The sequence below is a fragment of the Calliphora vicina genome, chromosome 1 (genome assembly GCF_958450345.1).
Source record: "Calliphora vicina chromosome 1, idCalVici1.1, whole genome shotgun sequence".
NCBI lineage: Eukaryota > Metazoa > Arthropoda > Insecta > Diptera > Calliphoridae > Calliphora > Calliphora vicina.
In genome coordinates this window covers 92285822-92357910 of record NC_088780.1, presented here as the reverse complement: position 1 = coordinate 92357910, position 72089 = coordinate 92285822, and positions in this window count along the sequence as shown.

The window sequence follows — 72089 nt, the reverse complement described above, 5'->3', positions numbered from 1 at the left end:
GAATTATATATAACAAGTAATACCCTACTTAATACCCTACACTAAGTAAAAGAGCAAAAACATTTTTCTTTTAAAATTTCAATAATTTATATTTTTGAGTGATTTTCGGAAGTGGGCCTTATAAGGGGGCAATGACCAATTATGGACCGATCACCATGAAATTTGGTCGTGTGATTTATGTCTATATGAATTTTGTGAGTATACCAAAAGTTTTAAGCGATTTATGCACGATAAAGTGATTTTCGGAAGCGGGTCTATATGGGAGCTAGGACTAATTATGAACCGATCGTAACAAAATTTGGTGACATGACTTTTGTATATATAAAACTTATTTGGAGCGCAATTTGTGGAGATACATTTATAAATTAAACATATATGACCGATAAAGTCCAATTTCGGAAGGACATTTGTATGGGGGCTAGGTGAAATTTGATCGAAATATCTTCAAATTGCGACCCAGCCAGCCAACCAGACGGACGGACATCGTTTAATCGACTCAGAAAGTGATTCTAAGTCGATCGGTATACTTTAAGGTGGGTGTTAGACTAATATTTTTGGACGTTACAAACATCTGCAAAAACGCATACTACCCTCCCCACTATGGTGGTGTAGGGTATAAAAATAGAGTTTGGAATAGCGATTGCTGTCATTTATAAGACATCGCACATCTGATACAAAGTTTTAGTCAAGTTGTCATTACTCTATGACAAGTTGTCATTACTCAAATACAAATATGAAGTGGTATAATGAGAATACTATTGATGTTAGACCAAAATACATCAATTAACCAAATTGCCCAAATCTTCTTCCAATTGAGATATATTGGGCAATTGTTAAACGTAAATTGAGAGTGCAGGGTGGCCCTTAATAAACAAAAGTTGGATTTTGGCCAATCTCACTCCCCATTAAAAATACCCTGAAAAAATTTTAGGTAAATCGGTCGGGGTTAAGACCTTCACGATTTAAGGCTTAACATTTCCCAATTTCAGTAGAACTTTCAGAGTATATTTAGAATTATCTGGACTATAATCTTATGGATAGGTTTTACTTAAAGTTCATAACAGTAAGGAAATAGAGCTCATTCGCCAAAAAATGGCCAAATAATTGGTTTTTCTCGAAAATTTCAAAATTTAAATCGCAATTACGGAAAAACTATAAGAGATATTTACATAATGTTCTCACATTTTTATTCCCTATTATATTCTCAATAAATCCCAATGAGATGATCAAAAAAATTCTGAAATTTGTTTAATAAAATTTTTAAAAATTTGAAAATGCAGCCGTTAAAAAAATTTTATATTTATGGTCATACCTGCGATTAGGTTAACGGTATCCTACGAAGACAAAAACTCATATACAAGTAAATATGGATATATTTTAAGTAAAAACTAGCTTTTATTTTAATATTTATCAAAATATGTTAATTTTGTTCCTACATTTCTTGTTCTAGTTGTCTGAGACACGTTAATGGCCTGGCGAATTTTTAATAACTTCAACATTTTTTGACCAATTTCTGTTTTTTATGTCTCATTATAACAACAATTACGTACATATTTCTATTCTTTTAAATTAAATTGCAAAAGTAATTTTTTAATGGCAAAATTTTTACAAAAACTGAAAAAATGCATTTTTTCCCCTTGTAAATGCATCTCAAAACTTCAGAGGGCTTGCGGCACGTCTTAACCCCAACCGATTTACCTAAAATTTTTTCAGTATGATTTTCTTACTAATGTTCACCAAACTGGGGGTGAGAATTGCCAAAATTTGAATTTCGTGTATTAAGGGCCACCCTAGTGTAGGCACAGATATAACCAGATTTTTGTGAGGAAAAAGTGGAATAAATATGGTGGAATAACGGAGAAGTGGGGAGGAAAGTTGTGCAGCTATTAATGGGAGGCATAAAAAGAAAAGCGAGCAAATTTATACGAAATAAGGCACATAAAACTAAAGTTATATGCTGCTTCCTCCAATAATTCACATATTGAGATTAATGCATGCTTGATCACCTCAGCTCCAGGGATCAGAATTTTGTTTACCTATGAAGGGAGGTATTACCAGGGATACACCTCAACAAGTTTTCTGGCTGTCTCTATAGTATATTCCTAAAACTTTTCGGCATCAATTTCAAATCCAGAATTATAGCTTGCAGAATTGTAATTGCAAAATGCCTGTTATTTTTGACGAAAGATCGATATTTTGAAAAAATATCTGGTCTGTATTGCCATTGCTCGAATTTCCGCAACCACCAGCTTTTGGCCTATATACCAAAAGTCCCATTTCGCCCCGAAGTCGTTGTTGAATAAATAGTTTTCTCTTCAAAACACTTGACTTTTCGTTCTTACTGGTCTTCCATTTTTTTAGCTCTAATTTGTACGATAAGTTAATGAAGTACTCAAAAAAGAAATAGTACTAAACAAAATTCGACTTTTCATTATTTTTCGTCTGATGACATATTTTTATAACCTGCACCACCATAGTGGGGAGGGTATTATACGTTTGTGCAGATGTTTGTAACGCCCAAAAATATTAGTCTAACACCCACCTTAAAGTATACCGATCGACTTAGAATCACTTTCTGAAAATCACTTTAACTTGCATAAATCGCTTAAAAATGTTGGTATACTCACAAAATTCAATATAGTAAACTTTCATATAGACATAAATCACACGACCTAATTTCATGGTGATCGGTCCATAATTGGTCATAGCCCCCATATAAGGCCCAGTTCCGAAAATCACTCAAAAATATAAATTATTAAAATTTTAAAAGTAAAATGTTTTTGCTCTTTTACTTAGTGTAGGGTATTACTTACTTTCTTTCTTGTTTAATTTATAGATGGGTATAAAATATACAATTTGATGTAAAAGAAGTTGTGGGCAGATGAAGGCCAAATAACTAAAAGTCTACGTGGGAAAGTAGTTTTTAAAAAACGTGTGTTTTGAAAAGGTCATAAAAATATTCTTCAGAGATTTTTTAATGATCTTATATTTTTGTAGTTTTTATTATTTAATTTGGTAGAAAATAAGTTAGAATTTAATGTTTGTAGGGTTTTTGGAGACTTCTGCTGTTGGACATTGTTATTAAATTTATTATCGAAATAAAAATAAAACAAATTGAGTAAAAAAATCCTTCAATTTCATTGATGGAATTGATTATCTAGTTTCAGACTCCGGTTCGGCTGCCGGAGGATCCATTTTTTTCAAAATATTTTAAGGCAATGATGTTTTAAAATGTGAATGAAACGTCTGAAACTAGAGAATCAATTTCATCAATGAATATAATTAATACCGGAATTTCTTGTTTTTTCTGATATAGGTGGCTAGAGTCAATTATGGACCGATCCTCATAAAAGTTGTTAGAAAGATTTAGGTTCATATACAACTTGTTTATGTAAAATATCATCAATATATTAACTACTAGTTGGCCCGAGAGACGTTGTCCTGTCCAAATTAAAATGCTTGTGACCGATGTAAATAAATGTCCCTATTTTGAGTTTTTATGTAAAAAATTTTTGTTCAGAAATATGAGTGATCACAGATCGAGCTGCTTTTCTTGATTCAACGCTTATTGGCCAAGTTATAACCGAATTTAGATATTTTAAGTTTTTATATAAAAAATTGGCGTGGTCAATTTCTTTCAGTAAAAACTTAAATTGGACTACTATTCTTGATTTAAACAAAAAATTAGCCAAATCGATGTAGCCGTTTTCCGATTTTAGATAAATCGAAAAAAGTGGGCGTAAAAGTTCCATTCCTTAAAAACCTAACATTTAAAAAAAAAATTTCTAAATCGGTCCGGCCGTTCTCTACTGATGCAATTACCAACGAACGACATTTGATTTTTATTTATATAGATAGATTATAAGACAGTGATGAGTGTTCAATTTATTTTCCTGAGGGGGACCTATTATGGGGTCAAATGTTGTCCGATTTTCGCCATACTTTGAAGTATAATTTCAGATTAATTTTAAATATTTTGTGTAAAATTCTGACTGCTCACAAAGTATTCCGGAGGGACATTAGTATGGGGAGTAGTTGAAATCATGGACCTTGTAAAAGTTTCTGCCATTTAGCTCCTTTCGCTTGGGCCCTATGGAGTTTTCGACAGACGGAGGGACATAGCTAGATCGTCTTAGAATTTCATACGGACGTAGAATATATGTTCTTTTGTGAATCTAAATAGTTCTCCAGATATTCGATAATAAATACTTACTTTGTATGTCCCTTTCTCTGATCCCCTTAACGTAATTATACCCTACACCACCATAGTGGGGATGGTATTATGCGTTTGTGCAGATGTTTGAACGCCCAAAAATATTAGTCTAGCACCCACCTTGAAGTATAGCGATCGACTTAGAATCACTTTCTGAGTCGATTAAATGATGTCCGCCCATTCGTCTGGCTGGTGCTCTGAGTACAGGTCGCAATTTTGAAGATATTTCGATAAAAATTGATACATATAAGTTTTTCGGCCAAAAGACAGGGCCTATGGAATCTGAAGAAAATCGGTCCAAATGTCCTCCCGAAATTGGACATTATCGGTCATAAATGTTTAATAAGTTTTAGAATTCATGTCACCAAATTTTATTGTGATCGGTCTATAATTAGTCATAGCTCCCATATAAGGCCCATTTCGAAAATCGCGCATGAATATAAATTATTGAAATTTTAAAAGAAAATTTATTTGCTATTTTACTTAGTGTAGGGTATTATGTGTTCGGGCTTGACCGACCATACTTTCTTAAAGTTTAAAGACTTTTAAAAATACAGTTCAATTAATATTCGAAAATAACTGTATACTGTATATATTTGAAAATATTTACTTTGTGTGTGAGGTTCCATGTCCACTAGTTAATAATAACCAATCCATTTTTAACCAAATTATAAAAAAAATTTCTGACAAAGTTTGAAGAATCTCGTAATATTAGTTATCCAGATATTCAAAATTGACCATGTACTGTTCAGATCCAGACCATTTTAAACTAAACTCCATACATTGATATGAAATTGATTCCTAAAAAGTTTAAAGACTTATAGTTCTCCAGATATTATAGTTCTCCAGATATTCGAAATTAACCTAATCCAATCCCGGCCTATTTCAGCCAAACTATGCAAAATGATAGGAGAGGATATTCAGCCAAAGTTTTAAGAATTTTGCAATTATAGTTCTCAAAATATTTAGAAATAACTATTTGCTTTTTGTGGGAGGACACTCCCTCTGATAAAATATTGAATCATGAAAATGTGGAAGAATTTCACAATCATACAAGGTGGCGCAAAAGTAAACTTCCGATGTTTTTTGGCTGTAATTAAAAAAAAATTAAAAACTTTGATTCTTCTTGTGGATTATTTTTATTTGGTCTTTTAATTTTTTTACATCAAGTCGAGAATATGATGTCATGTATTGGACGCCGCCACAGCTGATTGTCATTTGAGCACTTTTTATGGCATTTTCCATCACTTTGGCCAAAACTTCCGGCGATAGGTCCTTACATTCTTGAGGGATATTGTCTTTAAGAGCTGCAAGAGTCTGAGGCTTGTTGACATAAACCCGCGCCTTCAAAAAGCCCCACAAAAAGAAGTCTGGAGCGGTCAAATCAGGCGATCTTGCTGGCCAGTGCAAATCGCCAAAACTGGAGATTAGGCGCCCGGGAAATGCATCCTTCAGTATATCGGTTGTGGCACGTGCAGTGTGTGCCGTTGCACCGTCCTGTTGGAACCACATGTTTTCCAATCCCAATTCATCAAGTTGCGGCAAAAAGAACTCGTTGATCATTGCTCTGTAGCGTTCACCATTCACAGTAACCGTTTGGCCCGCGACGTCTTCGAAGAAAAAAGGTCCGATGACTCCTCCAGAAAAAACAGCACACTATACAGTGACTTTGAGCGGGTGTAATGGCTCTTCGTGGGTTACACGCGGATTTTCAGTGCCCCAGAAGCGTAAATTTTTCTTATTTACGTACCCGCTAAGATGGAAATGGGCCTCATCACTCATGATTATTTTTGATGAAGTCACCGACCGATTATTGGTCAAATAAATAGTCAGCAATATTCCGCGTTCTGGAGCAGTGTAGCGTAACATTGTTTATTAACGTGTATTTCGCATGTGTTTACTACACAAATGTCAAAACAGAACTGACATTAGGGGCCAATCGCAAAATTTATAGCAATTTGTGATAGGAGGATTACTTTTGCGCCACCTTGTAGTTCTCCATATATTTGAAATTACTATTTACTTCTACAGGTATTGAAAATTAACTATTTAATTTGTAAGGGATGTGCTGCGCTCACTAATAAAATACCGCCCATTTTCAGTCAAACTATGTAAATGAAAAGACAAAATTTGAAGACTTCAGCAACTATAATTCTCAATATATTTTAAATATCTGTTTACTTTGTATGGGAGGTGCCACACCACCTGTTCCGATTTGTCCAATTTTTGATTAAACTTCATGTAGTGATATGGAATTGATTTGTATAAAGTTTGAAGTCTGTTACAATTATAATGTTGCAAGTATTCGAAAATAACTATTTACTTTGTATGGGTTGAGTCATGTCCATTAAACTAAGCATGCCCATTTTCAACCAAATCGCCAAACTTTACATTTATTGCAGCTACGTCTGAGGTCTTTCTGAAATTGCATTCCGAAATTTTTTAATCAAATCAATGAAACTGTTTGGAACTTAAATTTGTAATTAAAACTGGGTTCTTCAAATGATTTTTTTAATCGTAATCGCAATATAAAATCAATTTGCAATCCCTAATTCTAATATGAATACATATTTACTATCATTGTAACCTATTGTACAATCCAATATTTTAACAGCAATGCAACAAATACTACATTTAAATAGCAATCAAGGTGTCAGTTTTTCTTTATCATATTTTTCAACTATTTAAGAATATTTAATTCTTTTAAATAAATCTATTACGTACTTCTGCCATAGAAAAGGGATTTATTATTTTATTTTAGATTAACTAATGTCAGACGGTTTGCCACAAAATTCTTTGAAATGTAATTTAGCAAAATTATGCATTGTTCACACAATTTATACAAACAGCAACAACATGCAAATATTTCTATTCACAATAAAAACAAGAAATAACTTTGAACCTAAATAAAACCAAAACTACACTAACATAAACATATTGTTAAGAAGTCGGTGAAGAGGCAAGCAAAGCAGCAATGGCAGCAGCCAGCCGTAATGTTGAAATATAAATTCAAATGCAAGACTGCAACTGGCATTGCATACCTTAACACTTCTTTAAATTTCTATTGCAGCTTTGTGGTTAAAGGAAAAATAGTTTGTAACAACAATCCCATTTATATTACTACAATCACTTAACAACAATAACAACAATAACAACGGGCAACAACTGACCAACACAAGAACAACAACATAAACATTCTCGACCAACTGACCAAACAATAAGCCAAAAACAACTTGAGTTTAGTATTATATATAACCTTACAGTGTCGGTCATAATATAACAGCAATTCTTTACATAAATAAAACTATAGTTTTATTTATGTAAAGAATGACATTGACAACAATAGAAAATCTTATTATAATAAGATTTTCTATTGTTGTCATTGGAATAGATGATTATGTCTGATTTGATCGGATAGATGATAAAATTTGTTCGAATCTCGATTTGCCAATTCCGATCTCTGATCTCTATTTGCCTTTGCCAAGAAAGTTTCTGATCTCGAGTTTCTTTGCGGCATTTTAGCTTTCTTTTCTACTCTAGAAGCTGACGTCTATTGATATTTTTTGAACTCTGTCACAATCTGTGCATCGTCCTTAGCTAATTTGTATTTTGGTCGACGTCTCGGTGAATAGTTTCCACAATTGTTATCATTTCCATATTTATTACTTATGTAGCAGAACTTAGAATTTTTTTTTTTAAATTCTTCCTTGATACGCTTTTATTATACTCTTTTTAACACTTTTGCAATATTTTCTTCCAGCCATTTTAATTATATCGCTTTAAAATACATTTTGTTTATTATAAAATAGAGGCGGAGAACTTTAAATTGAAATAAAGCAGAGAAAACTATTTCTGATGTCCATCGAATTGGCCTTATAGATAATATAATTCGTTGGGAGTAATGTCTGAATATGATATCGGGCATGTAGCCGCCGCGGATAGCGCGTACATAGCGTAACATGGAGGTCCAATTTTTTTCCATTACCCCTCTTGGGAGCATATGGCTTCCCATGTAAGATTGCACTGTCCTAGATCTTGGAGTATCGTGCGTCTCCACGTATTCTTTGGTCGACCACGGCTCTTGAACCTTGAGGGTTCCACTCTAGCGCCATCCTTGTTATACTGTCCGGATTCAGTGTGATAGTATGGCCGATCATACGTTTAATTTTAAAATGTTTGAAATTTTGTTATTACTATTCACATAAATACCACTTTGGTGACGTGATTTATAAAATTAGGGCCTTAGTTTACTTTAAAGAAATATTATAGAAGCAATAGTTGTTCAATGTGTTTTGACCAACACTGTATACATCAAAACATACATACATGTTTGCATTTATATATGTACATTCACACGTATATACTTATCAGATTATGTTGAACAGGTAGGCAAAAGGAAAATATTTGCATAAATATATATAATATGATCCCAACTGTTCTAGGAGACTGTCTCGAACTAGTGATTTAGTTACTTCAACAGCTACGTGACTAGTTATTTTCACACGTACATGTCCTAAGCAGGGGTTCAATTGATGCTTTTTGATTACAATCAGACTGCCTAATAGCTGGTCCAAAGTAGTCAACGTTTTGGATTCATATACTGGTTACATAGAGTCAGTTACCTTACTGATTACCTGATTAGCTATATAACTAGTTATTTTAACATGTTAGGGTGCTAATTGATCTCAAATAATCAGCTAAAAAGACATATCATAGACAGTTTAACAAAGAATGGCTTGTAAACAAACCTTCCTCCAACATCTCTCCAATGGATTGCTTTCTAAAGCGCAGTAGAAAATAAATGTTTAAAGTGACTCCAGACTACTTTGAGACACTTATGTGACAATTGTCTTCACGCTAGATTACTTGGGATGTATGAAGTAACCAATTGTATTCGCTCTGCACTACAAAAAGCACATACGTGTCAAATGATCTAAATATATAAATTGGAGTCAGCCAAGTGATAAGACATTTGTGAGAATTACTGTCTTTAAGGGATAAATTGACTAGTTAGTATCCCTTAAAGACGGTAGTAGTCACCAATGTCTGATCCCTAGACTATCTTCAATTGATATACATTGGGTCATTTGACACGTATGTGCTCTTTGTAGTGCAGATATAAGTCGACGTAGCTGGTTATGAAACTAGTTGCCACCCTAAATGGTAGGTAAAATCACTAGTTCGGGAATGTCTCCTAGAACTGCAGGGTAGTTATGTAACAAACATAGACTTTTACATTTGCACACAAAAGATATCAAATGCATACTTGAAATTTTATGATAGAATTTTGTAATTAAACATTTAATTAAGTAGTTGTATGTAGTAGTAGTAGTAATAGTGGTAGAGTGTTGCAATAAAAACTACAAATATGCGTGTTTAGAATAATTTAACTTTTCAAATTTATGAACTAGATTTTTGAACATGAATACAGAAAGAAAAACAAATTTTTTATAATAAAACATTTAATAAATTATTTAAATAATGAACACGCACGTACGACGCATAGCAGGCATTTATTTGATATATATTTTTTATATAAGAAAATTTATTTAAATATTTTAAACAAGATTTAATTCTATTTAATTTATTTCTATTTTTATGCGTAATTTAATTTATTTCTATTCCTATTTATGTTATGACTATTTTGTATCTGAGTGAAAATTTGTAACTATGTAAGTATGTTTTAGTGTTAGTTAGCAACATTATTGAAGATTCATCGTTGCCAATTAACACAATTTTTTATGGTCTTTATCAACATTTTAATGTGCGTGTGTTGTAAGTCCTTTTCTATATGTACAACTCACGTTGCTACAAAATAATGTTAACAACTAACTACTTATTGAATACGCAATTGTTGGGTGTAAGTGTTAATAATGTACAATTTCTAAACATTTGCATTTTGTAGTTCATAGATATAATTCGAGTGTATGATTTTAAATGTTGTTTTATTCGTTCAAGTATTTGTATTTACGGACTGTAACCAGTCAAAGTAGTGGTCGACAACTTGATTGATATTGATTATGTTATTCCGTTTATAACATATCGAAATATTGGTCATAGAACCAAAAGGAATTCTGGATCCTCATATTATTCTATGATGATCTAACTATGTGCGCCCATCTCACAGTGGGGTCAAATGCCCTTTTTTCGGATTTATTAATATCTCAACAACAGTAATAGCGACGCTCGCAAAATTTTACGTGGGTAGCCCTTAGACCAATCCGCATATTGTAACAAAATTTTAGGGATATAGGAGGGGGAAGTCAATTACCCACCATATAAAATAATTATTAACTGTGCTATATCTATAGAACTACAATAGTTATGCACACTAAATTTGCTGCGGGTAACTCTAAAAACAAACTACACGTTCCGCCAAAATAGGAAGGGTATACGAGGGTGGAATCGGGTTCCCCCCATACAAGTGAATTATTAATTCTCCTATATCTACAGAACTACATCAGTAAGACACACTAAATTTATGCATGTTATTGATAAAAAACTACCATATTGTTTTAAGATGATATCATTATATTAACTACTAATGGGAGGTTGAATAATAGAGATCTTTCCCAACTCCTGCCACTAAAAGACTTGCAAAGTTTAAATGCACTGCTTTGAAATTTATACAACCCAATATTTGAAATGAGACAATATAAAAACTACAGATCTGAACGTGAGTGATAACTGGCTCCCGATATAAAACATTGAAATTCTCGCGATCGCGCTCACTAACATGATTTTTTTATTAAGCTAAATTGCCTGCTATCGGATGACTTCGTATTAACCACAAGAAAAAACTTCGAATTAATCACAAAAAAAAACTTTTAAGCGTGAGTGCATGATACTTAAATCGTGCTATTCATTCACGATTAGAAAATCAATGGATGGAAAACTAAACTGAAATAAAGAAAAGTTATTGGTAAAAGTTTATTATTGTTTATCTGACTATCGTATTATTAATCGCAACACTTGCACATCTCTTATAAAACAAAAAAAAAAAACAATGACAATAACAACAACGACAGCAATAAAACGTTTATCAGAATCGCAAAGTGCTTTTTGATGGTAGACTTAAAGGGTGAAGCTTTTACTAATTTACATATAACTTATGAGGCGCAGCAATGCGCAACCTAATTTTTTCTGAAACAACGCCTAACTGTCCAGTCTTTTACATTATATTAAATTCTCTGGCCAGCTGAGCCCAGCTAATAACTTTATGTCCATTTGAACTGACAAAATCCATTTTTTTTTGCACTTCCAATATAAAAACTAATAACAAAGCCTCTTCTACAAATAATTCAAATTTAACCAAAACATATCAATAAATACTTGAACTTGATGGTTGCATAATTAGATTTGTTAATTTTTTTAAATTTCCTATCACAAATAGTATTTATTTGCGAAATTTTTTATTTTTTTTTTTATAAATTTTTTAGGTTTTTTTCTCACAATATGTAATTTCAACACATGACTATAAAAATACCTTTTAATATTTCACATTAATTTAATGCCTGCTAATGTAGAATTTTGTGCTCTTTAAGCTGGCACTTTCAGTTTTCTCGATACTTGAAATTTGTTTTTTCAATTAATCCGCAAAATTAGTATGTTTGACCCCTCTGTGCGTCTGTTAGCCCCCATAAAAATGACCCCTGGAATACTGGAATAATGTACTCCGAAATTATATTGTAGAGTATGGAGAAAATCGGTCAAAATATGTCCCAATATCCCAATTGGACATAAACAAGTTTGATATGAAATTTAATCTTTCAACTTTTGTGATTTTGTGATACATCAGACGAATATTTATTTTATTGTCAACTAGCTGACCCGACAGACGTTATCCTGTCCAAATTTAAAAAAATGCTTGTGTTCGATTTGTGAATTTGTGAGAAGCGGTTTGAAATGGGAACAAATAGTTAAAAAGAAAAAAAATATTGTTGAATGATAATTTTTATTCATATAGGTTTAGGATATGTTTGATTTACGTTTGATTTTAAAGTATGTACAATGAATCTTATGGTCATAGAATAAAGTATACATAGAAGCGTTACTGAGAGACAAAGAACCTAAGTCTGTTGTCAAAAAACTAAAAATTATCACAGATGGCTAATTGGCCAAGTTATTAGCGAATTTAGATATTTTGAGTTTTTATATAAAAAAATATGAGTGATCACGTATCGAACTTCTCTCCTGATTAAACAATAATTGGCCAAGTTATTAGACTAGAATTTAGATATTTTGATTTTTATCTGAAATATGAGTGAACACAGATCGAGCTCCTTTTCTTGATTAAGTGCTTATTGGCCAAGTATTACGAATTTATTTATTGTGAGTTTTTATAAAAAAAAATATGAGCGATAGCAGATCGAGCTCATTTTCTTGATTAAAAGCTTATTGGCCAAGTTATTAGCGAATTTAGATATTTTGAGTTTTTATATAAAAAATCGATTTTTGTTCAGAAATATGACTGATCACAGATCGAGCTCCTTTCTTTGATTAAACGCTTATTGGCCAAGTTATTAGCGAATTTAGATTTTTTGAGTTTTTATTTAAAAAATCGATTTTTGTTCAGAAATATTACCGAGCACAGATCGGACTCCTTTCTTTGATTAAACGCTTTTTGGCCAAGTTATTAACGAATTTAGATATTTTGAGTTTTTATATAAAAAATCGATTTTTGGTTAGAAATATGAGTGATCACAGATCGGGTTCCTTTTCTTGATCAAACGCTTATTGGCTAAGTTGTTAGCGGATTTAGAATGTAGACAACACTGAAATATATACTTTTAATTCGTTTTTTAAAGTTTAGGGAATCCTTTTATATAAAAAATGTGTTTGCATCCTCTAAATTAATCTTTTTGTATGACAACGAATGAGTAATTTAATTAATGGATATTTTCTCGTAATCTCGTTTTCGAATTTTAATTAATAACACTCTGCTACAAAATAACACTTTTTGACAGAGCTTGAAAAGCGACCTAATGGAGGTGGGGCCATACTAAAACCATTTTCAAAGAGTTTGAAACACTCTCAAAATTTTGAGTTATTTTGAAAAAACTGTCTAAAAAAACCTCTAACTCACACATTTTTATACCGATTTAAAAATTGTAAACATTTGTGGATAGGCAAAGAATAAAGCTTTCATAAAATGTATGCATAAAGTTTATTTTCCAAAAAAAATTTTAAGTTTTTATAAAAAGTTTCGCTTTAATTTTCTTACGAATTTTACTACAAACATTTAAAAACAAATTAGCCAAATAGGTGTAGCCGTTTTCCTATTTTAGATAAATCTAAAAAAGTGGGCGTGATCAATTTTACCTTCTGCAAAAACTTAAAATTGATAACTACGTACATTTAAACAAAAAATTTGCCAAATCAGTGTAGCTGTTTTCCGATTTTAGATAAATTGAAAAAGTGGCCGTGGGCTAAGTCTGACTATGACCAATATTTTAAAAAAAAAATTCTAAATCGGTCCGGCCGTTCTCAACGGATGCAATTACCAATGATCGACATTTGATTTTTATTTATATAGATAAATAATTATTTATAAATTATAATTTATGTAGATATAATGCTATTAACATAAATATCGACATAATTCACTTAGTTTAAGAAATTAATCACTCTATCAAATACTGTACAGTTCGACCGTTACTGATTCTTATCAAGGTTCAAAATTCAAAATTGTCCTTGAACAAAGAATATCTCAAAAAAAAATATCACCCATTTTCTATAAATTTTTCTGAATTGTAAGCCATTGTATGTTTAACAACGCATAAAAATTTCAGACTGTTATCATGAGTGTATATCGGTATAATAATAATTTAGTAAATGTCCTACTGTTGCGAAGAATAATAAAAAAAAACTTCAAATTTATTGTTAGGTAGATTTTTGATATTAGTTGTCTGATTTTCATAAACTCCGTATATTACAAAAAATCATAAAATATTCCTTATTATTTTGAATGTCTATGGAATTATCCTTTCACTCAATCTAATTTTGAATATAAAATTAACAGCAATTTGTCTATATTTTTTCCCGTTATGGAAACAGTATTATTCATATTTAACTTATGTATAAAATTTTGGTGGTATTTTTGATATAATGAATAAAAAGAGATATAAAACAAGTAAGAAAGTATAGTCGGTAAGCCCGTACAATAGAAAAACTTGTACCAAATTTTGTCGAATTATCCATTATTACAAGGTTTATATGGATGGACGGACGTCACTTAATCGATTAATAAAGTGTTCCTAAGCAGATTGGTATACTTTAAGGTGGGTGTTAGACTAATATTTTTGTACGTAACCCAACATTTTGCTTTTAGATGGCGGAGAACAATTTAGACCTTAGGAGAATCGAAAATCCAAAAAGAGAAAAATAAAAGCCATCCTAATTTACACACACATCTTTTTATTGTAACTTCTATAAATGAAGAAATATATTTTCATACCTACTTTCTAAAATAATATTGATCCTTTTACATTAAAATTATAACTCATTAATTGTATCCAAAACTAAGAGATTCATTTAGGTAGATATGACTGGTACTAACTTTTCTGATCCCAGTCCTTAAAATGGTATTATTATATGTATGTAGCTGTTTCTTTCATACCTTAAAACAATGGCATGGCTTTTAAATGCGTTTCTAACAATATTTAATGATTTTGAAAATTATGCGGTATCACCAAAATGTATTTAATGTTTATTCTTGTTGCTCTTTTTATGCTCAATGTATTAAAGGTTGAGCATGTATTCAATAAAACAACAATTGTGTACATTTGTATTTATTTTACACTTTGTACCTGTTTATGGTAATTAATGATATTTTGAAATTTTTCCTCGATTCCCTTAAGAGCCATTAACAACCAATTAAATGGTTTAACACGCCATTAATTTGGTTTTCGAGGAAAAACAAGGATTATTTGGCATAAAAATATTTATTAATTTCATTTAGGTTTGTGTTTATATTGGTATGCATGTTTTTGGCTTCTATGTTTGGGAATTTTTATTGAAGTACTATTTTAATCAATGTAGTTGAAAATTGGACTTGTAACCAGTTATTATTCAAGACTTTTCCTTGCAAACAAGAAAATATACTGTGAAATTTTTATTAATGTGAAAGAGAAATTGGAAGTAATATTAAAATCAAACAATTACTTTTCAATTGCCATAAAAAACAAACCATATAATGGGATAGATGAATTAATAAATGAAAAATATATGGGCAAAAAAACAATTTTGTTTAAATGTAAATGCAATTTTTTTTAGCACTGTACTTCAGCATGTAAAATTCGTTTGCATGAAATACTTTGGTGAGGGCCAAAAGTTATCGCGGTTTAAGAAATATAAAAAAGTACTAAATATGATGATATAACAATTGTTAGAAAGACTAGTTTACGCAGAAGATATTTTATTTCAAACTAGCTGACCCGACAGATGTTGTCCTGTCCAAAATAAAAAATGCTTGTGTTCGATTTGTGAATTTGTGAGAAGCGGTTCAAACCGGGTAACAATAGTTAAAAAGAAAAAAAAACGTATTGTTCAATGATAATTTTTATTCATATAGGTTTAGGCTATGTTTGATGTACACAGTGAGCGATCACAGATCGAGCTCCTTTTCTTAATTAAACACTTATTGGCCAAGTTATTAGCGAATTTAGATACTTTGAGTTTTTATATAAAAAATCGATTTTTGGACAGAAATATGAGTGATCACAGATCGAGCTCCTTTTCTTGATTAAACGCTTATTGGCCAAGTTATTCGCGAATTTAAGTATTATTACTTTTTATTAAAAAATAGATTTTTTGTCAGAAATATGAGTGATCACAGATCGAGCTTCTTTTCTTGATTAAACGCTTATTGGCCAAATTAATAACGAATTTAGATATTTTGAGTTTTTGTATAAAAATATCGATTTTCGGCCAGAAATATGAGTGATCACTGATCGAGCTCCATTTCTTGATTAAACGATTTTGGCCAAGTTATCAGCGAATTTAGAATGTAGACAACACAAAAAAACATTTTTTTAATTGGATTTTTATAGGTTAGGGAATCCCCTTATATAAAAAACGTGTGGAATATTCTAAATTAATTTTTTTGTATGACAACGAATGAGTAATTTTATTTGCTATGTAATTTTATTTCTGGATATTTTCTCGTGATCTCGTTTTCACGTTCAAGCGTGTAAAACACAGGTTTATATTGTAAAATTTTATATTTTACTTTTTCATTTTCAAACTGAGATTACTCCTTGAGGGTCCATGGGAAGTATACTCGCCCCCACATGTATTCTAAGGAAATTTTATCAAGAATCGTTTAAAAAAAAATCAAAGCGATCCGACCAATAGTTTAGTTTCTATTGAGATTTAAATGTGTTTAAATCTGAAAAGGTGAAAAGGTCCCTAGGGACCTTTCTCCTGTGGACGTTGTACTTCGTATAGGAGCACCGGATGACTCGACCGTCGAGTCATCCGATTTTATATAAATCGAAAAAAGTGGGCGTAAAAGTGGGCTTAAAAGTGGGCGTGGTAAATTTTTCATTACGTAGAAACCTAAGTTGGAATATGGCTAACACTTAAAAAAAAAAAAATTTTCTAAATCGGTCCTTCCGTTCTCAACTGATGGAATTACCAACAAACGACATTTGATTTTTATTTATATAGAAGATATATGTAAAAAAAATTAATTTAATTCAGCAATTTATAATTGAAATAAATTCAGATGCTTACCATTTTTAAAAGACTTTATCAGTTATTCCTATAATACAAATATATTTAGACAAAGTTCAAAATTTTGCATATGGAAATGAGTTCTATCCGGTCGCACTGTAGAAGCTTTTTACAAAAAACTAGTGGAAAGATTTTTTTTTGTTTCTTTGGCGTGATTTTCTAAACAAACGTACCGTTAGTCTGTCAAGATTTCAAATTAGTATAATAATTTTAGTACACATGGCGAGCAATGCAAAATCAAACTAGAAAAAAGGTGCTTCTGAAGCTTCCAAAAAGTACTGCGAATGATGTTATAAAACGTTACAGAGGAACCATAGGCACTGATCGTAAGAAAAAAGAAACCAAAAATGTTAGCAGACGAGACCAAGACCTTACAACGAAAATAGTGCGTTATATTAAACAAAATCCTGGTTTATCTGATAATGATCGCTCCAAAAAATATAAAACCAGTCGTAATACAGCAAGAAGAATACGCATGTATGATGGCTTACGGTCATATCGTAGCACTAAATATCCAAATCGTGCTGAAAAGCAAAATATTACTGCTGTAAAACGGTCTCGTTTACTTTAAAAACAACTTTTGACAAAATTTCATGGATGATGAAACGTAAGTGAAAATGGACCTTCAACAGATACCAGGATGTAAATTTTATGTTTCAGAGAGCAGCGGGAATGTCAATCAAAAAAATAAATACACAAAAATGGATAAATTTTGTAAGAAAGCAATGGTGTGGCAAGCTATTTGTAGTTGCGGTCTTAATAGTGCTCCATTTATAACCTCTACAACTATGACTTCGGATATTTAAATCAAATATTTATTTACATGTAATACCACAACATATAAACCCACCCAATTGTACCCAACTTCGGCCAATTGAAAAATATTGGGCTATTGTCAAAGCTAAATTAAAGAAAAATGGAAAAAAATCACAGGTACGGAAAAACTATAAAAGAAATTTCATAATTTTTTCATATTTTTATTCTCTATTATATTCTCAATACATCCCAATGAAATGAAAATTCTGAAATTTGTTTAACAAAATTTTTAAAAATTTGAAAATGGAGTTTTGAAACTGTCTTAAAAAAATTTTATTTTTTGGTCATATCTGCGAATAGGTTAGCGGTATTCTACGAAGACAAAAACTCATATGCAAGTAAATATGGATATATTTTAAGTAAAAATGATCTTTTATTCTAAAATATATCAAAATATGTTAATTCTGTTCCTAGATTTCTTGTTCTAACGGCCTGAGTCACATTAATGGCCTGGGAAATTTTTAATAACTTTAACACTTTTTAACCAATTTTAGTATTTTGTATTTCATTAGAATGACAATTGCGTACTGATTTCCATTCTTTTAAACTAAATTGTAAAATTAATTTTCTAATGGCAAAATTTTTACAAAAACTGAAAAAATGCATTTTTACCCTTGTAAATGCAAAATGAGGAGTGAGACTGGCCAAAATCCAACTTTCGTTTATTAAGGGCCACCCTAATACATATATAACTAAAATTTCATATGAACGTGAAAAAATATATGGGTTTATGAGTTTACCAATCATAAATTGTTAATACAGGGTTTATTATAATATCTCTTAAAGATGTTTATGCCATGACAAAAATTACTAACGTGCTTAAATAAATATCAAGCTACCAACGAGTATAAAACTCTATTAAACATTAGGATAGGTTTATATAGACATAAATTTGGTCAACAGCCATGTTCATTTATAAACTAAACCCATTACATTGCAAATAATTAAATTTTGTTTAACATTAAAACGAATTTAATTCGAATTTTTCAATCACATCCGTTTCTATCGTATTGTAGCCAGTTGAAAATGTAACCATAATAAATTTTATGCTTTTAAACGTCCGTTTTTAAATTGAGGTTTTTATTACTAATTTTCACTACTTATGTATGTGAAATTGGCTAAAAATTTTGTACTTATTTGTTGTATTTGTATGGAGTTGCACATTAAATGGTAACGATATGCAATCATGTACATTATGACATATCCCTGCAGAACTTGGCACTAGTTCCGCTGCTAAAACCCACCACTACAGTGGTTACTTGTACGCCTTTAGACGGTGGAGGTTATACCTCTGTATAACCTACTACTTGTGAAGTTAATAATAAATAGTGAATTTTCTTGTGTAAAAGACTATAAATTTTATTGGCGAATAATTATGCAGAGAAAGCCAGCATAACATTAGATTAAAGAAATAATTACTAACAATGATCATAGTAAAATCAGCAACAAAACATTTTTAATCTCTACAGCGTATAACTAGAGTAATGTTGACAACTGCTGCCATTAAATCTGCAATACCACCTATAACTTATATCGAACGTGCATTTACGCAGAAACTGTAATAAAACAAAAATAAAGATTTGATGATTGAAAGCAATTATTTTCCTGATTCAGTTATTTCAGATAAATACAGCTATAGGTACTACTGTTGTTTATATTAGCGAATTTAAAGGACACTATGATATCTAAGTTTGACAAATTCGTTGGATTGAAACTAATGGTGTTTAAAAAACCGTTGAGACTAACTAAAAACTTGACATTATTTACAGTACTATACCAGCATACTTCAATATTTTGATGCAATGCCTTCCAAAAATTTGTTTATTTCCCCCAAGAGAAGTATATCAGTTACGATAATTTATGTGTCATCAACCAAAATAGAGTAATGTTATGGTAAAGTCGTAAAACAGATTTATAAATATTTTAAAATTTGTGCACCTTTTCTAATAACACTGTGCAACAGTGAAAAAAACACACGATCATGACAGTATAGGTTCGACTCTACTACCAAATGGTAGTAAAACCCTATACTCAGTTTGTCAATTTTGGTGACCGATTTTTTTTATGGGCCCCCAAAGTTTCTGAAAATCATTGGGGCCTTCAAAAAAGTTTTTGGTTAACAGCTAATTCAGACTTTGCGATACGGCTTAACTTTATATGGCAATAATATAGCTAAGAGTCCGCCAAATTAATTTTGTTAAAATTTTTTTTCCAAAAAATAGCTTTTTCGTGCACTTTTGTTGAAAAAATATAGGAAGAAAAAAAATAGTAAAAACGAAAATTGTTAAGGTACAAAGTGATCTTTATGTGCTATTTAGAGTGACTAGACACGTTCAGAATGAATTTGAAAAAGCTATTTTTTGGAAAAAATGTTAACCAAATTGATTTGATGGACTCTTAGCTATATTATTGCCATATAATATTAAGCCGTATCACAAAGTCTGAATTATCTGTTAACCAAAAACTGATGACATCTTTTTTAGAGGCCCACTGTTTTTCAGAAATTTTGTGGGCCCATAAAAAAAATCGGTCACCAAAATGGACAAACTGAGTATAGGGTTTTACTACCCTTTGGTAGTAGAGTCGAACCTATACTGTCATGATCTTGTGTTTTTCCAAAAGTCCTCATTTGTTGGATAGTGTAATTAAATACTCTCGGTTAATTCACAAGATCTCTTAACAGTCATTTTGTCATAATGTCCTAATATATTACGACTCGGCAGTTCGGCTTAACCGACTCTCTCAGGTCTCTGCTGGTTGGTTACTCTGCAGAGTAGTATTATTTCAGGACATTTATTGCTTGAAAAACAATAAAAACCATTGTGAAGTATTAGGACATTACGACAATATTGCATGATAAGAGACCTTGTGAATTGACCATCTGTGTATATATAAAATCACAAATGAATTCCACTTTTTAGCGGACACATTCATTATATTGTAGATTGCGATCTATAATATCACATGATTGTAATATTTTTAAACATTTTTCAATAAAATTTTTGTCACTTGTCCATCGATAATACTTAATGGGTCTGTTAATAAAAAAAAAATGTGGCATATGAAATGAGACCAATCCACAACAGATACTACAGACTCCATTGCATCCATAAAAGTGCAACGCTTGGTGAGGTTTACACGCTATGATAAATTCATTTTGTTTGAAAATAAAAATTTGGCGATTACTTGATTTTGACAAGATTTTACACCTATCGATTATTTTTTGAGGGCCCACGAGAACTCATGGGTTTATGCTGATAAACATGCAGCAATTGACGCCTTGCACATTCGGCTGGAAACAGTGGTCCAAAATTGAACGTCCAGAATGCGTAGTGGCCATATTCACGAAATCGTTTTCAAACGTTAATGCCATGAATTAAACTAGCGAATAAAATCATTTGTTTGATTATAATTTATTATACCCTGCACCACCATAGTGGGGAGGGTATTACGCGTTTGTGCAGATGTTTGTAACGCCCAAAAATATTAGTCTACCACCCACCTTAAAGTATACCGATCGACTTAGAATCACTTTCTGAGTCGATTAAGCGATGTCCGTTCGTCCGTCTGGTCGGTTGGCAGGCTGGCTGTCCATGTTAACCTTGTGCGCAGAGTACAGGTCGCAATTTTGAAGATATTTCGATGAAATTTGATACATATTAATTTTTCGGCTCAAGAACCAAGCCTATTGAAACTGGCTGAAATCGGTCCACTATTTCACCTAGCCCCCATACAAATGTCCTTCCGAAATAGGACTTTATCGGTCATAAATGCTTAATTTATATATGTATCTCCACAAATTCCGCTCCAAATAAGTTTTATATATACAAAATTCATGTCACCAAATTTTGTTACGATCGGTCCATAATTAGTCATAGCTCCCATATAGACCCGCTTCCGAAAATCACTTTAACGTGCATAAATCGCTTAAAAATGTTGGTACACACACAAAATTCAACATACTTAACTTTAATATAGACGTAAATCGCACGACCTAATTTCATGGTGATCGGTCCATAATTGGTCATAGCCCCCATATAAGGCCCACTTCAGAAAATCACTCAAAAATATAAATTATTGAAATTTTAAAAGAAAAATGTTTTTACTATTTTACTTAGTGTAGGGTATTATATGGTCGGGCTTGACCAAGTCTATCGGGCCTAAACAAACACCCTATATTAAAAGGTCGGACTAAACAAATCTGGAAAAATATTGGTAATTCGTTTCGAAAGAAGTTTTTTATATGGGAATCAATGTGAATCAATTTCTGAAATCGATGTCTTCCGATCGGGATAACCTCTATTGTACTAAAAAAAATCATAAAGATTTGAAGAATTTATTTCGTTATCATGACACGTAGTAGGCTGAAAATGTGCCAGACTGGATTAGTTATTTGCGAATATTTGGAGAACTAGTCTTTCTAACAATCATCATATTTAGGTGGAGGGTATTTAAGATTCGGCATGACCGAATATAGTACTTTTGCTTGTTTTAAATAATTTATTATAATTTTATTTGAACTGTATATTTGGAGTTATGACATATATCTCGCAAATTAGAGTTTATACACAAATATAAATTTATCTAGGTACGTTTCTACATATCCAAATACATGTGTATAAATACATGTATACAAAATCCCCAGTATTGCTACCAAAAACCATGTATCTAAATAAAATGTTCCATAATTGTCATGTGTGTAGGCTGTCAAAGTGTAAATTTAAACGTTTTTATACTACACTCGATGGTGATGTATATATAGTTACGTATGTTGAATATTAAAATACGAGGCTTTAACAATTATAATTGTAATTGGCAACTTGTTTAGCAAGTCATTCATTCAATTTGGTAAGCAGAACCTTTAAATATGTTGTAGATCTCATTTGTAGGCACTGCTGAAAATAAATTTAATTATAACTTACTTTACGAGGCGTACTCGGTAAGGAGAAAGACTTAGGGAGAGGATTTTTCCCTCGTTTTAGTCATTCTCCAATTTCTCTATATAGTACACTAACTATTAAGATATTATTCATACTTTAAAAATGAACATTATTGTATAATTGCAAAAAAGGTAATCCGACGAAACTTTAATCAGATAATTACGTTTTTTGGGTTGCAACAAAATGGAAATTTTTGATTACGATTTGAAATTTCTTCAACAGAAATGACAAATTCTAAATTACAAATGGAAATTTCATTCTTAGATAGACTTCTCACCCAAAGCATTGTAATCTATTTTATTTGCTCATACACCATATCTTGAATGACAAATTATCTCCTCTTTTATAAAGGGTATTTCCCCTCTTAAATTTAAATAAAATAAACCAATCGATGTCATTATGAATATCATACATATAGCATTGCGACTTCCCAGGTATCAGAAATGTAAAATTTTCCATGACTCTGAATCATAAATCGCATGATCTAGGTGGCCACTTCACATTACCCCCACGTGCAGAATGTTCAATCTGTCAATCCGTTCTTTTAAAACCATGTGTCATTGGTGTTTATATCATCCAATTCAGGCCAAAAGAATTTGGTAGTCACCTACCTATACCGCTCGCCGTTGACGGTTGACATTGGAGGAATGAATGGTATCCGATCCACATTGACATACATATATTTTTTTAAACAAATAGAAACTGCAAAGCGTTTTGCTTGTCTGCAGATACAACCACAGTCTCTGGCAGGAATCGAGATTTGGATCTTCATTTCGCATGAACGGTTTCCGAAGAGGCTATGACAATTTCAATAACTTAGAACTCTGCTTTAAAGCGGATCTATATGAAAAAAGTAAAGCTCTCATGAATATCTTAGTTATATAGATATCCAAACAAAATTCAGCAAAAATAAGTTCAATATATAGTAAGCCTATGTCGCACCAACATTTTGAGATCATCGGTTCATAATTAGTCATAGCTCCTATATAAGGCCCAATTCCGAAAATCACTTTAACTGGCATAAATCTCTTAAAAATGTTGGTCTTCCTATAAATTTCATTACAAATAAGTTATATATGGATTAGGGTGGCCCTTAATAAACGAAAGTTGGATTTTGGCCATTCTCACCCCCCTAGTTTGGTGAACATTAGTAAAAAAATCATCCTGAAAAAATTTTAGGTAAATCGGTTGGGGATAAACGTGCCGCAAGCCTTCTGAAGTTTTGAGATGCATTTACAAGGGGAAAAAATGCATTTTTTTCAGTTTTTGTAAAAATTTTGCCATTAAAAAATTACTTTTGTAATTTAATTTAAAAGAATCGAAATCTGTACTTAATTATCTTTCTAATGAGACATAAAAAACAGAAATTGGTCAAAAAATTTTAATGTTATTAAAAATTCGCCAAGCCATTAACGTGTCTCAGGCAACTACACCATTTCCAATTGTATTTCAGAAGTTTCTAATTGTATTTCAGAAATTTCCAATTGAATTTCAGAAATTTCTAATTATATTTCAGAAAATTCCAATTTCAGAAATTTCCATTTATATTTCAGAAATTTCCATTTATATTTCAGAAATTTCCAATTATATTTCAGAAATTTCTAATTATATTTCAGAATTTTCTAATTATATTTCAGAATTTTCCATTTATATTTCAGAAATTTCTAATTGTATTTCAGAAATTTCCAATTGTATTTCAGAATTTTCCAATTGTATTTCAGAAATTTCCATTTGTATTTCAGAATTTTTATTTTATACTTAAAAAGTTTCCAATTGTATTTCAGAATTTTCCAATTGTATTTCAGAAATATCCATTTGTATTTCAGAAAATTCTAATAGCAATACCAATGGATATTTCTGAAATACAAATAGAAAATTCTGAAATACAATTGGAAAATTCTGAAATACAATTGGAAACTTTTTAAGTATAAAATAAAAATTCTGAAATACAAATGGAAATTTCTGAAATACAATTGGAAAATTCTGAAATACAATTGGAAATTTCTGAAACACAATTAGAAATTTCTGAAATATAAATGGAAAATTCTGAAATATAATTAGAAAATTCTGAAATATAATTAGAAATTTCTGAAATATAATTGGAAATTTCTGAAATATAAATGGAAATTTCTGAAATATAAATGGAAATTTCTGAAATTGAATTGGAATTTTCTGAAATATAATTAGAAATTTCTGAAATTCAATTGGAAATTTCGGAAATACAATTAGAAACTTCTGAAATATAATTGGAAATGGTGTAGAACAAGAAATGTAGGAACAAAATTAACATATTTTGAGAAATATTAAAATAAAAGCTCATTTTTACTTAAAATATGTCCATATTTACTTGTACATGAGTTTTTGTCTTCGTAGGATACCGTTAACCTATTATTAGGTATGAACAAAAAAATAAAATTTTTTTAACGGCATTTTCAAATTTTTAAAAATTTTGTTAAACTAATTTCAGAATTTTTTGACAATCTCATTGGGATTTATTAAGAATATAATAGGGAATAAAAATGTGGAAAAATTATGAAAATATCTCTTATAGTTTTTCCGTACCTGCGATTTAAATTTTGAAATTTTCGAGAAAAACCAAATATTTGGCAATTTTTAGGCCAATGAGCTCTATTTCCTTACTCTTATGAATTTTAAGCAAAACTTATTCAGAGTATTATAGTCCAGATAATTCTAAATACACTCTGAAACTTTTACTGAAATCGGAAAACGCTAACCCTTAAATCGTGAAGGTCAAAGGTCAAATTTTTCACTGTTTGGAATTTCTCTTGGAAAGATTTCGAAATGTTCGAAATGTTGTATATTTTTGGGCCGCTTTTGATGAAATTCAACAAAAATATAACACAAAGCCTAGTATTTACAAAAACAGCAAAGAAATTAATATTAACGCTATATAGCACTTGGTGTTAAAATGACCCCAAAGTTCTAAAACAATAAATAAATTATGATTTTAAAAGTTTGGGGTCATTTTAACCCCAAGTGCCATTAAGCGTTAATTTCCACTCTTGTACTGTTATTATAAACCCCAGGGTTTATGTTAAATTTTTGTTAAATTTTATCAAAATCGGCCCAAAAATTTATATCATTTCGAACATTTCGAAATCTTTCCAAGAGAAATTCCAAATATTGAAAAATTTGACCTTTGACCTTCACGATTTAAGGGTTAACGTTCTCCGATTTCAGTAAAAGTTTCAGAGTATATTTAGAATTATCTGGACTACAATATTCTGAATAAGTTTTGCTTAAAATTCATAAGAGTAAGAAAATAGAGCTCATTGGCCTAAAAATTGCCAAATAATTGGTTTTTCTCGAAAATTTCAAAATTTAAATCGCAGGTACGGAAAAACTATAAGAGATATATTCATAATTTTTTCACATTTTTATTCCCTATTATATTCTCAACAAATCCCAATGAGACGATCAAAAAATTCTGAAATTTGTTTAACAAAAAATTTTTAAAAATTTTAAAATGGAGTTTTGAAACTGCCGTTAAAAAAATTTTATTTTTTTGTTCATACCTAAAAATAGGTTAACGGTATCCTACGAAGACAAAAACTCATATATAATAGGATGGCAGACGGCATGTATTGCTTGTGTATTGGGACATGTATTAGATACATATGGAATTCCATGTGTATGTCAAAATTCACGTTATACATATGATTCATAATTTCCACGTTCAAACGTACATATGTAATTGCATGTGACATAACCTCTATTAGTTTATATGTTTGTTGTTTTTAACAATATATTTATTTAAAACATTTTTAAATGACAATATACATATATATTTAATGCAATGAAATTTATTTTGTTATGATTTTTCTTTACTCTTTTTTTGTTTTGTTTTTTTATTTTGCACTCACACAGTGTTGTATTTCAAAATACAACTCTGTTATACACACGAAAATAGAACATGCTCTAATTGCCAAAAATGTCACGAGTAATACACACGTATTTTACATACACAAAGTTTCATATGGATCACACGGTATGTATATGTTTACATATGGAAAAATGTCCCAATACATGGCACAAAACACAAGCAATACATGCCGTCTGACCCCCCTTTAAGTAAATATGGACATATGTTAAGTAAAAATGAGCTTTTATTTTAATATTTATTAAAATATGTTAATTTTGTTCCTATATTTCTAGTTCTAGTTGCCTGAGACACGTTAATGGCCTGGCGAATTTTTAATAACATTAACATTTTTTGACCAATTTCTGTTTTTTATGTCTCATTAGAACGACAATTACGTACACATTTTGATTATTTTAAATTAAATTACAAAAGTAATGGCAAAATTTTTACAAAAACTGAACAAAATTAATTTTTTCCCCTTGTAAATGCATCTCAAAACTTCAGAAGGCTTGCGGCACGTCTTAACCCCAACCGATTTACCTAAAATTTTTCCAGGATGATTTTTTTACTAATGTTCACCAAACTGGGGGGTGAGAATGGCCAAAATCCAACTTTCGTTTATTAAGGGCCACCCTAATATGGATATGTTAGAAGCTAAAAGGCCTAACTACACAAATGGCTTTAAATAAAGAGGAGTAAATTGGAATAGCTTCTGAAAGAAAACAAATAAGATTTTTTAATATAAAATATTTAAATAATAGAAGAACAAACTAATTTTCAAAGAGCTCACAACTAATAAGATAGTAAAAAATTCAAAAAGTGGAGTTAGGCCTTTTAGATTCTGGCACATCCATATATACAATAGTCATGTCACCAAATCAAATGTCACAAATTTTATAACAGTCGGTCCATAATCATTAAATAATCATCTTCTCGTGTAGGGTATCATATGGTCGGTCTTGACCGACTAAACTTTCTTACATGTTTTCTTTTGGAAACATGCTAAATAATAGATTTCATACTACCAAAGTAAAATTTTTACATTAATGAAATATTTTTATAGAAACCACTTCATTAACAGAACGTTTGAATTTTCATTTAATGTAGGGAATTCTGTATTTTAATACATTTGGTATTTTGCATAGGTGGCACAGATATTTCACAACGTATTTTTGTACAAATGTTTACATTTTAAAATCCTTTCCTAAAATAAATATTTTCATATTGTATTTTTAGCCATTATTTGTAAATGGCGCTATAAAAATATTTAACACATACATATAAACGTGAGTATGTAATATTTTTTGTGTTTATATAATTTCGATTTTATTTTTAGAATAAAAATATAAAGTAAATATTTGGCATAAAGTCATATGTGTGCATGTACTATTCCGTTTTAGATAATAAATAGTATAAATATTTCAAATTTAATACTGTTATATACATATGTACCTACATAAATGCATATAAGGTCATTAGGGCAATAACTGTTTTACATTTTTTGCAAATATCAAAATAGCCCTAGCATAGTCGAATAGACTATTAAAAGTTATTTAAAGAAAATGGTATTAGTTTTGCGCGGTTGTCAAAAAAGTTCACCCACAAAACGCGGTAAACTTTGAGGATATTTTTTTTATTCAAAAAACGCAAATAGTTTTTATTTATAAATATATAGACCTGGCTCAAATCTAAATTTAAAATTTGCGGTAACGGGAAAAACTCCGCTGTTTTATTATAAAAAAATAAAAAAATTAATAAAATTTTGATTTTCAAAAATCGCTTTTGTGGATGAGGTTTTTATTCCAAAATGACTCGAAAAAAATGTTATCGTAAATAACTCAACATTTACCATCGCGTGGTGCTAGACCAAAATTTGGTTATAGCCCTAATGGCCATACATATGTGTGTGTTTAAATATAAATATTTAGAATAGTATGTGTGTAATATTTAGATAATCCTGTACAGATTAATTTACAATATATTTTTTTTAAATTTTATTTCGTCGCCCTATTTATGTAAGATATTTGTTTACTTAAAAATAAGAATTTTTTTAAATATCATAAACAAATATGATAAGGTTACTTTACTTTTATGTCATTGTTCTAATTTGTTTGTTGTCTATTAACAAAACAGAGCTATTGGACCTTTCGTTTTGAAATACCGAAATTATTTCCATGTTTATTAAAATCCTCAGCTGTTTATTTTAACAGCATTAAAATAAATATCAACCGAAATGAGTTATTTATATGTGAGCCATGCTGACAGACCAACAAATGCATTTAGCCTACCAAGGTCCATTCTAGATAGATCAGAAAGATAATCAAGGAAAGGACGTCCTAGATTATCTTTCAGCGAAGGACACATACATACATGACAACATCTGCCGTATGTTCAGGGTTGCCCTTAATAAACAAAAGTTGGATTTTGGCCAGTCTCATCCCCAGTTTCGTAAACATTGTTAAAAAAAATCATATTGAAAAAATTTAAGGTAAATCGGTTAGGGTTAAGACGTGCCCCCTGAAGTATTGAGATGCATTTACAAGGGGTAAAAATGCAATTTTTCAGTTTTTGTAAAAATGTTGCCATTATCATGTACCAAAAATATTAGGCTTATATCTTTATTACTTTTTTGTCCACAGACATTCAAAGGTGACCTAAGTGAATGCGTTTGAAATGACCGTATTATATATGGTACCTTTTATCGCTTCATGCTGTTAAAATATTCTTGTAATGACACTATAATGATTTTTTTTTTATAGAATTGGATGTTATAAATGATATATATGCAAATAAAAATTTTTTTGAAAATTAAAAAAAAAAAAAAATTTACTAATACAAATTGTCCAAAAATATTTATTTTCTCCAACTTCTATGGATTGTACCTATTGATCTCCAACGACCTCTAGCCCGAGACTTATATCGAATTAAAGCCTGAAGTCTTAGCTAACGATTTATTAAAAATTCAGCTGCCCGTTTTTGCCCCTAAGCAATTCCGGTAGAAAAAACCAAAAAAAGGTAGGAAAAATTTGCTTCACAAGCATGTTATTGCGCATGCAATAGCAGCTTTTTATTAAAAAATAATTCGGTATCTCGGGAACTATTGGAGATATTATTACGAAATTTCACATGGTTGGAGCTGAGGTGCTTTCGAGTTGATTCGTAGTTGTTCAGCTTCCTACGGGTAATGGGGGCCAGTACGTGGCTCCTCAAATTTGGTCACCTCGGGTCTCAAATTTTAAAAAAAATCGCCAAAAATCCATTTATGATCCGAATAAGCTGAAATTTAAAATATAAATAGTTCTTGAGAAGATCTACTAAAAATACGCTTAGATTTGTAGGTTATCTATATTAGTTGAAGAGATATTTAGGTTTATTGATTTATTTTTTTTAATTTTGCTCGATCTTGTTTTGGTTTTTTAGATATGACGGGCCAACGGAGGGTCGACATTTTTTTTAACAGCGTCAGCCATATTGGCGATAAAATTTTAAATAAAATAAAAACAACTTGGAGACAGTTCTGTCATCCCTATAAAAAGTTGCATGCATCCAAAGTTAGAAAATGTAAAAACTAAAAAAAAAAATATAATATGGTGATTTTCCATGAAGAAAAATATAAAATTTGAATTAATGTAAAATTTAAACGGTTAAAGATATCATAACAAAATTTTGAACTGATATAGACTCAAATGTCATTAAATCAATGGCATTATAATTTTTGACATTTTTTATTTTCAAATACCGAAATTCCTGAAACGGGGAAAATGTGTTCCAAAAACTCAGTTTTTTTTTAGAAAACTGCCTACTGTGACGTTATTTACCGTGTGATAGTAAAAAAAACTTTGCAAGTATTTAAGAAACATATAGGGCTATACAAATAGGGGGCTATTTCGAGGATCGATGCTTTACCTTTTTAAAATTTTTTACTCAAACCAAAATTTTTTTTTTTTAAATTGGCCAAGTTTGGATAGTTCTAGGGAGTGTTATGTCGGCTTAAGTGAGCCAAATTTTAGTTTACACGCTTTTCCATTAAGTTCTCTTTCCGGATCATATACAAATTGTATATAGTTCCGAAGAAAATTTTTTTCTACAAAAGAAAAAATATAGGCACTTTTTTGGTAAAAAAACGTAAAAAATACGGACTTTTTACATGTTCCAAATTTGGATGAGTGTCAGTTTTTATAGGGACGACATGACTCTTAGCAAGTTGTTTGTATTTTATTTAGAATTGTATCGCCATTTTAGCAAAATAAAAAAAAAATAAATCATTAAACCTAAATATCTCTTCAACTAATAGAGATAACCTACATATGTAAGTAGATCTTCTCAAGGACTATTTATATTTTAAATTTCACCTCATTCGGATCATAAATGGATTTTTGGCGATTTTTTTAAAAATTTAAGACCCGAGGTGACCAAATTTGAGGGGCCACGTACTGGCCCCCATTACCCCTAGGAAGCTGAACAACTGCAAATCAACTCGGAAACACCTCAACTCTAATCATGTGAAATTTCGTAATAATATCTCTAATAGTTCCCGAGATACCGAATTATTGCCAAAAAAATACGTTTCTGAACCACTGTGCGACTTAACCCCAACCGATTTACCTAAAATTTTGTTCAGGATGATTTTTTTACCAATGTTCACCAACTTTTGTTTATTTAAGGCCACCCTAATGTTCATATTCCAGGATAATCTCTTATCTTGGATAAATAAAACATGTTTAGCACTATCCGATGTTCACCATTTAGTAGGGTATTCAATCGATTAACCGTTAATCGGTTAACCGATTAATTTTGGACGGTTAACTGTTCGAATAATTTGAAATTGCCGATTTTCAAATAACAAATAAACCGATTAATTTGTGTCGATTAACCGATTAACCGAAATTCCTTTTTTTTGCAATTTAATTTTTTTTTGTATTTATTTTTCCATTTCAATTCAAATACAAATTTCAAATTAAAATTAGATATTTTTTGAACATCCAATAAACATGTTTAGTGAGTATGTATAACAACTGACCTATTTAATTTACATGTATTTGAAACTTTGTTTGTATTTACATGTATAGACGAAACTTTTTTTTTAAATGAGTCTTTTAAACTATTAAATTAATCAAAACGAAACTATTAAATTAATCAATATCCAAAAAGGAATATTCTTGATTTCTCCAAAATATACTTACAATCAGCGAGAGAGTTTTTTCCAAGAAAAGTTTTATAAAATCTAAAGAAAAAAATCGTTTAAATTATATTCTTTTTATAAAAGATTATTTCAGAAGATCTCACTAAAACTACAAAAACTCACACATCGCTCATTTGTTGCAACAACGTCATAATTCAAAAAAAGTCGTTTCGAGAAAAACATCTTTGAATATTTTATGACATTTTACTATTTTTTAAATAAATTTTCAACAAGTCATGCGATTTCAGAAATTTAAATATTAGATTTTAATATCTTACGAGAAAACATGAATTACAATGTTTACAACAAAAAAACACCCTCACACAAAAAATAATTAACTTTTTTGAAAACTGATAAAATATATGTATGAAAGATTGTAGAACGGCGTATATTTTGTATTACTCAGTTCAAAAAACACGGATTTTGAGTTATGACGTTGTTGCAGCAAATAGGCGATATGTTTACAAAATGATCTCAAATACCTTATTTGCCATTTTTTATGTTTTTGTATACAAAATTCGTTGTTGTATTTTTAATTTGAAATGAAAATATAAATTATTCGGTTAATCGAATAATTTCAAATTAACCGATTATTAACCGATTAAATCTAAACCTCGATTAATTATTTGCTCGATTAACCGATTAAACCAGAAACCCGATTAATTGAATACCCTACCATTTAGTCATGGAAGAGGAAATTTTGGAATCTTGTATTTTTTTGAAAAGAGTACAAGTTGCGTTTTTCCAAGATTGACGCTGGGAGCTCGTGGTACACACTCCATGATCTGACGACTCTTAATGCGGATTCAATCAATGTTTCTATTCTCTTATTTTTTAATTAATTGCAAATCACTTTATATTTAATATTCCGTTAGCATTTAATGCAATTTATTATTTCTCTTATCTTTTAGCTGTACACACATGAATATCAAATTATACATATATTTTGCTACCAACTGAAACCAAACTGCTTTAAAAATGCCACTAACACTGAAATATACTAAAAATACAAGCATGTAAATGAAGAGCAATAAACTAGATTTATTTATTACCTAAAATTATTTTAAATGACTGATGAAATCAATTTTACGATTGTATTTAACTATTTAGTTGGTCTGCAGAAAAACTGAAAACGTATTCTTAGTAAAATGTCTATAAAAAATTCTTTCTCAGATCCTCAAGGGATTTACGACCAATTAAAACAAGGAATATATTACATTTATACACGTGTATAACTATGTATGTGTACATTAGACCGGGTCTTAAAAATAGATTTCATTTTGATGAGTTTGTTCGTTAGTTGGTAACTGCTGAACTGAAATTTCAAAGAAGGAAAACTCGAGTAGACGTTATCCGATTGGCCTTAAATTTAGCAGTAGTAAAAAATAACAAAGTAGCAAAATAAAACCCATCCAAAACAAATCTATTTTTTATGAGCAGATCTAATGTACATCTACACAGTAATATGCATGTGTAAGAGAATGAGTATGTATTTATTTAACAATATGATAACTTTTACTTACTTGTCCGTCTTTCTGTTTGACAATGAACGAGTATTCATTTGTTAATAGAATACGAGTACCATTTCAAAGTCCCTTAAACATTTTATGATCATGGGGTGGAAGTTTTTAAAACAGCTTATCTGACATATTGTTCAGTTATTTAAAGTTTTTGTCCTAAAACTAATTTAATACATACTCATTCTCTTAAAACTATTAATATGTTTGGTTATGTTAAACAATCGGAATTTGTCTTTATACATCCTTAAATCCCCCTAAAGCATATCTTTGATACAGATACAGCAGATCATGTGTAGAGAACATTTCTAAAGTCCTACGTCGTCTCCGACTTGTAAGAACAATGAATTGGGAATTGACTTACTGTACCTTTCACTTGGTTATTATAAAAACTACTGAAAAAGTAATTAAATTTAAGATTCAATCTTCTTGCTTGCTCTTCGTATAAGCAGGAAATCACGAAATATGTTTATCTGATACTCAATAGCGTTGCTCACTTGGTCTAATGAGAGATTGATTGCTACAATGATGTAAATGGTAACTTAAACATATTATAGTTATCGCAGTCATATAAGTAATTACAGTGACCACAATATTGTTAAAAAAATTTTGAAATGGTTATGGTAAACATGTACAACTATATTTTTTCTCTAGGTGTACAGATTTTACTTGTAGATCACCTGAGTTTCGTCTCTTTTCACTACCATTCGTCTATCAAATTCGATACTGCAATCAGGGGAATATTAATTTCCCATTGTTCCATAGCTACGTTCATAGACGACCCTTACGTTGCGTGAATTTTCCCGTATGATCTCGTATTATGGATCCCTTATCGACAAGGTGTTTTCGAATTTGCGCCAATAAATAAATGCAATCAGGAAGTCATTTCAAACATATTAATTTGAATTTGAGAGCTAGATAACCATAGAGACTTGACTTCTACACTGATGGACAAAAGTCACCAACATTTCCCTTTAGAATGTTTAAAGGACTACCACGTTATAAATACATATAATTGAAACACAAAATTTTATTTTTTCAACAAAAACAATAATTCATTTTAATTATACTTCAGTTAGAACAAGTCTTTTTAACTTAACCTAATTTACAAAAACGTAGCTAATTTATACATTCTAAAGGGGAAATGGCGGTGAATTTTGTCCACCAGTGTACATCGATGTAAGTTATAAAATCCACCTTTTATATCCGATAAAACCTAAAATAACTTACAAATCGTACAATATAGAAAGCTTTCTTAAAATCAATATTTATAAGATACTAGCTTAATCCGTTGAGCTTCGCTACCCCTATCTTAGTAAAATAAAAACATGTGAAATAAATAATAAATTAATATAATTAATACCGGAATTTTTTGTTAGTTTTTAATTGTATATCATGCGTTTGATTGAAAGTATAAAAGATATCCCGCGATTTTAAAAAATCTTGATAGTTACTTATTACAGTGGGGAAGTTTTTATCAAGCCTATTTTCAGTCAAACTACTCACAATGATAGGAAAGTAATTTATAAAAAGTTATAAGACTCTAGTTATAACAGTTCTTTAGATATTCGAAAATAACTATTTACTTTGTATGATGTGATACCACCCATTTGCATAATTATAATAAGGAGATATTAAAAACTATTTTCTTTCAGCGAAATATCGTAAAAATATAAGAAAGTCTTTCAGACAAATCTTAAAGATATTTGATAATATTCATTTATTTTGTATGTGTGGTTCCATGTTCACTAATAATAACTATTTACTTTGTATGATAGCACTAATCCATTACCAGTCATGATGCACAAAATGGAACCGAATAAATTCCATGAAGTGTTGTGTCTTTCACAGTTATAGTTCACCAGATATTCCATAATAACTATTTACTTGATATGTGAAGTGCCACACCCATGAAAGGGTAGCCTATTGTTTCTTTCAGTTATAGAGGAACATATATTAAAAATTCCAAGAGGATCGGTTAAATGGTTTCACATATAAACAAACAAATAAATAGACAACTTTAATTTTTATATATATGGGGGATTTCATGTCAAGTGATCCATCTTTTGAAATCGATGTTTTCCGATTTTTTCCGATATCAAAAACAGTTTTTTCAAAATGAGCCTTTTTTTCTTAAAAGAAAGCTTAGATATTTTCCTTGAAGACATATTTGGTCGCTTATTGGGATGCGACTTGGATAACTATCAAAATAAATGATTTGTAACTATGGTTCCTAATTTCCCAGACTTTTTTATTTCCCGGGAAGAAATTAAAAAATCGTTTCATTAACGGGAATTCCCGGGAATTTTTTAACACTAAATTAAACCAAAAACCAGAAAATTTGTTTTCGAATAAATTGACTTATAATTGTACCAGGGTATGTATGTTTTAAGTTTTACTTTGACAGATATCCCACTCGCATCCTAACAAGCGACCAAAAAGGTCTTCAAGGAAAATATCTAAGCATTCTGTTGAGAAAATAAGGGCCCATTTTGAAAAAAAAAGTCAAAAAAAATTTTTAATTTCGGAAAAAAATTGTCAAAATACTTTTATTTTTTATTTTTTTTTCGAAAGATTGTAGAAATGGCACCTGCTTGGCCAAAATGTCAAATTTTGACCTCCTCTAACTCAGAGAGTTCTGGACCGATCTTGTTGAAAAAGTGTATCTGAATTACTATTCTATAGTCCTTATGTGGCGTTCTTCATAAAATTTTGTACGGTATATGAAAGGATTATTTAGTATGTCGATTAACCTGATATTGATTTTAGGCTGTGGACTTTATATGGGGGCTATGGCCAAATTTGAACCGGTGAAACAATATACTGTTTTGTGATTTCATTTTACATGGATCATATTTTGGCTAAGTTTTGCGTGGATACTGATATTCTATGCATTTATGTACCATAGAACTATATTCCGGTAGTATTATTTCCATATTCAAGAGAGCTTGTCCTTCTATCACAATGTGTACAAAATTGCATGATATTAGGAGTATAAGCAATATATTTAAAGAAATAGCTAAACATTTTTAAAAATATCAATATTGTTTGAGGTTCTCATATATTGTGGTACATAAGTCTGGTTCTACTTCACCGATTTTGACCATGTTAAAAACTAAGGTTGAAATTTATATTTATTTCACTACTTAGAAGAAGGATTCTGTTAAAAATAAAAATTTCTTAAATACTGGAATCCAACCATTTCTGTATATTTTTCCATAGAATTAAATTACCTATTAGTACAGTCATCGTATATCTGTCCAAATGTACGTTTTTATTCATATGAATATGTATGGTTAAGCTGTCAACAGTTATATATTTCACTTTTTTTTACACATATAAAATTATCTATATACTATAGGTATGAATTCGTAGAAGCATTCGTATGTACGTGTATAAATACATGCGAAAAAAGATACATTTTGTACAAAATACACATGTGAGTGAATGAATGTATCATCAATCTTTAACAATGATTCTTTGTACGATGATGTTCTTTCTCCTCTGTTAATTGCTTATTTACGTGATTTCATACCAAATTAACTTGGCAAATTACAAATGATAAAACATTTTGCAACAAGAAAAAGGAGAGTTACAAGGACAACTACATGTGTAAAACGCAGAGATAAGCTACATTTTCTTAATTGAATACATGAATAAAATTTGTAACTATTTTAACGATAACATGAAATAAGACAGTTGTATAGAGCCGAAATGAATTTTTGTTTATTCTTAACCCGGCAATTCCCAGTGTCACCTACAGGTGACAAAGATTAACGGTAGTTTTAAACATAGAAACAGATATCACTGATAAATATTGATATTATTTATATACAGACAAGATCCTGTTTTATATCTGATTTTATTTTGGCAACGCTAGAATTTTATTAACTAGGGGATTTTTAAAAATCTTTAAGCAGTGTTTTTGATTTTAACATACTGGTGTGTGTCTTATGATAAATAAGTTGTGATAAAAATGCCAAACGGGTATGAATCACAATAATTTTTTTTAATAAATACTGCTAGATATTCAGGCTAACAATGTGAGCAAGTATTTTTAGAAAATTATTTTTTTTCTGCCCAGTGTCACCTATAGGTGACCCCGCTATAAAGTCGCAACTAGCTATATATTTTTTTTATTTTAAACTTATTTATAGTGTAAACTAGACGTATTTTTACTATTTTTAATAAAAACAAATTTTTTCTCCCTTTGGCGAGGGTATGGGAATTGCCGGGTTAAACAAAAAAAAAGTAGAATTTAAAATATCCCTTTGATAATATGAAATTAATCACTTTCATGAAGTTTTGTCATTATATGGGAAAAATCTAAAATATTGAAGTATCATTCAAACTAAATGCAGATAGCTTATATTTCAGTTGTATTTCGAAACAAAAAAAAATCAAGAGGTTTTTAACTTACAGTTTTTAATCTACAGATTTCATCCAGCTTGGGCTTTTTTTAAACCCTATAAACAAAGTTTAAGGTGTAAAAATGAAAATTGAATTTTGACAACATCATTAATTTACTACAATTTTAGGAATATGTCGTTGATGTCAAGGCACCAGGAAAATAAAACAAATATACGGTCAGAGTCAAAATTTAGTATACAACACGAACCATATTTAACGGAAGAGGTGGGTGGGAAATTACTAAAGATATAACTGAACGTCTTGTAAACTCCATGAAAATGAGACTGGAGTTCGTAACAAAGCTGAATAGAGGACTAACAAAATATATTTTCTTTATTTTCGGATTTTAATAATATAAAATAGAGCGTTATCCATCAACTGTATACTAATTGTTTACTGTTGCTTTTAGATACTTTTTCCTTTTACCCTTAAATTTTCCACGAAATAAATTTTAATTTTCAAGGTTTCTTTAAATAATAAAAGATTAAACCCAAAATTTAATTTTAAGTTTATTCAAACTTACATATTTCTTTCTGTAATTAAAATATTTAGTTTCACAGAAGAAAATTCATGTTGTATACTAAATTTTGACTATGACTGTATAACCGGTAAAGAAGCACTTATCTCTAAAAACATTTGGCGTTTAGACAACTTAAGCGATGTATGAATAGCATTGAAATAAAATAGTTTTAGGACTTACAGTTTTATAAAACAAACAAGTAACAAACCTAGATAACCAGTGTAAATTTCAATATTTGTTCGAGATTGTCGAGTATCACTTTAACCACAAATCCCAATAATTCTTAGTAATCTGCTTTCTATGAACAAAACATAATTGCGACCTGTACTTTGTTCACAAGATTTACATAGACAGTAGGGCGGGTCAATTTGTAGGGACGCAAAAGGTAACAAGTAAAAATCGTATTCTAGAGATCAAAATAAGAAACTTTGCCTAAGGAACCATACTTCTAAAATGAATTCTCATGTTCCTAATTTTAACCCAAAGGTCAAATTTTCAAAAATTTTGAGAGTTTGACTCAGCATATTTTTCCAAATTTGTTTATTATTACACGAACGCCATTTTGTGCTTGTTTATTACTCTGCTATTTAAGCACGCTAAAACTACGTGTTAATCATTTCGCTCATTGCGAGCAAAAGTTATGTTGGTTTAAAAAAGTTTAAACCAAATCTTAAAAATAAAACTATGATGATTCTCATAGACGTATGATTAATATTATTTATTACCTACATCACATTCATATTTATCATACGCTCTATAAATAAAATTTATTTATAGAGCGTATGATAAGAGGCATTAAATAGATAAGAGGCGCAAATAGAGGCATTAAATGGATATGGGTAAACAATAAAATAACCGCAACAACATCAAGCAACTGACTGAAATATTTTTATTTTTACTCCTACACAGAAAAATCCAAAATTCAAATCCAATTACAAAATTCATAAAGTCAATTGAATATTTTATTGACATGGGACAAATCACAAAATCAATCAACAAAATTAGTAAATATTTTATTGAAAAAATGTTTTTTTTCTTATTAAAATATTTTAACTATCAATGAAACATATCATTTGAAATTCCACATAAAATCAAACAATATTTTTTATTAAATCAATTAAAATATTAATAACATTTAAATTCAAAATCAATAAATATTTTAATTAAATCTAAAGAAAATACTGTTATACACAATATTTTCTATATAAAATACTGTTATGCACAATATTTTCTATATAAAATACTGTTATGCACAATATTTTCTATATAAAATACTGTTATACACAATATTTTCTATAGAAAAACACTGTTATACACAATAGTTTCTAAAGAAAATACTATTATACACAATATTTTCTATATAAAAACTGTAACACACAATATTTTCTGTAGAAATAAACTGTTATACAAAATATTTTCTATATAAAATACTGTTATACACAATATTTTCTATATAAAATACTGTTATACACAATATTTTCTATAGAAAAACACTGTTATACACAATATTTTCTATATAAAAACTGTAATACACAATATTTTCTGTAGAAATAAACTGTTATACACAATATTTTCTATATAAAATACTGTTATACACAATATTTTCTATATAAAATACTGTTATACACAATATTTTCTATATCAAATATTGTTATACACAAAATTTTCTATAGAAAAATACTGTTATACACAATAGTTTCTAAAGAAAATACTGTTATACACAATAGTTTCGAAAGAAAATACTGTTATACACAATAGTTTCTAAAGAAAATACTGTTTTACACAATAGTTTCGAAAGAAAATACAGTCATACAAAATATGAACTAGTTTCTCCTACTCACGGACTATCCAGCAAACGGGAATCCAAGTTATATTGATATTGTTCATCTGTGGGAAGATAAACCAGTTTTCACATTCATCTTAATGAAAATCAATCGTCTTACCATTTATATCGTATTCTCCCAAATTTCTGTCATAGGAAGCTAACAACGTCTGCAATTATTCCGGAAGGTTTAACAATAATATAATAAAGAATTTTAAGTTCATATGTATATTTTTACCAATTTTGAAACGTGAGGAGTTATTGAGCCCTTGAACTTCTAGTCTGTTTCATGAAGACCAAAACTTAAAAATTGTGCACATACATATGTATGTAAATATTTTTTTTCAAAATATATGTATAATTTATTTTTATTTTACAGCTGTTTGTCAAAATTCACTATAAATTTGTTTTTGTTTCAAAGTAATCAAAAATTTTTTCAATCATTTAAAATATTGTTTGATTTTATAAAAAAATTCAAACACAATTTTAATAAAGAAAATATTTTGTTATGTACAAGTGTTGTCTATTATTTTTAATATTATAGAAATGTATCATAAAATGAAAACGTACTTGATTTATGTTAAAAGATTTACAAAACAAATAGACGTTTCTCATTATTAAAAAAAAGTTGTTAGCATTCTTAACCATAAAATTTAAAACCAATTAAAATATTTATAAAACCAAATAAAACAAGTAAGGAAGTATGGTCGGTCAAGCCCGACCATATAATACCCTACACTAAGTAAAAGAGCAAAAACATTTTTCTTTTAAAATTTCAATAATTTATATTTTTGAGTGATTTTCGGAAGTGGGCCTTATATGGGAGCTATGACCAATTATGGACCGATCACCATGAAATTAGGTCGTGTAATTTATGTCTATATGAAAGTTAATTATGTTGAATTTTGTGTGTATACCAACATTTTTAAGCGATTTATGCACGTTAAAGTGATTTTCAGAAGCGGGTCTATATGGGAGCTATGACTAATTATGGACCGATCGTAACAAAATTTGGTGACATGAATTTTGTGTATATAAAACTTATTTGGAGCGGAATTTGTGGAGATATATATATAAATTAAACATTTATGACCGATATGACATGGACAGACAGCCAGCCAGCCGACCAGACGGACGGACGGACGGACATTGTTTAATCCACTCAGAAAGTGATTCTAAGATCGGTATACTTTAAGGTGGGTGTTAGACCAATATTTTTGGGCATTACAAACATCTGCACAAACGCATTATACCCTCCCCACTATGGTGGTGTAGGGTATAATAAATAATAAAATACAAATCTGATTCACTATAAATTTGTTTTTGTTTCAGACTAATCAACAATTTTTTCAATCATTTAAAAAATTGTTTGATTTTATAAAAAAATTCAAACACTATTTTAATAAAGAAAATATTTTGTTATGTACAAGTGTTGTCTATGCATATGTTTGAAAATATTTTAGTCATAATTTTTTCTGTGTATTGTTTACATTCGGGTTGTGTACGTATAAATTGATGAAAATCTTCGTATTCTGGACAATACTAGCGAGGAACTATGATGTAAAGTGCCAAAAATAGTTATTTTTTTAAATTTTTGTATGGGGACTGCGAGGGGGTTTGCCACTAACATGGGTGGGTCGGCCCTCCAAAGTTTGTGGGGGTAGGTTATACATTTAGACTCTAGGTAACCAGAGCAATAAAAAATGTGTATTATATTTTATTATTGGATTTATTTCAAATAATATTAAAAAATTTTTAACACACTCTCTAAAATCGAAATATAATCCTATAATAACAAAATTCAATTTATGAATTCAACGTTTTCAATTCAGTTTTTAATACAATTTAGAAATTTTATGCATATTATTGCTTTTTAAGTGCACTTTTAGAGCCTATTTCTCGTTGCCAAATTTATTTAGACACAATTATAAAATTTGTATTTTCAGAATAAAGTGAAGTATATTTTTTCATGGCTAACAAAATAGATTTTAGTTTTAGCATACGGTATAACTAGAGTCGTTCCCTCGACTGCCGGTTCTACGTACCGGAATGACCCGCAGATCTTCGGCCAAGGGCTTTCAACCCAGCAACAATAACTATACAAGTTTTATCTTGGGTGCTACACTTTACGGCATTGCTGCTTCGCATTTTACTGGTCCTCGCCGGAGTTGAAGAAAATCCGGACCAACATTGTTGTCAAAACTAGTACTAGGACTATTGAGCTCCGAACAATTTATCTCATCGGGATGTGTCCAGAGAAGTTATTTCCCATATTAAGTCGTTAGCTGACTAGGTTAGGTTAGGTTCCATTGGTAGCCACTCTTCAAGCAGCTCACTTGGGTCCATTAAAAAACTGATCCCATTGTGATACCCAAAGGGTAAACGTCTGGGTATTAATTATACGTCCTTCGTTTCCAGGCTAAACCAACCAGATTCTCTGATGAAAGAGTAGATTCGTCTAAGACTCAATCTTGATAGCTCATCTAAGCATGATAGGAATGGTAATCCGAGGATGCGTTCCCTCAGATTTATCAGAGCCGGGCATTGGCAAAATAGGTGGGATACCGTCTGCTCTTCTTCTTCATTGTGACAGCTCCTACTGTAGTCATTGTACCATAGGCCCAATCTCCTAGCATGTGTCCCAATTATATATAAGTAGATTCGTCCTGCTGGCATCATATACGGGCCAAGTAGACCTCGTTATAACACAGGAAGACTCATTGGTCCACCTGCTTTGTGCAGATTCATATAGTATCCGCTGAACAGCCATCTTGCAATTAACAAGGGACTAAGCTGACTAAGTGCCGAAGGTTTTCTACCGTTGGATTGTAATTATTAGCTTATCTTAGCACACAATTCGTAGTTAGCCGCTAATATTATTAGATTTTCTCGATTCGTTTATAATTATAGGCCAAGAACCGAATAGCTGTGTTTTATTCAAAACATAGCTCTATTGATGATTCAAAAAATAAAAAAACACATGGTATTTATTAGGGTTCTATATCTGAAATAAAAAGTCGACTTTTCGACCTTTTCCGTTTTTTAAAAAGTCGACTTTTCGAACTTTCGACTTTTGGTAGTTTATGAAAAGTCGACTTTTCGAACTTTCGACTTTTTAGTTAATCGACTTATTTCGACTCTTCGACTATTTTCAACTTTCCGACTATTTTCGACTTTTTTAAACTTTTTACCATTTCTTGTAAAAAATACATTTAATGATGCGCCTTTTGTAATGTTTAGCAATAAAAATGAAATTTATCAAGGCGATAATAGTTAGAATAATGTTGGAAGAATTTTGTGTAGAAAAAAGCTTTATTTTATAAACATTTATTTATTTATTATTTACATATATTAGCATACACTACAAAAAATGCAAGTGCAATATTTTTAACAATCTAAATAGTCGACTCTTATCGACTATTTTCGACTATTCGACTTTTGAGATAACATGATCGATTGTTCGACTTTTTTCCGACCAAAAAGTCGATTTCGACTTTTCGACTTTTTTCAGGAAATAGTCGATTGTTCGAACAATCGACTTATAGAACTCTAGTATTTATATGGAAAAAAACACATTTCTAAATAATCAGATTTTAAAAGAACTTGAACGGATTTATTATATCTTGGATGGAAAAAAACAGGGATCGAAAACAACTCGTCCATATATCAAAAAACTCAAATTGTGATTTATATTTTTGTGATAAAAATAAATCACTGAAAATATCAATTATAAAATGATTTTTATTTAAATGGTTTGGTATGACCTTTATTCGTTTTTGTCGTTTTTTAAGTGAACCCGTTATTTTCGGTCTCTGGAAAAAATAAATTGACTTATGTATTAAATGAACTAAAAAGGATCTATATGTATTTATTTATTTATTTATAAGATCTGATGAATTCATTAGGACTTATTGGATACATATATTTTACGGATCCATATGTAGTATATATATCTTAGATATCGGACCAACATCAATCCACAAAAATGCGATTTATTATAAAAATTCGGATTTTTTACTTTTCATTTAACGCACAACTGAACTGGACTTATAACTGTGACTTGTTTTTCCAATAATTCTATTGTACTTATTTTGTTTGTTACTTATTTCTTTTACCTTTCAACAATTACAAAACTTTAAAAATCGAATCTTAAAACTGTAACGGTTTGCCAGTAATTCATGAATTTTTAAATTAAATACATTTATTATTATACTCGTATTATCCATTCAATTTATTTTTAATTCACAAAAGAAAAGTTAAACATAAGTAAAAAACAAAACACCAGAAATAAAATTGAAAAAAATATCAGCAGCCGTAAATTGAATTAAAACTTTCATGTATATTCTCCTTTTTATTTTTGGCTAAATGTCGCATAAATTATTAACATTTTCTTATTTTATTCGTTTCGTTTTTGTGTGTGAGTCTGTTGGTTGAAAAACAATACTTAAAGTCATTCATTTACTTTAACAGAAATAATGTTATACTTTGTCTTAAACTTTTATTAATATTTAAACGGGCTTATAAAAGTTTTCCTTATTTTATTTGCTGTCTTTGCAGTAGTAAACATTACCATAAAAATTACTTTTTTTTTGGTTTGGTTGGACCTCAAAGGCAATGAAAGATACACAAAAAACTCACTAGGTTTTTCCTGTGTCTTTCACTCAAATACTGGAAAATGCTTAAATACTAATGCACACACACCAAACATGGCAATACCCAGTAGTTATATGTGCTCCTTGTAGTGCAGAGAGAAGTCAATTCGTTACAATATACATCCCATGTAATGCAGCGTGAAGACAATTGACACAAGAGTATCTAGAATGTAGCCACTTTAAAATTTTAATTTTTTTCCGCTCCTTTTTGTGAGTAATTCGTACAAACTGGTTATAAACAAATTGTGTTGATATATCCAATTCTCAAGCAGTTTATTTTCCTTTTGCTTAAGTATGCTGACATCGCATGTAATAGCGTGAAGACAATTGTCACTTTAGTGTACCTAAGTAACCTAGAGCGTAGTCAGTTGTGGAAGGATGATTTGTTTACAAGCAATCTGTTATTGGACTGTCTATGAGATGTATTTTTCACTGACTATTTGAGATAAATTAACATCCGTACATGTTAAAATAACTAGTTGTGTAGTTGATAAGATAACTGTCTCTATGTAACCCGAATGTTAATCCAATGCGTTGACTACTTTCGACCAGCTATCAGACATTGTCATTGTAATCCAAAAGGGTCAATCCAAATGGTTCAATTGGCATGCACGTGTTAACACAACTAGTCACGAAGTTAGTTATGTAACTAGTTGTCCTCCTAAATGATAGGTCAAATCACTAGTACGAGACAGTCTCCCAGAACTGCGGGGTAGTTAAATGTCAAAGTTAAATTCACACAGATATCAGACACTCACACAGTGTGTTTGTAGTCAATATATGTGTGTGTGTGGTGAAGTGTTTAACAAAACCAAATATTCGAACATAAAAACCACAATTTAATTTCCAGTATTAAAGCCTTTTTGTTTCATTTGTATTACTTCTACCCAATAAACTTTAATATTTGGCCAAGTAAAGTTTGCAAATGTTTGGCACTTTTGGGAAGACAAGGAAGTATTAATGGAATGTACAGTGATGAACAAGCTTAAAGCAAAATAAGGCAATTAACACTATTAACAAAATATAATTTAATGAGGCAATTCGTAATGTCCATGGACGTTTTCAAGAGTAGCTCTTTTAAAGGGTTCCAACTCAAATGGTAAAATATTGGATTCTGGTTTTGGTTGAAGAAGTTTCATGCATAGACATCATTTATTAAAGCTTTACGAATATCATGAGTTATTGAAATCCACGGAATTTATGACCTTGTATTCAAGGAAATTAATTTTTAAATACTGAATTATTCCGTATGTCAAATTATATACAAATTTATGACACAACCTTTTCGTTCAGCACTGGCTGGACTTTATAAATAATACTTTTTATATTTACTTTTAAATCCTTGTAAAGTTTGACGTAATTAATATAGGACGATAAAATACGTATTACAGGGTAATAGAGGATGTGACTGTAGAAACGGATTGGGTGTGTAAAAAACGATTTACGATCTTGCAAAGGAACACTTTTTCACGTACTTTGAGAGCTGTGTTGTTCCATGATGCAAATTTTACACAATAATATAATATAAAATAAATAATTTTATATCATCCACCACCAATAGTCTTGACTGAGGGTATATATATGTTTGTCATTCAAATTGTGTAATATTTATCGAAGACCCAACAACATTTATTTTCTTGATCCTTATAAAATTCTAATTGAGCCTGTTCTTCTGTGTAAAACACGCTCACATCCAAAAGACACAGACAACCTTAGGATATCATGCAAGAGTTTTATTATTGTCATAATAAAATTGGTATTGAAAATCAGAAAAATTATGAATCAAATTTTGAGACAACCTCCAATGTTGATATTATTTACAACTTGTTTGTAATTTTGTTAAATATATTGCAGATAATAGCATATGAAATTACTAAGAATCTGTCTATAATAAATAAAAAATATCGGTAATTATAAGAAAAATTTTATTTAATAACAACCTCGATAAAAATATGAACATGTTTTCACAAATACAAAGATTTTCTTATTTTTTAAAAAAAAAATGATCAAAAAAGCATATTTTTAAAAATTTGTGGAAAAAATAATTTTAAGGGCAAAATCTAATCTTGAAATATTTTTATCTTGTCTAAAAATTTTGTAATCAACAATTGAAGTAGAAGTTATGAAATCTGGTAAACTTAACTGTGAAAGCATTATTGGATAAATGGGCATGGCACCTCCCATACAAAGAAAATAGGTATTTCGAATATATGTAGAACAATAATTGTGAAAGACTTCAAACTTTACATGATTCAGATTCTTATCACTGCATGAGGTTAAACCAAAAAATGGCTGGAATCGGAACAGGCGCTGAGGCACATACCATACAAAGTATATTAAGGTGGACCTTATTTTTTATTTTCGATTTTTCAAAAACGAAGGGCAGTTTTGTGTTAGGTTAATATAAAAAAAATTTGACAAAAGTTTGAGCTCGATCGGTTAAAAATTGGCATGCCGCACGAGGGTTAAAGTTCGTGCGAACATTTACAAAGGGAAAAATGCTATTCTTTCAGTTTTTGTAAAAATGCTGTCATTAATTAATTACTTTTGCAATTTAATTTAAAATGTAGGAACAAAATTAGCATATTTTGAGATATATTAAAATAAAAGCTCATTTTTACCTAAAATATATCCATAGTTACTTGTATATGAGTTTTTGTCTTAGTAGGATACCGTTAACCTATCCGCAGGTATAACCAAACAAATCTAATTTTTTTAACGCCAGTTTCAAAATTCTATTTTAAAATTTTTATAGATTTTGTTAAACAAATTTCAGAGTGATCATCACGCAGGAATTTATTGAGAATATAATAGGGAATAAAAATATGAAAAAGTGATGGCCATACCTCCTACAGTTTTTCCGTACCTGCGACTTAAATTTTGCGATTTTCGGGAAAAACTAATCTGTTGGCCAAATTTTGCGAATGATACCAATTTCCTTATTGTTATGAATTTTAAGTAGAACCTATACAGAATATTATAGGCCAGATAATTATAAATATACTCTGAAAGTTTTATTAAAACTGGACAACGTTAACCCTTAAGTCGTGAAGGTCATAATTAAAATTTTGCAATATTTGGAATTTCTAAATGAATGTTAGAGAAATATTATATTTTGTGCTAATTTTAATGAATGCTGCCAAAAATATACCTCAAGGTCTTAGATTTACAATAACAGTGCAAACATGAAAATTAACCCTTAAGAGTACTAGGTGTCAAATTGACCCACAAGTTTGGGGTCATTTTGACCCAAAGTGGTCTTAAGTGTTAATTTATATTTTTGCACTATTATTGTATATCTAAGACCTTTAGGTATATTTTTAGCAACTTTCATTAAAATGAGCACAAAACAATATAATATTTCGCTTTCATTTAGAAATTCCAAATATTGCAAAATTTTACCTTTGACCTTCACGATTTAAGGGTTAATGTTGTCCGGTTTTAGTAAAACTTTCAGGGTATATTTATAATTATCTGGCCTATAATATTCTGTATAGGTGTTATATAAAATTTATTACAGTGAAACAGATGAATTTTCAATTTTTCCATACATGAAAGGTCCACCTTAAAGTATATACATATGTATTCAATTTTGAATATCTGGATAACTAAAAATATGAGATTCTTCAAACTTGGTCTGAAACATTTTTTTATAATTTTACATAATTTTGCGGAAATGTGGCGGGTTATTATTAGTGAAAATAGATACTCACATACATAATGTCTAGAAAATATATTAGTGACATCCTAAAACTTTGAAGGATTTACTTTTTCTTTACCACGGTACGTAGTTGGCTGAAAATGTGCCAGATTGGATAAGTTATTTTGGAATATTTGGAGAACAATAATCGTGAAAGTCTTTAAGCTTAGTACGGACGTATTGAGTTTAAATAGTTATTTTCGAATATTTTAAAATAAATGAACTATTAATTTGTTAGGCATTAATTTGTCAGACATTTTGAAACAAAAATATTAACAACAATTTGCTAAACTTTTTCTTCTTCTCTCATGAAAACCATGCGACCAATTAATAAATAATTTCACATTCTATAAGGGCCAGTTGTTAGCTATTATAAAATATATATTTCGCTTTATTCTGAAGACCAAATTTTTATAACTTTGTTCAGCTCATATATATATATATATGTATATGTTTTGTTTCTTAATAAAGCAATTACAAAGTAATGTTTGATACTGCAGTATTTAAGAGAATACATATATAACAAGCGCGGACCCAAAAAAAAAAACAAAAAGTTTTCATATAAAAAAAAAAGTGTGATGGACTCGGATTCGGTCTAATCAGAGGTGTATAATAGGTATAGGGTTGGACTAAGAACACTTCCCTGAGGTATACCAACATTGGTCGCATAGCCGCTTGTCATATAATCACCGCTTTTCATCCTAAAGAAGCGATTCGATAGCTAAGACACTAGTATTTTGTGTGTACTAGAAGGCAGTAGGGATTTAATCTTGTGTATTAGACCTTTATGCCAAACCTTGACTGGGCAACATCTAGAAATATTTCCGAATAATACTTTCTTAATCGAAAGATTTTTGTATCTCTCCAGTTAGGCGGTTAACTTGCTCGACTGTTCCGTGTTGCTTACGGAATCCGAATTGATGATTTGATATAATGTTTTGACTATATAAGAATGTTAAAATTTTCCCTTGGATTATTCTTTCAAATAGTTTAGACAAACAAGGCAATAAGCTAATAGGTCTGTAGAATAATTCCAATGTCAAATCCTTTCCTGGCTTGGGTATCATTATAATTTGAGACAAGATTGAATAATTTTGTGAGCAAAAAAATTGCCACATCTGGTAGGTAGGTTTCCAATCATGGAAGGTGTAATTACATCATAACCTGGAGATTTTTTAGTTTAAGATTGTTCTCTATGATCTTCTGAACATCTTCTATACTAACATTGATTAGTTCGGAGTCTGATCATGAATTAAGTTTTTTTTTTGCTTGCCACTGTTTATTTGTTATAAGTATTTATGTAATAGAAGTCACATACATTCGTATGTACCTCTGTCCATAGTTCGTTGATAGACCCAATAGTATTTGTATTTTTGTTGTAACTCTTATTGCTCTCATTGTTGTTGCTGTTGTTTGTTGATGCTACAGTCTTTTATTACAGCTTTTTAAAGTTGTCAACACAATTTAAATATATATAACCAATTCAAAACAAATGTTGGCAAAAAAGAAAAAACGAAACAAAAAATAAAGAGAAAAGTTACAAAAATCCCATTACAACAGAGACTAGTCTTCTACTCTGCCTATAAATGAGAACTGTAGGACTTATGTTGAATTAACCCTTAAAGCCTGTGGTAAGGGACTTTGGGGTGGTGGCACAAAAGAACTTTTGCTTTTAAACAATTTTCACATAACACTCGTCGATTGTTTGGTCGACCGTAGCTGGTGCCAATAAACTTTTCCTTATTTGGCAAAACACAAAAAAAAATGTAGAGAAAACAATTTTTAAACGTTTTAATACTACGAATGTCCTTGTAAGAGGTTTGTTGGTTTGTCTACTATAAAATTTATCCTTTTCTGTACATTTTGTTTGCTGTTGTTGTTCTGTTTATTGTTGCCTTTGAAGTAGCAAAGACTATCGACAAACTCTTAACAGAAATATCATCAATACAATGTAAGCAACAACAAACAGATGACAACTGTATATTTACATTCAAACTCACACAAAATCGTTGTAAAATAACAGCATCAATAAGAAGAAAAAATATATAAGAAAGGAAAAAGTTGACTTTACAAAGCTATCAAACCAATATTTTTCTTAAAGCCTCTATTATTTTTGTTTCACTTTAGCCAGTTTGGGGATTGCTTATATTGGTTGGGGTTATTGAGATTATGCACTTAGAGGAATTTTGATAACTTGTAAGGAGAAATATTTTTGGTTTGGTTTGTTCACTCTCTTTGGTTATGTTTTATTTCTGAATTTCTCTTTGAATTTTCCATTTTAGAAAATGTATTCAGGGACTTTAGTAACGAAATCCACCGATTTTTACGTCATCAATTCGATAGCAATTCAATTCGTGGACATTAATGATTTTCGCTCAACCAATCATAATTTTTGTAATTTTGTGCAATTTTGATTCGGTGACATGGCAGAAAGCGACGATAAATTTAATGCTACCGGTCCACTATGGTTTCAAATCAAGTTTTTATGGCATAAATTAAAATAATCATGTCAGAGCTTTTAATTTAAGCACATTTAATGTCCATGGCATATAAATAAATTTAAACAAAAAATAGTCAATTGGACCACGCCCACACTCTACGCCTACTAAATGGGAAGGTATCCAAACTGAACTTTTTTTTTATATGTAAAAGAAAATTATATATCTATGTTTTATTTGATTTTTTTTTTGTTAATATTCAGATTTTTATTGATTTTTTTGCGCCCGTTAATAGTCCAATCCGAAAGCATTTCGGTAAGGGTAATCAAAAATTGTGCTAAAATAAAATGACAATTGTGGGTGTTTGCTGAAAAATGCTGGCGAAATATGAATATACACTCAAAATACACACTTTGGCGAACACTTCCACATTTAAAGTTCCATGCAAGTTCGTGCCCAAACACAACTTTTGGTCCACGGAACTTATAGGTTATGGCGAGACTATAAAACTCGCACAATCACAATATCAAGAATTACGACAAGGACTCAACAAAAATAAAATTCAAAAATATGCCATAAAACTACACGCAGAGAAAAAATATAGTTGGGCATGGTTACTGTAACCATTTCAATATTGTTACAAGTTTTTTAACTATATTATAGTCACAGTAACCATTTACATGATTGTGGTAACCATAATATGGTTAACTTACGATTCACATGATTGTCTCAACCATATATATGTTTACAGTAAACATACATATGTTTGTGACAACCATTTATATGATGAAGGACTTATCATATTATGGTGCTCTCGGCTTAAGGCTTATCATAATCTGAGAACAACATATTATGATAAAATTATTCATCATAAATATGGTTGCCACAAACATATATATGTTTACTGTAACCATATATATGGTTGAGACAATCATGTGAATCGTAAGTTAACCATATTATGGTTACCACAATCATGTAAATGGTTACTGTGACTATAATATAGTTAAAAAACTTGTAACACTATATAAATGGTTACAGTAACCATGCACAATTATATTTTTTCTCTGCGTGTACTTAACTTGGGCTACATTTGCCATTTTTGAAATACTTTATAATTTTATTTTTTAAGGTTTGCTCGTTATACAATTGTAATACTGTTTTAACACTTATTTAAGAATACGTGTTTAAAGTTTCAAATCTGAAAGCCTAGCAGACCAGCAGTGTTGTCGACGGTTTTTTTTTAAATATATTTTCTTGATTGCTTGGAGTATTGTCTTTAGGAAAATAAATTAATTTTTAACAATTTTTAAAAAAAAATTTTGAATTTTTGCCAAAAAAAATCGATTTGGGACGAAGTGCGGTCGAAATGTCAACCGGGATTTTGCCGTTGTCAATGTTCAGCAATTTTTTGGAAAATACTTTTCCAGATTGATCGTTCTGCAGCTAGACATGCATGTTCACAGTCAATTTTAGTCCCTTGACATATTTTCACAAAACAGACGTCTTCGAACATGCCTTACGTTCATGGGCTGGCGTTCATAGTGGAATCATTGGCAATGTTTGCCAAAAATAATTTGACAACAGAATCATCTCACCACCAAACTGGCTTTGATTGTTTCGTAAATCTTGCAACATTTTGCCTAATGACTGCAATGACTAATGCACCACTGCATACTCATCCCAAACGATCAGTTTGCTTTACTGCAAAACTTTGGCCATTGCACTGTGGAAATGTTGCATGTAGGATTTACATTGATTTGCATATTCAATGGCAACTTGAGTACTGAATGAACTGTTCGACCGCCTTCCAACAACGTAGCTGCAATTCCTGATAAGGCAAGTGTCAAAGCGATCAAAATAATTTTTCCAGTTCCACCGGGATAGTCTCCACCTTCACATTCATCTTTCACAACGTTCATAAGAGTGTTGTACATACATTTTTGTTGTCGATTCAAAAGTGGGACGTATTTTCCATCAAACATGGCATCTTCGTTGACTAATAGCAACGCAAATAGACACACTCATAGATTTTTGTATGGTCTGCGTAAATGCCACCTAATGAGTTAGCGGAAAATAAATGGGGGAAACCTGGAACTTGGGCGTGCTCAATTTTGCTTTCAGTAAAACTATAAAGGGGATTATTACGCACATTAAAATTTTTTCTTTCCGTAAAAACTATGTTGACAAACATTTTAAAAAAAATGTCCAAATTGGTCCAGCTATTCTATTCAAAATTTTATTTTGTCTATTAATGAAATACTGGATATATTTCAATAATAAATAATTGAATTATAACTCGTGTGATAAATTTGATTTTGAATTCGTTGAAATTGAAAACTTCTGGTTGATATGTTACAAAGTAACCGACAACAAGCGGGCTCTGAGGAGTTAAAAATCGATATATTTACGTACAGTGACCGACAAAAGTCTACATACGACCATTATTTTCGTAACTCGCGGACTTCTAAACCATAATAAGTAAAAGTAATGATGAAGTTTTATTCCAAATGCATTTTTAGTAATATAACAAAAAAAATATCGTTAAATTTATAATTAATTTAACTTTTAAGCTACGTACTCTGTTCAAAATTTCATGCGAAATGCTGTCAAACTACATATAAAATATTTGGAATGAAATATATGCGAAATAATTTCGCAAAAGTTGTACTCTGTTTTTAAAACATGTGAAATACATCTGGCAACCTTATTTTTCCACACGAAATAACATACGCAGCACTTCTTTCGCACGAAATTAAAAGCAACAGCGAGCTGTCAAACTGCATATAAAATTTTTCGCATGAAAAAACCATGATTTTTCGCAAATATGAACAGAGTACTAGGCTTTATTTACAAAAAATTAAAAAAATATGTTGACAAAAGTCTACATAGGATCTGTACACTAAATAGACATTTTTCAGTGAATACAAATTTTCAAGCATTTGGGCATCGAAGCAACTAAATTTTCCAGTTCTGCGGACGTTATATTTTGCCATTCTTCTGGAAGGTTCTCTTTTAACATTGGTGCACAAGTAATAAGATGTTTTCGGATCTTCCGTTGTAGAATTTTCCACACGTGCTCAATAACATTTAAGTCCGGGCATTGAGGTGGTGTGTACAATTGTCATGGGCCATGGTAGAGTAGCCAATATTTGACAATTTGAGACCAATGTTTCGTATCGTTATCTTGCTGAAAAATCCAACTTTAACCAAGAGTTAAAATATCAACGGATGCTCTCAAATTTTGTTCCAAAATGGATTTGTACTGATAACGATCCATATTATCCTCAACAAAAACTAACTTTCTCACTCCAGAAGCAGCGGCAGTACCCCAAACCATCACACTTCCACCATCATGCTTAACTGTAGCAAGTAATTTTTTCGGATCCATTGCTGTATTTGTTTTGCGCCACACTTTATCACTCTCCAACACTTCCAAATATGTTATACTTCAACTCATCAGTGAACAAAACTCGCTTCCCGAATTCCATGTCCTTTTCAAAGTGCTTTTGGGCGAATTCCAAACGAAGTTTGCGATCCGTTCGCTAATTTACGAGGAGTTCTGCTTTAATTACCATTACTATTTAAGGTTCTTTGAATTGTTCGTGGATGAACATTAACTTCTAACCTTGTTGCGAGTTCTTTGGCCTAATTTGCGTTATTTACTTTTGAGTTTTTGTTGACTTCTTTTAAAATGAAGATTACATCTCTACGATGTAGTTTCTTTGGGCGACCACTTCGCAGCTTGTTTTTAACTCTACCAGTGTTTTCAAAGTTACTGAATATTGTTTGAACTGTAGACTTAATAAATTGCATGCTTATCTGTTAGTATTCAAAATAACCAAAATGCATTATTATTTTTTTATTTACCGAGTTTTCTTTAATAAAGTGGCAAAAATTGTGGTCGTACGTAGACTTATGTCGACCACTGTATGTGACACTATGCCACTTCGAGTAGAAATTGAGAAAATCCAAATTTATATTAACAAAAAACAAATTCAAATTGAAAAATTCAAATTACACAGAAAAAATTATGACTAAAATATTTTCAAACAAATGCATGTTTGAAATCAGATTTGTATTTAATTATTTATTTTATTTGGTTTCATAAATATTTTAGTTGGTTTTAAATTTGATGGTTAACAATGCTAACAACTTTTTTTAATAATGAGAAGCGTCTATTTGTTTTGTAAATATTTTAACATAATGTACTTAAAATCAAGCACGTTTTCATTTTGTGATACATTTTTATAATATTCAAAATAATAGACAACACTTGTACATAACAAAATATTTTCTTTATTAAAATTTTGTTTGAATTTTTTTATAAACTCAAACAATTTTTTAAATTATTGAAAAAATGTTTGTTTACTTTGAAACAAAAACAAATTTATAGTGAATTTTGACAAACAGCTGTAAAATAAAAATAAATTATACATATATTTTGAAAAAAAATATTTACATATGTACACAATTTTTAAGTTTTGGTCGTCATGAAACAGACTAGGAGTTCAAGGGCTCAATAACTCCTCACGTTTCAAGATTGGTAAGTATGTATGAACTTAAAATTCTTTATTATATCATTGTTAAACATTCCGGTATAATTGCAGACGTTGTTAGCTTCCTATGACAGAAATTTGGGAGAATACGACATAATTGGTAAGACGATTGATTTTCATTAAGATGAATGTGAAAACTGGTTTATCTTCCCACAGGTGAACAACATCCATATAACTTGGATTCCCGTTTGCTGGATAGTCCGTAAGTGGGAGAAACTAGTTCATATTTTATATGACAGTATTTTCTATAGAAAATATTGTGTATAACAGTATTTTCTTTAGAAACTATTATATATAACAGTATTTTCTTTAGAAAATATTGTATATAACAGTATTTTCTTTAGAAAATATTGTGTATAACAGTATTTTTATATAGAAAATATTGTCTATAGCAGTATTTTATATAGAAAATATTGTGTATAATAGTATTTTCTTTAGAAAATTTTGTGTATAAAGTATTTTCTTTATAAACTATTGTGTATAAAGTATTTTCTTTATAAACTATTGTGTATAACAGTGTTTTTCTATAGAAAATATTGTGTATAACAGTATTTTATATAGAAAATATTGTGTATAACAGTATTTTCTTTAGAAACTATTGTGTAAAATAGTATTTTCTTTAGAAAATATTGTGTATATCAGTAGTTTATATAGAAAATATTGTTTATAATATTATATTATAATATATAATTAAAATATTTATTGATTTTGAATTTAAATGTTATTAATATTTTAATTGATTTAATAAAAAATATTGTTTGAATATCTAGTCAAAACCAATTATTTGTTTCTATGGTTTTATTAAAAATATTGTTTGATTTTATGTGGAATTTCATATAAATGTTTCATTGATAGTTAAAATATTTTAATAAGAAAAAAAATTTTTTTTTTTCAATAAAATATTTACAAATTTTGTTGTTTGATTTTGTGATTTTTGTGATAGGTCCCATTTCAATAAAATATTCAATTGACTTTATGAATTTTGTGATTGGATTTGAATTTTTGTTTTTTCTGTGTAGTATTGAGAAAATACAAATTGAAATTAAGAAATCAAATTCTATATTGAGAAAAACCAATTGAAATTGAGAAATCGAAATTAATATTCAGAAATAATTGTCCAATTCACAATTGATGTCGTAGTGTTGTAGCGTTGTATGTCATAAATATTTTTCAAACTAATTTTTCGAAACAAAAACAAAATATTAATAAAAAAAATTATGACATACAACGATACAACGCTACGACACCAGTTGTGAATTGGGCAAATAAATTTATATTAGGTTTAAAGTTTAAATAAACTTAAATTCATACTTCTAGAATTTGAATTTCTTGGTTTCAATTGGTATTTTCTCAATATCAATTTGTATTATCTTAATTTCCAACCGAAATGGTGTAGTCGATAAAGGAATCTTGACTAACAATATAAATTATTGTTTTTTGTGTGTTCTATATAGGAATATGAACAGAAGTGGACAGTGCTTTCCATGAAATGGGTGAAGGACTTAGGGGCATACAATTACTCGAAAATGTTCTTTGTTGATTAGAAATGTTTGTTGTTGAAAATATGCGAATTTGGTACAACTAAATCCATTTTAGAACAATTAAAACTTATGTGTCCAAAACAAGGTTGAATCGATAAAAAGTTTTGAATTAAAATATACGAAAGCTTTTGCGTAGACTTTCGACTATAAATATTTCGATTTCAAATAACATTTAAGATGAAATTTACCACCGATAAAAACAGACAAAATTCATAAAAATGGGTGCCGTATTATATTGGTGGTGGGAATACTCTTACTTATTTTAAATTATTTTCTTATTTATACTTCAACTAACAGTAAATATTTTAATTAAACCGGTCAATAATACCGTTCGATATTTTAAACCAACTAACGATATCAGGTAAATGGCCTAATAGAGGGCTTTAAGAATATACTGAAATTAGACTAAAAATATCGCATCAGATCAGATTTCGAAAAATTCAACTAGAATTCGAACTAGACTGAGTTTCGTAAAACGGAAAAAACTGTTTCAGTGAATTTATATGAGGTTTTTAACGTATTAATTTAAATAAATTACTTAAAATAATTCTATTCTTTGATACAGTTCACTAAAAATGGTCGCCAGGACAAATATTTTATTTTCCCCTATACAAACGGCCAAACCCTATTCCACATTACTAATATCAGAAACAAGTTTTCTTACTTCATTGAAATACATTCGATTATAATTATATTTACTATGCGTTGATAGAAAACCGTTCGAGAATCCTTTTTCTCAGTGTACATTATAAATGTAAATATGCCAGTAATTCGATACTTTTTCGTATTATGTATTTATGTGAAATCTTCTCTTTTTTTGCTGTTGAATTTTAAAGCAGGACCATCATCATCAAAAACATCATATTGTTATTTTTTTGTTCTTCTTTTAGATTGTTAAATGTTTATGTTAGTATTTTTGTTATTATTTTTCACAAAAATAATGATTACAGTGTCTCTAATAATTACAAGTTTATTTGTTGCTTTTTGTCGCTTTAGCCTCCTCCATCAGCCCCAAACTCTGACACAAGTATGAGTTAGAAGAAGGCCATAGAGAATTCTGACAGATGATGCGTTAAATAATATTTGTGACAAATATTACACCAATGGTGCTATAAATTACTGATGTTATTGCCATTGTTTTCTAATTTCATAGAAAAATAACTTGGTTTTTATAGCATTGATATGCTATAGCATGAGTTTTCATAGTCACAATGTTTTAAAATGGCATTCGAAGGAAATTAATTGTCTTAATTTTGAAATTGTGATAAACTTTGCAATAAACGGGGTTATTAAACTTTACGGTTATCGTTTGAATTAAGTATTATATGCAAATATAAAATAGTAGAAATATTTTTGAAGAATTTAATTTCCATTTATCTTAAATAGGAGTATAAAAGTTGTCAATCTGTTGCCAGCAATATTTGCTTTGTGTTTTTGATTGGTTTGAAACTAAATGCCATTTGCAAGAAATTCAAATTAATTTATAAATTTTATGACAAATTTATTTTAGGAAAATAAAATTAAATATTAATACAAACATTTTTTTATTTGTTTCATAGCAAGATTATATCAAGGCGAATTAACAAGGTGAGTGCGTCCCGGCAACAAATACAACAAGGCAAAAACAACAGGCATTTTGTTTTTGTTCAAATGTAGACAATATGTCAAAATCAAGGCGAATTAAAATATAAACAAAATAAAAGCGAATTAAAATTTTAGTTTGAATTCGTTTGTTTTGATTCGGTACAATTGGTTCTGCATTGGGCAGAAGATAACGATTGCGGCCCGACGTTATAATTTGCTTGGATGAAAAATGGTCAATGCAAATCCGTGCATTTGGTGTGAATTGCATTTTACAAATTTCACCCCATTTTGACCGCCTCTTCTCATCCTTGGGAACATTAAAAAATGTCCCATTTCCCCGTTCCACTTTTTTTTTACATAGCCAGCAGCTGCGCATTTTTTATTTAAATTGTTAAATTGCACTTTTAAATATTAAATTTATTTATTTTCACAAAATTTCACAAATTATTTTTTTATTTTTAATTTTCACAGCAATTTTTTAAATGTTAAATATCAGAAAATATTTGTTTATTTTTTTAAATTACAATACTCGCTTGCTTTTTTTAAAATAAAAAATGTAAACATAAACAAAGTTTGACATATAGTCTACATTAAATTACGGCGAATTTAGAATCAGCTGATTTTATGCACTCACCTTGTTAATACGCCTTGGATTATATTTTGCATGGAATAGTTTGGTGATTTTTGATATTGAGACGTATTCCAAACAAAATGTCAGACATGTTTAAGTCCAAGACTATAATGACCAGGGCAATCAAAAAAGTTGTATGTGCATAAAACGCGACCTTTAGAACTAAAAATATGCTCTTAAAAAATTAAAAATAGTTGTTTTATGTTCGATATTCAAACAGCTCACAGTGGGGCAGAATCGAAATTTTTTGGAAATAAATCTGGCATTTCTAAACGGCTGGTAAGAGCGGGCATAGTCAAGGAATATTCAAGTTTAAGTTATTAAAATGGGCCCTACAGATGCACCAGGGGCGGCGCTATGGGGGCTCAAAATAGGGTACCTTCGACATGTAAAATTTTTAAACACGTGCCATTTTTTTGTTTCCCATCCGATTTCCAAAAATTTTATATTTTTGAAAAAACATGCCTGCGTGTGCTATTTATCTCTTATAATTTCCTAATTATAGGCATTTCAAAATTGAAATTTTAAAATTTTGCCTACCTTGGCCCGCTTTTTTAAAAATATAGGGCGCACTTTTGGATCGAATGGACTCGATTTTTTTTAGTTAGACAACTAAATTACTAATAACATGCAAAAGATTTCAGAGTAATATCAATTACGAATCCAAAAATAACCATTTTTCAATTTAAAAATTCAAAAAATAGTATATTTTTGCTGTTTTTTTGGACAAAAAGGTGACTTAACTCTATTTTTATTAAAAAACAACTTTCTTTAAGAACGTATAACAATTTTATGTTTTTCTATAAATTTTCTTTATGGGGAATATTTTGGTATAAAAAACATGTCCTATTTTTCGAACATGTCGGCCCTACGCCCTTTAGAAATTGACCTATTTTTTATCAAAATTTCAAATTTGGGCCACATGTTCTAAAATCCCAAAGCAGGGCTCAGAAAACGGAAAGCAGCTTTGGAAACCCTGATGTGTTCCCCATTTATCCTTAAAGTATTTTCCCAGTCCCGAAGGAAATGTGGACCCTATAGGCAAAATTGTAAAAAATACCATTTTTGGGATTTTTGCTCTAATTTTTAGGAATTGCGGGATTACCTTTGACCTTTTGACAAGTTTTTATACACCTTGTTATTTAGAATGACCTACTTAAAAAACGCTGAAAATTTCATTGAGTTTCGTTAATAAAGATTTTATTTTATATTAAATTCATTGAGGTTCTAAAACTAAAATTTATATCAAAATTTTAATAGGATTGCAAATATTAGGAACAATTTGATCCACATTTATTCCGAGCTATATTTTTTTGTTTAGATATGTTAATTTTTGGTCTTACAAAAATTTCAAGTCAATATCTCAATTAGATTCAAAAATATGCCACTTTAAAACTCCATCCTTCAAAAAAATTGCACTTGTTCATACTAAACAAGTAAGGAAGTATGGTCGGTCAAGCCCGACCATATAATACCCTACACTAAGTAAAAGAGCAAAAACATTTTTCTTTTAAAATTTCAATAATTTATATCATTGAGTGATTTTCGGAAGTGGGCCTTATATGGGGGCTATGACCAATTATGGACCGATCACCATGAAATTAGATCGTGTGATTTATGTCTATATTAAAGTTAACTATTTTTAAGCGATTTATGCACGTTAAAGTGATTTTCGGAAGCGGGTCTATATGGGAGCTATGACTAATTATGGACCGATCGTAACAAAATTTGGTGACATGAATTTTGTGTATATAGAACATATTTGGAGCGGAATTTGTGGAGATACATATATAAATTAAACATTTATGACCGATAAAGTCCAATTTCGGGAGGATATTTGTATGGGGGCTAGGGGAAATAATGGACCGATTTCAGCCAGTTTCAATAGGCTTGGTCCTTGAAAAAATGATAAGTACCAAATTTCATCGAAATATCTTCAAAATTGCGACCTCTACTCTGCGCACAAAGTTTACATGGACAGCCAGCCAGCCGACCAGACGGACGGACGGATGGACTCAATCGACTCAGAAAGTCGATTGAGTATACTTTAAGGTGGGTGTTAGACTAATATTTTTGGACGTTACAAACATCTGAACAAACGCATTATACCCTCCCAACTATGGTGGTTTAGGGTATAAAAATTTGCGAAACTTTTTATAAAAACTCAAACAATTTTTTGGAAAATAAACTTTATGCATACCTTTTACAATTTTACATCCTACCTTGAAACAATAACTCAAAATTTTTAGGGTCTACATAACTTCTTTAAATCAAATTGAATTCATTAGTGTATTTAGTTCTTAAAATTTTATATTATTAATCATTTCGTTAGCTTAGTGTATAAATTTGTTTTCAGAAATATTACAGGAGCGACAAAAAACGTTGTAAAATCCATGGTTTGATATATTTTTGAAATCTGATAATGGAGTTTTGTTACTTACATATTTGGTATGATTTATAATGACAAATAATCACAGCTAAGAAGAAGTTCGTTTGCATCTTATAGGTCATTTTCAGGGACTTGTAACATTTTATGATTCATATCAGAAAGTCGAGGTGATAATAAGTTTCAAAATTATCGAATATATAATTAAAAAATTGATTTACATTTTTTGGTTGAAATTTAATAAATTAAAACAGGTATAATTATTATTCAAAAATTTAGTAGTAATTGAAAACACATTTTTGTTATTTTTTGTGTTTTCAGTTACGAAAATTATCCATTCAATAATTTTTGTATTGAAAGTTCAACCAATAACGAAAATTGTATATTCAATTGTCAAAATTATCAAATTCAAAACTCAAAATTCAATAGAAAATATCAGAAAATTTTGTTTTTGAGCAAATGAATGATTCAATTATGAAATAAATGAAACCAGTTCAATATGTGATAAATGTTTCAATTGAAATATAGTTTTTTCTGTGTTCTAGTAGGAATTTCAGTTACAAATTGCTGAATTAGATACCATTTTTGTACATTTGAAATAAAATATCTTCTACGTAATCTAGTCTTTCTAACAGTTGTGATATTATTTCAGTTGTTATACCATCATACTTGTTCAAAAAGCATTCTTAACTTTTTCCAATTCATACTTTCAAATGAATGAAAATATTTCTCAAAAAATTAAAAAAAAAAACAAAATATACATTAGGCTGGGTCGATTTGTATGGACGATAAAAAAGTAAAAAATCGTATAGCAGAATCGCATTCTACAGAATATTCTAAAAAATCGACCCCCCCTAATGTACTTGTAGAGTTCAAAAAAACAAGCTTATTTTGTAATAATAAAACAACATTTTAAATTATATTTGATATTTGTTTTATGGTACGAAATTTAAAATAATAGTCAGGAATTAAAATCGACTTTAGGGCTTTTGTGGTTATGCTGAAAGTTTTATTAAAAAATAAATCAAATATTGAGATCATAAATTAAAATCATTATTAAGATTAAGTTTAGGATTTACTTTCATTAAATTAATCTATACATTACTATACTTATGTTTACTTAAATTTTCAAACTCAAATTTTGATTTAGATTTCCGTAAAATTTCATAGATAATATTAATCAAGTCGCTCAATCTTTAAAGCAGACTAATAATTCAACCTTTTTTTAATAAATAGTGGCACACTCAATCCATGTTTCCCAATATTTATATGATCGTGAGGGCGATGCTATTCTGGATAAATTTATCTAAATGTTTCTATTCTAAAAAAAACATTTTTGTTGCAGTTTTATCATTGTGACTCAAAATACAATGACATTTCATATGTTTCTTCCTTTCTCATCTATTGTTTCGTCTATTCCTTCTTCCATTATCAAGCTTTTATGTATTTCTCTGGATTTTAAAACAATTCTTTTCTCTGGTCGACTAATCCACAATTAAACTCCTTTTCCACAAGGGGATACGCATCATTCTTTATAGATCGATAATTATTTGGGCCATTTTTGATAGCTTGACATAATTGTCAATGTTAAAAATTTGATGGTTCGTTTGATTTGGTTTTATTTTTCTCAACATTCGTTATATCGAGTACAAAATTGCTGAAGCGTTCGTTATATAAGGAAGTTATTGTTAAAAATATGGTTGTACATTATATCGAATTTTCGTTAAAGCGATATTCGTTATACCGGGATTTGCCTGTATTAGGATCCAGAATATGTAGATTCTAACTCAGTCAAATGTTTTTACTTTCTGGATTCTAGATTCATTATTATAGAAAATTTGCAAAGCATCTTTTAAAGAACAAAAAAGTACCATTAGTTTTCCCTTTTTGGTACCTTAAAAAAATTAAGCCCCCTCTCCTCGATTAATTTTTTACTCAGAAGCATATCAGCCAACTATTGGCTATATAAGATATATTATTTAATTATATAAAAAAAAGTACGATTAGAAAGTAATGTATAAATTTAATTTGTTTCACTTCAATCACCGTAAAGTTCGAAAATTCAAAGAAATATACTGATATCAGTTGCAATATTATAGAAAATTCAAAAAATACCACTTGAGTAATGAAAAAATAAAATTAGTTTTCAGTGGTGAATGAGGTTATATATAAGAAATATTCATCCTAGACCCAACACGGTATATATATTATTGATCTATAAATGCCTACACAATAGCAGTATCCATTGAAAATTCAGCAAAAATAAGTTTCGTGGTAAAAAAATTAAATTACTAAATTTTTCGTGGATCGTCCCATATTTGACCATAGCCCCCATATAAAGTACACTTCCGAAAATCTCTTAAATAAGAATAAATATGTTATAAATGTCGCTATCAAGGTGAAATTCGAAAAATAATCCCCATGCCTACCAAAATCGAGCAGTACCAACTTCTATGAAGATCGGCCAATAATTTTTTATAGGTTTCATAAAAGGACCATTTCCGAAAAACACATTAATCAACATAAATATCTAAAAAATATCAAACCAATATTTTGCACAGATCCGTAATTTATATTTGAAAATCATATTGTAGGATTTGGTGAATATCGGTCCATATATGACCACAGCTCCCATATAAGGTTCACTTCCGAATATCAGTTAAGTACTCATAAATCTCTTATCTTATAATAATACTCATATAGATAGAAATTACTGTACCGAATTTTAAGAAGATTGGCCCATAATTGGTCATAGCTCTCATATAAGGACCGCTTCCAAAAAAGATATTAACCTTAATAAATATTGTTACGTTTTAACCTTTTCAAAACGTTGGTTTATTTCCTTTAAATAAACCGGATACTTTTGATTGCAAATAATAGCCTTTTAGTAGTTTAAAAATTGTAACAACTCTTTATTTATTTAAAATGTACAACAACAGAATTAAATAGTCGCTTAGTGTTTTTTATACACGTTTATAAATTCGCGGAAATACAGACATACTTTATAATGTACAATAATTCACTTGAAAATACAGCACACTTTAAGGTACTCAGTTAATGTCATTCAAATAGCGTCTCTGATAAACTCACTCACGACTGCAACCTCTGCCACTATTTATAACACTGCCATCTGCAAAAGCTTGTATATTCGAAGCCTAGAGCTTTCGAATACACACGCCATCTCTGGTGAACTTTCTACAATGTTCTTTAACTGTCAAAACTCGAATATTCGAATTCGAATATACATGTCGCAGCAAATATTCAGCGTTGCCATACTTACGATCAATGATCAACTCAAAGCTTTTATTTAATGGTAATAATGCCTACATATATGTTACAGTTTGAGAGGCACTGCTTTCAAATAGCATTATGCAACTTTAAATCAGCCGTTAAAATCGTTATATTTGAATTCAAGTACATATTTCGGATAAAAGTTGAGCATAAAAATTAAATTTATAGATATTTCCAAATTCATTTACACATTTGTGTCTCCTACTGTACATAGGGAGAGGATAACCTATAGTTCATGTCAGTGATTTTTGGCGTTTAGGCTGGGCTATGTTAAATCTGACATTCACTCAGTAATGCTACGCTACGATAGAATATGTTTTTATGAAATATTTTTCTTTAAATTTCCCGTTTTAATAGATTTTCCTACAGCACGTTTCGTAGTTCAGCGTTAAGTTTCATAATGGAAATATTATATTCTATAGAAAATAATATTTTATATAAGTTCTAACCTAATGTATATCATGTATTCGTGTATATAACACCCTCGTTTCTATTTTGCTTAATAATTTATTTCTACAAATTGTCTCCTAACTAAAAACAGAAGTGAGAAAGCCAGCACATGAATTATTAATTTCTGTTAAATATAAATATGATATATTTCCACAGGCTTATATACATTACATGGCTCACATTCAAACATCTTTATTTCCGGTTAAAGATAAAGCTTGTCCAAAAAGAAAGCATAAAATCTATCTTTAAGACAAGAAGATATGAAATTATTTACACAGAAATATGTTATTTCTGTATTTATGTATGTTTGTGTATGTTCAAAGGTACGAGTTTAAATGAATGTATGTTTATATACATATAGAAGTAATATATAAATTTAAATTACAATCACGTTTTATATGTGAAAATCACTTTAACGTGATATCAAAGAGCAACAACAAAAAACACAATATATACATTCAATACAAGGCCTCCTTGAACAAAACAAAAAAGGAAACGAAAATAATATGGCAACATTTTTATACATTTACACATCTATCAAAAGGGAAAAAAATCTGTACGTTATCCAAGCGGGGTCAAGTCGAATTATATGTTTCCGTATTTTAAATAAAATGGATCATATTTGATGAAAGTTGAAGATTAAATAACAATTTTGTTTTGGAAATCATTTCATATTATGTATTTTCATTAGGTGAATGGGAAACATCACAATTGATAGATGTGAAAGGATCATAGAAAATATTAATTTCATCACTTAATTTCCTGACAGAGAAATACGTGATGGAGTAGTAATCTGGAGCAATCGATCTATGTATGTAAAAAACACAACTTTGTTGAAATTTGAGCAAAGTTGTTTCACTATTTTTATTTCTTAGCACATCGTTAGCGTTTTGTATAAACAAAACGTAGTACTTCAGAGTATAAAATCCGATGGCGTGAAAGTTTTTGTGAGGGGGTCCAAAATTGGCTATAGAACCAAAAAGTGTGTATATCCTGGGTCCTTATGAAATACTAAGACGATCTAGGTATGTTCGTGCGTATCTCCGTCTGTCTATATTTGGCACACGATAGAGTACCGAAGAAAGCTCATACGGGGATGAAAATTTCCTCAGATATTCTTTGTTGATCCGAACTTTTTGGTATTGAAAACACTCAGCATCGGTCAAGATAAACCAGTGTTATGAACCAAAATATGAGACAACCTCCAAAATATTTGACATTTTTTAAAAATGTTTTGCTATTTTCTTCAATGATATTACAGATACTACACACAGAAAACAGATTCGTGATAGCAACCGAATTTGTTTCCAATCGAATGATTCTGTATTAGTGACCGAATTTTACAGTTGTGGATACAGTATTTTGGAAGGGGTAACTAAAGTTTCGTTGTCTCAATAGAAATGCTTCTTTATCAACTGACTTTCTGTTGTTAGAACTGAAAAATTCTATGTGTGCAACCGAATCATTCGATTGGCAACAAATTTGGTTGCTATCACGAATCTGTTTTCTCTGTGTACGAGTATCATGAGATTTTACATATATTATAATTTTGATAAAGTAACAAGTAACAAGTTGAAAACAACAATAACCCTAGCCCCCATAATTGATTCGAAATCAATCCTTTTTCATCGGCCAAAATCTATAACTTTTGAGTCAATACACAGAGAAAACAGATTCGTGATAGCAACAGAATTTGTTGCCAATCGAACGATTTTATCTTAGTGACCGAATTTTACAGTTGTGGCTACAAAATTGTGGAAGGGGCAACTAATGTTTGGTTGCCTCAACCGAAATTCTTCTTTATGAACTGACTTTCTGTTGAAAGAACTGAAAAATTATATGTGGGTAATCGAATCATTCGATTGGCAACAAATTCGGTTACTATCACGAATCCATTTTTTTACTGTGTACATATCATCATTTATGCACAATTCATATGCTGATCAATTATCTATCATAAGCCTTTTAAATATTTTGATTATCTCATTTGGTTCAAAAGTTATAACTTTTGCAACGAAAAAACTCAAATGCCTCAAAAACGGTTGGACGGCTTTGATGACATTGTAAAGTCAGATTTTTGATTTTCGATTTGTTAACTATTACGATAATGACATCAAAAAAAATTTTTTTGTCACCAATTTTTAGTTTTAAAAACTCATATTAAAGTTAACACCTGAGAACCTCAGAGGCCAAAAATTCAGGTCTCTATGTAAACATTTTCCGTATAAACAGGGTGATTCAATATGCACCTTTTTATTATCTGACTGAAAAGTAGGATTTTGTAACAAATTTCGAATATTCAATCGCTTATAACTTTTTATTTTCGAGAGGGATTTTTATGAAATAAACGAGTTTTGTTAAAATGGTTTCATAGCTTTAATTCTAATGTATTTCCACCACTTTTGAAATCGCTTTCATATTATTTTTAAAAATAAATTAAATTTTACATAAATTTAAGGTTTGATGGAATAGGACCTTAGAGAATTCTTTTTTGCTCCTTTGGATCTTGAACAATTTTGCTGAATCAAGTCTGATGTCTATACTCTATACCCACATAAATGTTGTATAGTATAAACGCATTCTTGTAAACAATTTTTAGGACATTTCGATAAAATTCTTTCGGCCCAAGAGCAAAGCATATTGAAACTGGCTGAAATCGGTCCATTATTTCACCCAGCTCCCATACAAATGTCCTCCTGAAATTGGATTTTATACGTCATAAATGTTTAATTAATATAGATATCTACACAAAATTCCTTTCCAAATAAGTTCTATGTATACGGAGGTCATATCACCTTATTTCGTGGCGATCGGTCCATAATATTCATAGGCCCGCTTCCGAAAATCACTTTAACGATCATAAATCTCTTAAAAATGTTGGTAGATACACAAAATTCAACACAAATAACTTTAATATAGACATAAATCAGATGACCCAATTTCATGGCGATCGGTCTATAATTAGTCACAGCTCCCATATAAGGTCCTCTTCCGAAAATCACTTTAATGATCATAAATTTCTTAAAAATGTTGGTACATACACAGAATTCAACATAAATAACTCTCACAAGGACATAAATCAGGCGACCTAATTTCATGGTGATTGATCCATAATTAGTTATAGCTCCCATATAACGTTCTCTTCCGAAAATCACTTTAACGTACATAAATCTCTTAAAAATGTTGGTATACACAAACAATTCAATACAAATAACTTTCATATAGACATAAATCACATGACCTAATTTCATGGTGATCGTTCCATAATTAGTCATAGCTCCCATATCATTCACGAAAATTATTCACGAAAAAAAATGATTGAAATTTAAAAGAAAAAATATTATGCTAATTTTCTCAGTTTAGGGTATTATATGGTACTTTATTACTTTTAATTATTATAACTCTTTATTACTGTTATCATTAAATTTTATTGGAAAATAAAATATTTTTAATAAGAAATTTTCTAAAAAAATTTTATATTTAATTACAAATTTTTTTAACTATTCGACAAAAAATGGACTCAGAAAGGCTTTTATGTTATACAATATAAAAAATATTAAATGTCATATGCAAATTGCAAAATAAAATGCTCTAACTTAAATTATGGCTAATAATTCTTAAGAAAATAACTATAAATTTTCTAGACATTATAACTACATTCCGCCACAACCTAATAAACAAAATAAGGGTAAAAGTCACCTATCAAACAAAAAAAAAACACATTAAAAAATTCAAAAGTTACAGACTTTTTTTATTTTTAATTTGCCACACTGTGCAACGTTCAACCAATGACAATTTTTATTCCGTTGCTTACATCATTCTAAAAATTTTAATTCACAGTGGTGTACTCTGAAGCGAATGAATTGGTGAAAGAACATGTCCTGTACATTCATGAGAAAAATCGCGAAAGGGCATCTACATCTAAAGCCGCAGAAACCGAAAGAGAACGCAAATTACGGATTCAGCAAATGCGTCGCAGTGCATCTTCATCAAGAGCTGCAGAGACACCTCAACAGAATATCGAAAGACTAAAAGGCAATCGCTCCAAAATGGCTCGATCAAGAAAAAGCATCGATTTAAAATTGGCGGCATTTCATTACAATAACCCCCATTAACACGAAGTCTGGTTAAGCCTTAACTAATAGTTATACAGTCGGTTAAAATTATTTTTGTATGATAACTGTCAGTATAACTATTAGTTAAAACATAACCAGATTTCGTGTTACTGGGGGTAAGGATGATAACAAAAGCAATCACAAGGACATACTGATTGTGGCAATGAACAAACTTTACTTACATTGCAGTGTCTTGATGTTTCCTAAGGAATTCTCGGGAATGTGCTTTTCGAACTGTAAAGTTATTCCGCCACCAATTGTTGAGCCACCTGAGCCGCTTCTAAGTTACATTGCCGACAACACTCCGATATCCAAGCACTTCCTCCAAAATATCCGAAAGTAAAACTTTCAAGCTTTCAAATAACGTCCTTCGGGGCAACTAATATCGTAAACAACTTCAGCTTCATGCCCACCTTTACAGTTCAATGCCAAATGTATTACAGAATTCGAACGTTGCTTCCATTTCCCAATGATGATGCAAAGTTCCTTCAAATTTATTCCACTTGAAATGAAGCTACATAAGCCGAACACCGTTGCGCAATCAGTACTGAACAGCCTTATCCGACTATTCAAAACAGCCCTAGACCAGATGCCGACTGGTTTATAGGGTTGCGATAAGAGCTGACAGCTGCTGGTGAGTATCGAATTACTGGCATATTTACATTCATAATGTACACTGCGAAGATGGATATTAAATACGCATTTCTCTGTTTAATTTCAATTTAAAGTTCTCCGCCTCTATAAAAGCGTTATAGAAGGAGTTTTAGTCAATATATTATTTAAAAAATGTGCTTTTATATTCGATAATTGATAATTTAAAGAAATACTATTTTTTCACAAAATTTAGAGGACATATATTTACCTTATTTTAATAGCTTTTTCCGGTACACGCAGAAAAAAAACATAGTTGTGCATGTTTACTGTAACCATTTCAATATTGTTACAAGTTTTTTTAACAATATTAAAGTCACATGATTAATTTACGATTCACATGATTGTATCAACCATATACAGTGGTTGACAAAACAATATGTAGCCTAAAATTTAAAATATTTTGTTAAAATTAAATTTTTTTTTTAGTATATCACTTGTATAGTTTTATTTATATAAATTAACTGTAAATCAAACAACATAATTAACTATATTCTGAAAAAAGGGAATAAATTAAAAATATTCACTATTTCGCTACTGACAAAACAATGGAAACTTTTAAACTTCTGCAAGAAAGATGTGGAAAATGAAAATAAGATTTAAAAGAACGACGTAAAAAGCATCCTGTTTACAGTTATTATATTTTATTTTTAAATTCTGGTAATTTTTCACAATTTCTTTTTCTAATTTTTTCACATAATTGCTTTTTTTCAAAGTTAACGAAAATGGCTAAAGTTAAGATTTGTGAAGACTTAAAAAATAAAATAATTAACTATTTTAAAGCTTATTTAAAACAAAGTATCTGTGACAAATATTCAATAAATAAGTGAGCAGTTTCAAAAATTATAAAGAAATTTCGTGAGACCGGTTCTGTAAAAACTCAACATTTAGGTGGAAGACCTAATACTACTCCTAGACAAGATAATTTAATAGCGAGAGAGTTCAAGAAATTCCCAAACATAACTCCTCGAGAGGTTGTTAATAGCCTAAAATTAGAAATAAGTACCCGAACAGTTAGTCGCAGGGCAAATGAGGCTGGTCTTGGTTGCTATCGTTCTGTGAAAAAACCACTCATTCCTAAAAAGAACCGTTCTGCTCGTCTACAATTTGCCAGGGATCATTTAAACTGGTCGATACAGAAATAGAATACTGTCCTCTTTTCCGACGAATCTAAATACAATTTAAGAGGCAGTGATGGGAGAACATTTGTAAGACGACCAAATGGAAAAAGATTAGATCCAAAGTACACAAATAAGACTGTAAATTTTGGCGCCCAATTCATATTATAAAAGATACCATGACAGCTATAGGATACAAAACCATATTAAACGATGTTATGTATCCATACGCTGAGGAAAATACGCCCCTAGTTTGGAGATTCCAACACGACAACGACCCGAAACACACCTCTAGAGTGGTTACAATCCAACGAGATACGTGTTTTGAAGTGGCCTGCCCAATCGCCAGATCTCAATCTCATAGAAAATCTATGGGAAATTGTAGATCGTAAAATAAGGACCCAAAATTACACCAGGAAGGAACATTTATCGGAGGCGGTTATAAGGGAATGGCAAAATATTTCAAAGGAGACCATTGACTCTTTAATTGGTTCAATGCATCGTCGATGTGTAGCAGTTATAAAAAATAAGTGATATTCAACAAAATATTGAGTTATTGCAAAGTTTAGAGCATATTTGTTAAAATAATACCTAAGTTTCCATTGTTTTGTCAATGCCGTAATAAAGAAATCTTTTAATTTTGTTTTCTCAGTTTTAGAATTTAATTAATTATGTCCTTTGTTATTTGTGTGACTACAAAAATGTTAAAATTTTTTAACATGGAAAAGTTTCCATTGTTTTGTCAACCACTGTATTTACCTTATTTTAGTAGTTTTTTCAAGTATGTAAGTACTTTTTAGTGAAAAGACTTTATATTTTTTATATCTAAGATGACAAATCCGACTGATGTCCGAAATTTGCAATTTGTTTAGCCATAGATGTTTAAATATAAACAATAAGTATGTATTTTCTTACATCGAATCTCAAAAGCTATCAAA